The sequence below is a fragment of the Anomaloglossus baeobatrachus genome, chromosome 2 (genome assembly GCF_048569485.1).
Source record: "Anomaloglossus baeobatrachus isolate aAnoBae1 chromosome 2, aAnoBae1.hap1, whole genome shotgun sequence".
Taxonomy (NCBI): domain Eukaryota; kingdom Metazoa; phylum Chordata; class Amphibia; order Anura; family Aromobatidae; genus Anomaloglossus; species Anomaloglossus baeobatrachus.
This window is the reverse complement of record NC_134354.1, coordinates 376231685-376303773: the sequence shown is the minus strand read 5'-3', so window position 1 is coordinate 376303773 and position 72089 is coordinate 376231685.

The window sequence follows — 72089 nt, the reverse complement described above, 5'->3', positions numbered from 1 at the left end:
TCTTCCTATCCTGGCTCCTAGTCCTGGCTCTACAGCTGCGCCTCCGGGTGAGGGGTGGATGGAGACCTGCAGTCCTGTCGTCCTCTGGATATGACCACCGGTACTCGAGTACTCGAGTGGCCCCGAACTTCAGTATTCGGTTTTTCAGCGATGACGTCGGGGTGAGCTGGCTGTGCTCCACTCCCCGATGTCCTTCTCCTCTTTGCCTCGCTGTGGACTGTGTTTTTCCTGGGCTGAACGATCCAGCTCAGCTCCCAGCTCACACACCACACAACTCGAGTTCTTTCCTCACTGAACTCTCCTCACAGACTGACTGCTCTCCACACCTGACTGGATCTCTCCCTCCTCACTAGACTGGTCTTAACTAGTTCTTCTCAACTGTCACTTCTCTGACAGGCTGACTCCTCCCACTCTTTCTACTGACTCCTCCCACATCCCCTCTTGCGAGGCTCCACCCCTTCAGGCCAGTGAATGGGACTTAAGGCTCCATCACCAGTTACACTGGTCGCTGCTTCTCAGCATTAATGGAGTACCTGCCTTAAACCCTGACCCATGTGTGACCTAACAATTGGAGTGTATTGAGAATTGATGTTGTGTAGAACCGACACTATTCACCCAGGAATTCACGATGAGCACAGCACCTAAAATCAGGTGCCGTGCCCTGTGGCATCTGAAGCCTCAGGCGCACCACAGATACGTGCAATGCACAGTGTCCAGGCAAAGCCTATTGATCAAGCCCTTAGATCAGGCGGGCTGCCCAGCACATAAAAGGTACGCTGGCACAGTGGACAGACACCCTAGGAGACCGGCTGCATTCTGCAGAATTGTGCGATAATAAAATGATAAAAATGATAATAAAAGCTCGTAAGCGTGGGATCCCTTGACGTATGGGTTACGAGCTTATATATTCTGGCCAAAATATGACCAATACCTCACTTTTATTATCATTTTTATCATTTTATTATCGCACAATTCTGCAGCATGCATCCGGTCCCCTGGGATGTCTGTCCACTGTGCCAGTGCACCTTTTAGGTGCTAGGCAGCCCGCCTGATCTGATACAAGGACGTGATCAATAGGCTTTGCCTGGACACTGTGCATTGCACGTATCTGTGTGACTGACGCCCTATATGATATCCTATTTGTGTGCAGTGTTATGCCGGCAACCTCCCCCTCCTGACATAATTGGCTGTGGGTGGTTGTATTATAGGCATTCTGCACCTGTGAAATTCCAACCTCTATCATGGGGAGCCGTATGCATCTTGTATGTGCGTTTGCCATTACTTGACCACTTTTTTTGGCTGGTGGCTTTATTTCTGGTGAGTTTTTTCTGTGAACTTATTTACCACAAAATTCACTAGTGGAAAACATTCAAGGCAATTGACATGAGAAGACTTTGTGCATGTCCCAGCAAATTAATCCTCCTGTTATACTGCTCAATGCTCAGAGAAACTGCAAAACACTCAAGTGCCACAGTAGACAATAGATAGCATGTTAAATGGTCAAGATTCTGACAGTAGAAATAGAAAAATACATTACAAATATGTTTTTTTTTTCAAAGTTGCCAGGAGTTAGTCTTTTCTCTGAGCTCTTCCTTTCTGCTAATCCTTAGCTGAAACAGGTTCATGCATTAGGACAATAATCCCAATCATACCAGAAGATTTATGTCAAAATGGTTGAAAAATAATAAGAAATAAGATGTTCCAATGGCCCAAAGCACAGACCTCAATCTAATTTAAATGCTTTGGCAGAGAACTGTAGATATAGCAATGCCCACATACCTCTATGAAGATAAGCAACATTTGCCAAGAAGAGTGGGCCAAAAATACTCTAAAATAATATGACATTGAAAGTGTCATGCAGAAAACAATTTCTTCTTGTTATTGCTGAAAAGCTGTACTACAAGCTATTGTACTTAACTTTTTTTTACACAATATACTTAAGATTTTTTGGCTTAGTTTTTTTTTTGTTTTTTGTTTTGTTTTTTTTTTTAAATAATCATATACAGTATATTTTGTCATCTGCTGTTGATCATTTGCATTTAACTCCATTACTAAAAAAACTCCTTGGCCAGACCTAGGCTACTTTCACACAGTGATTTTTTGCTGCTTTTTTCCGGAAGCAAAACCTGATCTCTTAGCAGTAGAAAAACTCAGTGTTTTGCTGCGTTTTTCCAGCATTTTGGTGGTGGTTTCGCTGCTTTTATTAGCTGCGATTTTGATGTATCATTTGTTTATAGTACATGTCTTAATAAAGTTACTATAGACAAAAATGCAGCAAAAAGCGCAACTGTATTTTTTTACTCATTGCTTTCAATAGTGAAAAAATCAGCAAAAAACGTTCAAAGAATTAACATGCTTGTTTCAAAAACTCAGAAAAAATGCAGCAGTTTTTCATTTCAGTCAGGAAAAAAAAACCAGGCATATGTCTGTGTATGTAGCCCCCAGCTGTGCATGTTGTCTTGGCTGTGTATCAAAATACGAGGGACCTCATGCGGCTTTAAAATAAATCTAATATATAAAGCTGAATGTGTGTGTACGTATGTGTGTATGTCCGGGATTGGCATCTGCACCGTCGCAGCTACAGCCACAAAATTTTGCACTCTCACACGTCTGGACCCCGATAGCGTCATAGGCTTTGTTGTGAGGCGAAATTTTAATCCCGCGCGTTTCAATTTACCAATCAATTTAGCCCCGATCTACATAATGGGGAAAAAGTGAAACGAACCTACACTGAACTGAAGCCTCTCTAGGGGTTTAAAACCTTCATGTGTATGGGCAAGTAGGAACCTTCTCTAGGCCCCATGAACACACTGTTTTTTGCCACGTTTTTGGCTGCAGTTTGTGGCACAAAACTGCATGATTTTCTTCCAAAGAAAAGTCTATGAGATCAGTTTTGCTGTGCGTACGTTGCATTTTTTATGGATGCAGTTTTGTGGTAACCACAAAACTGCAGCATGTCAATTCTTTGTGCATTTTTGCCCAGCGTTTTTAGTAGAGATGGGAGGCCACTCATTAGCCTCATGCATATTCACTGCTTCTCCTGCAGACCAGCATCTGTGATTGGTTGCAGACTGCAGTCAGACCACATCCCACCCTAAATGCCAAGGTGTGTGACAGTGTATCTGACTGCTTCTAATCACTCTCCCTGTCTGGGGGTCTATCATGGTATAAAAATAAATACATTTCAAAAAAGATTGTTGTATGGTCCTCCCATATGATGACACCAAGCACAGATAAAGCATATGGCTACAGGAAGCAGCCTCCAGTTGTGTATTTAAATAAATAATTTTAAAAATGATGTGCAGCCCCACCAATTTTGATACCCAGCCAAGATAAAGTCCAACAGTTGAGGGCTGGTATTCTCAGGCTAGGGAGACCCATGGTTATTGGGCCTCAAAGCTTAAAAAATAGTAGGCTGCTGCTGCCCTGGATTGCAGCATCCATTAGATGCGAAAATCCCAAAACTTTACCCAGCTTTTACCGATTGTCCTGGTGAGGTGGTACAGCACCCTTAGGTACGCTACCTCAGTGGTCTTCAGGATCCTAAGGCTTTCTGGAACACCCTCTGTTGACAACCCACACCTCACACACAGGTAAGAGCACATTTCCTGAGAACTGGGCACAGCATGTAGAGGGTTAACAGTGGGCAGATGTGAGGACCAATCCCTTAGTTGTTAGCCTGGGGAAGGGGCATGGCTTGTGGGAAGCGACAGGGGTTGTTAGACAGAGTAGGTAGAGGAAAAACGATGATTGAAAAAGTGACAGTTGAAAGGAGTCAGTGAGTGAGAAGGGTGTAAGGATTGTGAGGATACCCCAAAGGGTGACTAGGAGGTAGTAGCCTCAGGGTAGACAGAAGATCCCAGGTACTACTCACGACGGGGTACTGGACCCCAGAGTAGACAACAGCTCCAGGTGGTCTGTTGATTCAGCCGTGTGTGGTGACGTCCAGGGTACCACACCACCCATAGGCTCAGGGACACAGCCTCATATAGGACCTAGGAGAGGGCACCGAGAAGTAGCCTACCCCACAAGGGACCGCGAGGCCTGTCTTACTGGGCCCGGAAAAACAAAGGAGCGGAGCGCCGCAGGTCACCAACAGCTTCAGGCAAGGGGACCATCAGCTCTGTATGTGCACGGAGGGCTCAAGTGGGTCTCAAGTCTCAGCTTTGATTTAAGTAATCAGGATGAGTACCAGCCCCTCCCTTCTGTGATCCACCTGAGTTCTTCTAACACTATATATGTGGCTCACATTGTTGGCCTCGACATTGTCGGCATGTGGATCTATTAAGTGTGCAGAAACTGAATTAGCCAGAATTTGCCCAGAAGGGACCAAAAGGTAACTGGAAAAATAGTCACAGTAAACAATGTTTGTGTGTGTCGTCACTTTCACCCCTATAATACTTCACTTTCTACTTTCCCCTCTAATCCCTACACCCAGTAATGAACTATACATCTCTCCCTCCATGCTCCCCACCCATCTCACCCTCTCCTCAGATCTGTTCCTCCATTTTACACCCTGTGTCCCCAGACACACACGACCACCTCATGGCCTCTCCTGCTCCCACCTACTAACACTCTCACTGCTTCTCCTCACTGCTGGGGATATCTCTCCAAATCCTGGTCCTCCGCACCACATCCCCATTGTCACATCTAACTGCCATCCAAACTCTAACACTAATTTTCGCAACCTCTCTAACCTTATACCCATTCACCCAGCCCCCGCTCCCCCAGTCCCACTAAAAGGAGCTCTATGGAATGCTCGCTCTGTCTGCAATAAACGTTCCTACATCAATGATCTTTTCATCACTAATAAACTTTTCATTCTTGGCATCACAGAAACCTGGCTCACCCCCTCTGACACAGCCTCTCCTGCTGCACTTTCTTATGGTGGTCTTCAACTCTCTCACGCCCCCCGCCCCAGTAACAAGCATGGTGGAGGAGTTGGTTTGCTCCTGTCCAACCAATGCTCCTTTACACCAATTCCACTACCACCCTCGGTTACTCTCCCCTCTTTTGAGGTGCACTCCGTACGACTCTACACCCCTCCAACTGGCTGTCATTTATCGCCCCCCAGGGCCAGTCACTGCCTTTCTTGACCATTTCACCACCTGGCTACTACATTTCCTTTCCACCGACATCCCCACCATCATCATGGGTGACTTTAACATCCCCATTGACATTTCTCACTCATCTGTTTCTAAACTTCTAACACTCATTTCCTCCTTCGGCCTCACTCAATGGTCCTCTGCAGCTACTCACAAAGGCGGCCACATGTTGGACCTCATCTTCACTCGCCTATGTTCCCTATCTACCCTCTCTAACTCGCCTCTCCCCCTATCTGACCCCAACCTACTCATATTCTTTTCCCTCTCTTCTCTAAGTACACAACCCACCTCCAAAAATTTTCACACCCCCACAGAAATCTCAATAACCTTGACTTACACTCACTTTCTCAGTCTCTTTTCCCTCTTGCAGACATTGCTACTTCACACGATGCAGATGCTGCTGCCACTTCATAAACAGCACCATCTCTGCAGCTCTCGAATCAGCTGCCCCTCTCACACACACACCAAAACCCGCACAATCAACAGGCATCCCTGGCACATGAACCAGACTAAAGAATTGAGACGGGCTTCCAGAATTGCTGAGCGCAGATGGAAGAGGTCTCATTCTACTAAGCACTTCATTACATACAAACAGGCCTTCACCACTTTCAAGTCTGCACTCACTGCGGCAAAACAAACCTACTTCTCATACCTCATATCCTCTCTATCCCACAACCCTAAACAGCTATTCAACACTTTCAACTCTTTCCTCCGTCCCCTGCCACCACCTCTTATCTGAAGACTTTGCCTCTTTTTTCAAGCAGAAGATTGACAACATCAGTGCAAGCTTTGGCCCACAATCACCACAGCCACTCCTCACAACTATGGAAGATCATCTTTCCACTCTACTCTCAAGATCACACCTCACAACCTGCCTGCTCGATCCACTCCCATCCCACCTCATCCCCAATCTAACCACAGTCTTCATCCCGACCCTAACCCATCTCTTCAACCTATCACTAACAACTGGTGTATTCCCTTCATGCTTTAAACATGCCTCCATCACACCCATCTTAAAAAAGCCCTCTCTTGATCCTTCCTCTGTGTCAAACTATCGCCCCATATCACTTCTGTCCTATGCCTCAAAACTACTGGAACAGCATGTCCATCTTGAACTGTCCTCGTACTTCTCTTCCTGCTCCCTCTTTAACCAATTACAATCTGGTTTCCGACCCCATCATTCCACTGAAACTGCCCTAACCAAAGTCACTAACGACCTACTAACCGCAAAATCCAAGCGACACTACTCTGTCCTCCTTCTGGACCTGTTCTCTGCCTTTGACACAGTAGACCATTCCCTTCTACTACAAATTCTCTCATCTCTGGGCATCACATCACATCACAGACGGTGTCCCCCAAGGTTCAGTTCTTGGACCCCTGCTGTTCTCCATCTACACCCTTGGCCTGCGACAGCTCATAGAGTCCCACGGCTTTCAGTATCATCTCTACGCTGATGATACGCAGATCTACCTCTCTGGACCTGACATCACCTCCCTACTAACCAGAATCCCACAATGTCTGTCTGCTATTTCATCCTATTTCTTTGCTCGGTTCTTAAAATTGAACATGGACAAAACAGAATTCATTGTCTTTCCCCCATCACTCAACTCCCCCACCTGACATATCCATCAATGTCAATGGCTGCTCACTTTCCCCAGTGTCATGTGCTTGCTGCCTGGGAGTAATCCTAGACTCTGATCTCTCTTTCAGACCACACATCCAAGCCCTCTTCACCTCCTGCCGCCTCCAACTCAAAAATATTTCACGGATCCGAACATTCCTTTCCCAAGAAGCTGCAAAAACCCTAGTACATGCCCTTATTATCTCCCGCCTGGATTATTGCAACCTCCTGCTCTGTGGCCTCCCTTCTAACAGTCTCGCACCCCTACAATCTATTCTAAACTATGCTGCCTGGTTAATCCATCTGTCCCCCCCGCTACTCCCTGACCTCTCCTCTCTGCCAATCCCTTCACTGGCTTCCCATGTCCAACGACTCCAGTTCAAAACCCTAACCATGACCAACAAAGTCATCCACAACCTGTCTCCTCCCTACATCTCTGACCTAGTCTCCCGGTACCTGCACGTAACCTTCGGTCCTCACAAGATCTCCTTCTCTGCTCCAGTCTCATCTCCTCTTCCCACCATCACATCCAAGATTTCTCCCGTGCCTCCCCCATACTCTAGAATGCTCTGCCACAAACCATCAGACTCTCGCCTACCTTGACAAGCTTCAAAATGAACCTGAAGACTCACCTTTTCCGAAAAGCCTACAACCTGCCGTAACCCTCAGTCTGATACAGCACCGCACAATCAGCTCTACCCTCACCTACTGTATCCTCACCTATCCCTTGTAGACTGTGAGCCCTCGCGGGCAGGGACCTCTATCCTCCTGTTCCAGTCTGTGCCTTGTATTGTTTATGATTATTATACTTGTCCCTATTATGTATACCCCTTTCACATGTAAAGTGCCATGGAATTGATGGCGCTATAATAATAAATAATAATAATAAGTCAGCACCGGGACAAAGGAAAGTCGGTTGACCAGCCATACCAAACTGCACTTGCAACATCCAGTGAGTAAATATTGGTTAATCTGCAAGAACTGTGTCAGAGTTTATTACTGGTGCACCACAAGGTGCAGCACACCTACATGGGACTTAAGCCCCTACTGATGGAGGGTGCGAACACACCTGCTGCTATACCATCTGTCCTTAAAACCACAGCAGCGACAGGACATCTAATTATTGCAACCCGCCAGTGTCATCACGAGTGACATATAAAATAACCCTGTTACCGAGCGCTCCCCAGGTCACAGAACCGGGCACGGCCACCTGTGACAGTGATCCCCATTATCCACCACTCGGAACCGAGTCTCCCAAGGGCCTGGGACGTGGCAGTGGCACAGAGAGTGGGGTCACAGTCTGATTGCAACCAATCACAGCTGTGGTCACAGAGGGACGTTGGGGAAGCAGTGAATATTCATAAGATTTAATGGTAGCAATGTGACATATCTGTGGGTTCACGCATCTCTACTGATGAGAGCTTGGTTTTTACACATGAAGTTGTACTTTTGAATTACACCAATCATTTTACCATATAATGTACTGGAAAGCAAGAAAAAAATTACAAGTGAAGTGAAATTGCAAACAAAATAAATTTCAGATCTGACATTTTTTTGGTTTTTTTTGTGAATCATTTTACTTTGTAGATCGAGTGGAAAAATATTACATGGCATCATGACTCCTGGTCAGTACATTTGTAGTGATACCAAACTTGTAGATTTTTTTCCCTTGTCATTTTCTGAAAAACAAGGAAGCCGCGGAGACACCAACACATGTTTCTCCACGTTGGCAGGTAACTAGCCAGGTCTTTCACCGGGAAGGAACAACCACGGGAAGGGCAGTTTCCAGTCAAGGAAACTACCTATGCCAAAACATGGTATCCATCCACAGACAGCTGTTTCGGGGTATTTGCCCCTCATAAGTGCGGAGTAGGAAACTGGCTAGTGAGAGCAATGCTTAGTAGAAGACTACATAGGTAAGGATCGTTGACCTTAGGGAGATCAACATCAAGCACCACGGAGCACCATCACGTGCTTCTCAACGCAGTGATTCTAGAGCAATGCCCCCTGGGAAATATGCAAAACAAGGAAGCTGTGGAGACACCATCACATGTTTCTCAACGCTGGCAGGTAACTAGCCAGGTCTTTCACCGGGAAGGAACAACCACGGGAAGGGCAGTCTCCAATCAAGGAAACCACCTATGCCAAAACATGGTATCCATCCACAGACAGCTGTTTCGGGGTATTTGCCCCTCATCAGTGTGGTATCCTACTCCACACCAGACATGAACATCATTGCGCATGTTTGAGGTAGGATAAAAGAGGAAGCTTGGAAGACAAAGCCGAAGAATCTAGATGAACTCTGGGAGGCATGTCAGGCATTCTTTGCTATTCCTGATAACTTCATTAATAAATTGTATGAATCATTGTTGAACCGCATGGATGCAGTCCTTCAAACTCATGGAAGTCACACAAAATATTAAATATGGCTCTAATAGCACCACAACTTCATTCACAAATATTATGCAACATATCTTTGTATTAGAAGTTAATTATTTGTTTGAATTTCACATTCACATTCACTTTCTGTGGGTGACAAAACGTTTGTCTTGCCAATATCTGACTTTTCTGTGTTCATTAAATTATCAATATTTCAGCTTTGCATCAACTTTATTTTCATAACTTAAGGGTAAGTTCATACAGTGCGTTTTCGCGGTGTTTTTGCACGTTTTTCGGGTGCGTTTTTGGCCTCAAAACTGCATGACTTTGCTTCCCCAGAAAAGTCTATGAGTTTTCATTTTTGCTGTCCGCACACAACTTTTTTTTAAGCTGCGTTTTTGAGCTTAAAAAAAAAATTGACATGTCAATTCTTTCCTGCGTTTTTCTGCGTTTTGCCCCCATGCAATGCATTGGAAAAACGCAGAAAAACGCAGAGATCAAAAACGCAGCAAAACGCAGCCAAAAACGCACCAAGTCGCGGTAAAAACGCATGCGTTTTTTGCCGCATTTTTTTGCCGCAGGTGCGTTTTTGTGTGTTTTTAGCGGCCAAAAACGCAGCGTCAAAAAACCGCAGCCTATGCACATAGTCTAAACCAAATTTGGGAAGGTTTCAGCTTCCAAAAGAGTAATTTATAAAACGAATGGATACATTTAAAGTCAGGTTATAAGCTTTTATTTACATAACATGGATAAGCGACAAAACGTCTGTCAGGGAGTATATACAGTCATATGAAAAAGTTTGGGCACCCCTATTAATGTTAACCTTTTTTCTTTATAACAATTTGGGTTTTTGCAACAGCTATTTCAGTTTCATATGTCTAATAACTGATGGACTGAGTAATATTTCTGGATTGAAATGAGGTTTATTGTACTAACAGAAAATGTGCAATCCGCATTTAAACAAAATTTGACCGGTGCAAAAGTATGGGCACCCTTATCAATTTCTTGATTTGAATGCGCCTAACTACTTTTTACTGACTTACTAAAGCACAAAATTGGTTTTGTAACCTCACTGAGCTTTGAACTTCATAGGCAGGTGTATCCAATCATGAGAAAAGGTATTTAAGGTGGCCACATGCAAGTTGTTCTCCTATTTGAATCTCCTATGAAGAGTGGCATCATGGGCTCCTCAAAACAACTCTCAAATAATCTGAAAACAAAGATTATTCAACATAGTTGTTCAGGGGAAGGATACAAAAAGTTGTCTCAGAGATTTAAACTGTCAGTTTCCACTGTGATGAACATAGTAAGGAAATGTAAGAACACTGGTACAGTTCTTGTTAAGCCAAGAAGTGGCAGGCCAAGAAAAATATCAGAAAGTCAGAGAAGAAAAATGGTGAGAACAGTCAAGGACAATCCACAGACCACCTCCAAAGGCCTGCAGCATCATCTTGCTGCAGATGGTGTCAATGTGCATCGGTCAACAATACAGCGCACTTTGCACAAGGAGAAGCTGTATGGGAGAGTGATGCGAAAGAAGCCATTTCTGCAAGCACGCCACAAACAGAGTCGCCTGAGGTATGCAAAAGCACATTTGGACAAGCCAGTTACATTTTGGAAGAAGGTCCTGTGGGCTGATGAAACAAAAATTGAGTTGTTTGGTCATACAAAATGGCGTTAGGCATGGAGGCAAAAAAACACGGCATTCCAAGAAAAGCACTTGCTGCTCACAGTATAATTTGGTGGAGGTTCCATCATGCTTTGGGGCTGTGTGGCCAATGCCGGCACCGGGAATCTTGTTAAAGTTGAGGGTCGCATGGATTCAACTTAGTATCAGCAGATTCTTGACAATAATGTGCAAGAATCAGTGACGAAGTTGAAGTTACGCAGGGGATGGATATTTCAGCAAGACAATGATCCAAAACACCACTCCAAATCTACTCAGGCATTCATGCAGAGGAACAATTACAATGTTCTATAATGGCCATCCCAGTCCCCAGACCTGAATATCATTGAACATCTGTGGGATGATTTTTGAAGCGTGCTGTCCATGATCGGCGACCATCAAACTTAACTGAACTGGAATTGTTTTGTAAACAGGAATGGTCAAATATACCTTCATCCAGGATCCAGGAACTCATTAAAAGCTACAGGAAGTGACTAGAGGCTGTTATTTTTGCAGAAGGATCTACAAAATATTAATGTCACTTTTATGTTGATGTGCCCATACTTTTGCACCAGTCAAATTTTGTTTTAATGCGGATTGCACATTTGATGTTAGTACAATAAACCTCATTTCAATCCAGAAATATTACTCAGTCCATCAGTTATTAGATATATGAAACGAAAATAGCTGTTGCAAAAACCCAAATTGTTATAAAGAAAAAAGTTTAACATTAATAGGGGTTCCCAAACTTTTTCATATGACTGTATAGACACGGCGGCTCAGTGGTTAGCACTGCAGCCTAGCAGTCAGTCCTGGGTTCATTTCCCACCAAGTACAACATCTGCAAGGAGTTTGTATGTTCTTCCCATTGTTTGCGTAGCTTTCCCCCGGGTTCTACGGTTTCCTATCACACTCCAAAAGACATACTGATAGGGAGTTTAGATTGTGAGCCCCAATGGGGACAGTGTTGTTAATGTATGTAAAGCGCTGTGGAATTAATAGCGCTATATAATTGAATAAATCTTATATTATTATTATTATTATTATTATAGAGTGCCTTGCGAAAGTATTCTGCTCCCTTGAATTTTTCAACCTTTTCCCACATTTCAGGCTTCAAAAATAAAGATAAAATTTTGATGAAGATAAAAGATAAAATAAATAACAGAAAAATGTGGCATGCAATATTATTCGGCCCCTTTACTTTCAGAGCAGCAAACTCACTCCAGAAGTTCATTGAGGATTTCTGAATGATCCAATGTTGTCCTAAATGATTGATGATGATAAATATAAGCCACCTGTGTGTAATCAAGTCTCTGTATAAATGCACCTGCTCTGTGATAGTCTCAGTGTTCTGTTTAAAGCGCAGAGAGCATCATGAAGACCAAGGAACAAAACAGGCAGGTCCGTAATACTGTGAGCTGTCCGTGAGCCTATGTCTGAGAGGCACCAGGTATTTAAGGCACACTCCGCTTATGGGAGGTGCCTGGGCAATGTGGTCTGTTCTTAGAGATGCATTGCTAGTTGTTTACCTTCCATGCCTATGTGCTGCTACTATGTTACTTATGTATGAGGTGTTCACGTCCCCCCTACTGTTTTATGTCATTTGTCTGTGTTATGAAGATAATGGGTTTTAGATTCCAAGCATGCTGTTAATATGTGCGATAAAATGATCACTGCTGCTATTGAAGTGTGAGTCCTCAATGTAGCAGAGCTGGGACCTTGTAGCAGCCGATGCCACTTGGCAATCAGGCAGGAGCAGGGCTGGATTAGATGTTAGATAAGATGGGGGAGGAGTTACAGACGGCTAGGGTTAGTTGGAGAGACGTGCCTTGTGAGAGGGTGTTCTGCAGAGCGGTTTGAAGAATAAAGATGTGACACAGTGTCAGGAACCAGTGAGGGAACCATGAGGTAACCTCTTAAAGGTTCTGAGCCTATGGCTTACTTCAGCGGGCTCAGTAAATTCAAAAGACTGGATAGTTATTGGGGCCCAGAAGTGGATAGCAGTGAGATGAAGCAGGGGGAAAAGTGGCATAGGTGCCCAGCAGCTTGCGGACTAGCTCCAAGATAACGGGGATAGGTCGAGTGAACATACCCCAAAGAACACCAATGGCAGAACCATCAAGAGTGAGACCATGTCTGTCATAGTGTGGAAAGAATAAACTGTTTGAGTTTTAGATTTGCAAAGAGTACTCCAGTGTCATGTATTTGTCTACTGCGTCTACAATGGGAACTGGCTGCTTGGTGATGGACACCAAACCAAAGAAAACAGTAAGTGTTGCACACCCTGCCTGAAGTCATACACACACACTGACTCTCTCTGGCAAAAAAGTGCGTAGCACCCACTGCCCGATGTCTGTACCATCCTTCACTTACGCCTTTCTATTTTGTAGTCCTGGCTGTCTTCTTCTGGATTGTACCATATTGGCCAGTCCTGCTGTACTGGCCATTGCATAGTACCATATCAGCCAAGCCTGCTGTATTGGCTGCTGCACTGTTCCATATCAGCCAAGCCTGCTGTAACTACCGCTGATGCATCACTCCATACCTGCCGTGCAAGTTGCATCTACCTCGTAAGAGACTGTCAATGTCCATACCCCAGATGTCAGCTGTCGCAGCACCGAGTCTCCCTGAGTGGCACTTAGTTTCTACTTGCAGCTAAATCCACCCTCATCATCAGAGGCTCTGGTGAAAACCTGGTGTGACCCATAGTCATGTTCATTAGGTTTTTGCATGCTGGGGCCCAGTGGGTCCACTTCCCACTCGCAACTGTTAGCATTACACTAGGGATTTAAAGAGAGCGTATGGAAATTGCTATTGCCTTTGGGAGAAGGGACCTAGAAGATAAATCATGAATACCTAATAAGTATTTTTTTTTACTTTATATATTTACTCACTTATACAGTGCTATGAATTTCACAGTGCTTTACAGATATGTTCAAATCAAATATCAGAAAATACTGTAAAAAGGAAGTATAAAAAAGGTCCTGAAAACAAGTTTAGACTTCACTAAAATTCCTGGTACAACAGATTAACCCCTTCACGACCATGGACGGAAAGATCCGTCCTTGTGCCCTGGGCCTTAACGACCAAGGACGGATCTTTCCGTCATGGCGGAATCGCGGCACCGGAGCCTCTGGTGACTGCGATCGGTTAACATAAACCGCAGATTCGGGGAGGAGGGGACCTGTACCTGACCTCAGGAGGGGTGGTGCCTCCTCCCCGGACCTACGGAGGCTGTGATTGGCTGAGGAACGCCGCTCAACCAATCACAGCCACTGTAATGTTCCAGCCATTTAAAATGACTGAAACATTGAAATCCAGCCCTGGCCAGTGCAGCTGTAGCACTGGCCATTGGCTGGAGCTGGGTGACCTCACTGGATCACCCTCCCCCAGCTCCACTGCTCTGATTGGAGAGATCGGCCTTGTGACCGATTTCTCCAATCACAGTGGACCTGTTGCCGGTGACGGCCCCCATCAGCTTCACTTGTCCCTGCAGCACGCTGAGCACAGTGAGTGTACACAGTGCAATGGCAGGGTGACAAGCTCCGGTCCCATGCTGTTATGAGACCGGAGCATGGGACCCGGAAGTTGCCGCGCTGCCATTGCACTCACTGTACGAAAAGCGTCCCGATCCGCCGCCGCCGCTGCTGCCCTCCGCGATCTGCCACCTGTCTCCCCGATCTCCTGCCCGCACCTTCACCCCCACACCTCCCGATCCGCTGCCGCCGCCGCCCTCCATCTGCCACAGTGCCACCGTTCCTCCAATCTGCTGCCCGGCCCCTCACCTCCGTGCAGCAGATCGGAGGGAGCGGTGGCACTATGACAGATGGAGGAGGACAGGGATCATGTACCCTGTCCTCCTCCATCTGTCATAGTGCCACCGCTCCCTCCGATCTGCTGCCCGGCCCCTCCCCCTCGTGATCGGTGCTCGCCCCCTCCCCTCCGTGATGTGCTGCTCGCCCCCTCCCCTCCGTGATGTGCTGCTCGCCCCCTCCCCTCCCCTCCCCTCCGTGATGTGCTGCTCGCCCCCTCCCCTCCCCTCCCCTCCCCTCCGTGATGTGCTGCTCGCCCCCTCCCCTCCCCTCCGTGATGTGCTGCTCGCCCCCTCCCCTCCCCTCCCCTCCGTGATGTGCTGCTCGCCCCCTCCCCTCCGTGATGTGCTGCTCGCCCCCTCCGTGATGTGCTGCTCGCCCCCTCCGTGATGTGCTGCACGCTCCCCCCCACCTCTCACCCCCGTGGTCAGCTACCCGCCCCCTCCCCTGTCACCGCCGTGATGTGCGCCCCCTCCCCTGTCACCGCCGTGATGTGCGCCCCCTCCCCTGTCACCGCCGTGATGTGCGCTCCCTCCCCTGTCACCGCCGTGATGTGCGCTCCCTCCCCTGTCACCGCCGTGATGTGCGCTCCCTCCCCTGTCACCGCCGTGATGTGCGCTCCCTCCCCTGTCACCGCCGTGATGTGCGCTCCCTCCCCTGTCACCGCCGTGATGTGCGCTCCCTCCCCTGTCACCGCCATGATGTGCGCTCCCTCCCCTGTCACCGCCGTGATGTGCGCTCCCTCCCCTGTCACCGCCGTGATGTGCGCTCCCTCCCCTGTCACCGCCGTGATGTGCGCTCCCTCCCCTGTCACCGCCGTGATGTGCGCTCCCTCCCCTGTCACCGCCGTGATGTGCGCTCCCTCCCCTGTCACCGCCGTGATCTGTGCTCCCTCCCCTGTCACCCCCGTGATGTGTGCTCCCTCCCTTGTCACCGCCGTGATGTGCGATCCCTCCCCTGTCACCCCCGTGATGTGCGCTCCCTCCCCTGTCACCCCCGTGATGTGCTCTCCCTCCCCTGTCACCCCCGTGAGGTGCGCTCCCTCTCCTGTCACCGCCGTGAGGTGCGCTCCCTCCCCTGTCACCGCCGTGATGTGCAATCCCTCCCCTGTCACCGCCGTGATGTACGCTCTCCCCTGTCACCGCCGTGATCTGTGCTCCCTCCCCTGTCACCCCCGTGATCTACTGTCCACTCTCCCTCCACCTCTCACCCCCGTGATCTGCGCTCTGCTCACCTCTCACCCCCGTGATCTGTGCTCCCTCACCTGTCACCCCGTGATCTGCTGTCCGCTCTCCCTCACCTGTCACCCCGTGATCTGTGCTCTGCTCACCTGTCTCCTCCGTGATCTGTGCTCTGCTCACCTGTCTCCTCCGTGATCTGTGCTCTGCTCACCTGTCTCCTCTGTGATCTGCGCTGCGCTCCCTCCCCCACCTCTCACCCTCCCCGATCTGCTGCCTCCTTCATCTCCTGTGATCCAGCTGCCTAGATCCATCCTGTAGGGTAACTATCCCCAATCTCACCTCCCACTCCCCTTCCCACCCATCCCCCCCACCCGCCCCCTCCCCCCATCCTCTGCCGCTCCTGCATCCACTGCGCCCTCTCCCATCCGCCCCCACCCTATCCCAGCCGCCGTCTCACAATCACAGATGCTCCCTTTATATGCCGCTGCCCCCCCATCTGCTGCCGTCCCATCTGCCGCCCCCCCATCTTCCGCTGTTTTTTTTTCTATGCCATGGGGGTCTAGTTTCCAAAATGGGGTCACATGTGGGGGAGCTCCACTGTTTCGGCACCTCAGGGGGTCTCCAAACAGCATGGAATACGCTAATTATCCCAGACAATTTTGCGTTTGAAACGTCAAATGACGCTCCTTGCCTTCCGAGCCCTGCTGTGCGCCCAAACATTTGAGTTCCACCCCATATGAGGTATCTGTGTACTCAGGAGAAATTGCACAATACATTTTATGGTGCAATTTTTCCTGATACCCTTGTGAAAAAAAAAGCTACCTGGTTGAAGTAACAATTTTGTGGTAAAAAAGTTTTTTTTTATTTTCACGGCTCAACTCTATTCACTTTTGTGAAGCCCCCAGAGGCTCAAAGTGCTCAATAAACATCTAGATAAATTCCATGAGGGGTCTAGTTTCCAAAATGGGGTCACATGTGGGGGAGCTCCACTGTTTCGGCACCTCAGGGGGTCTCCAAACGCAACATGGAATACGCTAATTATCCCAGACAATTTTGCGTTTGAAACGTCAAATGACGCTCCTTGCCTTCCGAGCCCTGCTGTGCGCCCAAACATTTTATTTCCACCACATATAAGGTGTCTGTGTACTCAGGAGAAATTGCACAATACATTTTATGGTGCAATTTTTCCTGATACCCTTGTGAAAAAAAAAGCTACCTGGTTGAAGTAACAATTTTGTGGTAAAAAAGTTTTTTTTTATTTTCACAGCTCAACTCTATTAACTTTTGTGAAGCCCCCAGAGGCTCAAAGTGCTCAATAAACATCTAGATAAATTCCATGAGGGGTCTAGTTTCCAAAATGGGGTCACATGTGGGGGAGCTCCACTGTTTCGGCACCTCAGGGGCTCTCCAAACGCAACATGGTGCGGCTAACGATTCCAGCTAATTTTCTGTTCAAAAAAGTCAAATGGCACTCCTTCCCTTCCGAGTCCTGCCGTGCGCCCAAACAGTGGTTTTTCGCCACATATGAGGTATCTGCGTGTTCAGTAGAAATTGCCCAACAAATTTTGGGGGTTCATTTAATCCTGCTACCCTTGTGAATATGCAATATTTGAGGCTAAATTAACATTTTTGTTGCAAAAAGTAAAATGTTCATTTTTTCCTTCCACATTGCTTTAGTTACTGTGAAGCACCTGAAGGGTTAATAACCTTCCTAAATGTGGTTTTGAGTAGCCTGAGGGGTGCCGTTTTTGGAATGGTGTCACTTTTGGGTGTTCTGTGTCATGTAGACCTTTCAAAATTGCTTCAAATGTGATGTGGTCCCTAAAAAAAGTGGCTTTGTAAATTTTGTTGTAAAAATGAGAAATTGCTCATAAACTTTGAACCCCTATAACTTCCTTAATTTTTTTTTTTTTTCCCCCAAAATTGTTCTGATGTAAAATAGACATGTGGGAAATGTTATTTATTAATTATTTTGTGTCATATGTCTCGTTGGTTTTAGAGCATAAAAATTCAAAGTTTGAAAATTACAAAATTTTCAAAATTTTCGCGAAATTTCTGTTTTTTTCACAAAGAAATGCAAAAACTATCGGCCTAAATTTACCACTAACATGAAGCCCAATATGTCACGAAAAAACAATCTCAGAATCACCGGGATCCGCTGAAGCGTTCCAGAGTTATAACCTCATAAAGTGACACTGGTCAGAATTGCAAAAAATGGCCTGGTCTTTAGGGTCAAAATAGGCTTGGGGCTGAAGGGGTTAAATTTGTGTCTAGGCAGGAACCAATATAAGAGATTGTGATATGAGCAGAGATAAATGTAAAAGAAAAAACACCAACAACTGATTGGGAGTAAAATGTATACAATGAGAACATTCACAAAGGCATGAAATTGCAGAAAAGAGGAAAAACATGATGAGTTACATCAAGATCTTAAAGAAGGGGTTATACCATATATAGTTCTGCTGCTCTTAGGTCTCTTATTGCTGGCTCTTCACTGCTGGATATCTCCTTACCTGGCCCTATCCTAATTCTTTATCTTGCCACTTTTACCGCTACTGCAGCTAGTGTCACTGTGTAGCCACACCTGCAGCACTTCTCCTGGCTGCCTTGCGATATGTACTTTCTTAAGGGCTTGACACGCTGTGACATCGCTATATCGTCAGGGTTATGGTGTTTGTGACGCACATCCGGCGTCGTTAGCGACATCGCAGCATGTGACAGCTAGGAGTGACGATCAACGATCACAAAAATGTCAAAAATCGTTGATCGTTGACATGTCGCTCCTTTTCATATTATCGTTGGTGGTGCATGCCGCTGGTTTTTCGTCATTCCTGAGGCACCACACATCGCTGTGTGTGACACCGCAGGAACAACGAACATCATCCTACCTGCGTCCACCGGAAAAGAAGGAAGGAAGGATATGGGCGGCATGTTCCGGCCGCTCATCTCCTCCCCTCCTCTTCTATTGGACGGCCGTTTTGTGACGCCGCTGTGATGTCACTGTGACGACGAACGCACCTCCCCCTTGATATTGTTCTCTACGGCAGCGATCACCACATGTCGACGGCGGCGGGTGCTATCGTTCGCAGCATCGCTAGCGATGTCGCAGCGTGTCAAGCCCCCTTTAGTGCTAAGTACTTCTAACATGAATCTGTTCACAAAATAGGGTTACATTATGGAAAGGCTTGGTGACAAGTTATTGCTTCTTCATTTAGAAAACAGCTTACTTGTTCCTACTGCTTCTAAAAGGGAATGGTTTTGGAGAGCTTGATAAAAATACTTTGTAATTGCTTGATCATTTTGTGAATATCAGTACTGTTATGGATGCCAAAAAAAGGGATTATTTTTTTAATTCTAATTCACAAGCCATTACTTCTTCACACTCAAATCAACACGAGCTATCACAAACTAAATATTTAAAACATGCCTTTATTGATATACATAAAACAAGGGAATAAAACCCCAATTGTTGACACACTTATTATTAACAAACAAACAAAGACTCCACACAGTGAGATAAATAAAATTTATGGGAAGTACTGCTTCAAATGTCAGGGGAGAGGCAATGTTCCCCTGCTATACAGACAGCAAATACCAGAGAGGACCTCTCTGTCCTTAGTACCTCTATTTAACACAATTAATGTCCTATCAGTCTAAAGTGCATAGACCTGATTTCTATTGTTTTGTGATACTAAATAGTATCAGTTCATCCATATCTCTGAAGCTTATTGATACGCATTCATTCCTGCATGGAAGTAAAAAATATACACTCCAAATGAAGTTTACAACCCACAAATTAAAAAAACCCGATGTGTTTCACCTCGACAATCGACGAGGTTCATCAGGGGTTAGATGGGTAATTTTGCCAATACTGTTGCATATGTCCACTAGAAAGAAATGTCCAATGTCAGCCACTTTCTGCATAAATCCAGCTCAAATTTAACTCTGATAATTCAAGATGATTATCTAATTAATGGAGATTTTGTTTTTTATCTTCTGTTCGTTTCAGTTACAAGTTCACATGGTCATATGACCACTTGTAGTTCCTCTTCTTTAATTACAAGATCCAATTTTATCCCTGTGAGATAATATCCTCACTAGCACTTCAGAACAAGTATATTTACTGATGAAATGAGAGTGACTCTTGATGGGCCAGATGGATGAGCCAGAGGCAGGATCAGTAAAGGGCAGAGAGCTCCCCTTTGACTCAGACGTCAGCAAGGTGGAGGTGGGGTACTGGTATGGGCTGGTATCATCAAGGATGAATTGTGGGACCTTTTCGGGTTGAGGAGGGAGTTAAGCTCAACTCCCAGACCTACTGCCAGTTTCTGGAAGACAACTTCTTCAAGCAGTGGTACAGGAAGAAGTCGGTATTAGAGTTGAGCGTGGTTCGTGGTTCGAGGTTCTCCAGTTCTAAGCTCGAGTGATTTTTGGGGCTGTTCGAGATCGAACTAGAACTCGAGCTTTTTGCAAAAGCTCGATAGTTCTAGATACGTTCGAGAACGGTTCTAGCAGCAAAAAGCAGGGCTTTTTACAGCTACAGTGTGCAGGAGCCATCGCTGGCAGCCTGCCAGAAGCTGGTAACCAAGATAAACATCGGGTATCCAAGCAAAGCGCTTTGGTTAGTAACCCGATGTTTATCTTAGTTACGTGCAGGAAGCCCACACTTCCCCGCTCAGCTCACTCCGCCCCCTCCTGCCCGCGGCATGTACACATACATACACACACACACACACACACACACACACACACACACACACACACACACACACACACATGGTCCCGCTCGGCTTACCTGCGGTGATGAAGTCCCGCCATCCCGACCTCAGCGCTGTCACTGTCCTCCATGGCTGCCGCTTGTCACATCACCTCTCGCTTCCGACCCGAGACGTCACGGACCTCTCGCGATACTTGATGTGAAGGCGCCGGTCATTGACCTCAGTGACAGGGGCTGTCAGTATGCTGGAGATCAGCGCAGGTAATGTACCTCGCTGACAGCAGCACTTGTCATGCCCTGCAGTGACCTGGGCTGACCCATTGATGTTAGCTCAGGTCACTGCACTGCTCTCCCAGTCAATGGGGAACATCCTGCTCTTCATTGGCTGGGACAGTGTGGATCGTCATGGCAACCCCTTGGATTACACCAGACCTGGATTTGTTTTTCATTCTAATAAATTGGTTAAAGAGGGAATGTTTTGGGGAGTGTTTTTTCAAATAAAAATGTGGTTGTCGTCTATTTTTTTTTTATTACTGACTGGGTTGGTGATGTCGGGTATCTGATAGACGCCTGACCTCACCAACCCCAGGGCTTGATGCCAGGTGAAATTACACATCTGGTATTAACCCCATATATTACCCCGTTTGCCACCGCACCAGGGCGCAGGATGAGCTGGGGCGAAGCACCAGGATTGGCGCATCTAATGGATGCGCCACTTCTGGGGCGGCTGCGGCCTGCTATTTTTAGGCTGGGGAGAGTCCAATAACCATGGACCTCCCTAGTCTGAGAAAATCAGGCCCCAGCTGTCTGCTTTACCTTGGCTGGTAATCCAATTTTGGGGGACCCCTACGTGTTTTTTTTTTAATTATTTATTTAATTTAAAATAACAGCGTGGGGTGCCCTCAGTTTTGGATTACCAGCCAAGGTGAGGTTGCCAGCTGTGGTCTGCAGGCTGCAGCCGTCTGCTTTACCCTAGCTGGCTACAAAACTAGGGGTAACCCTACGTCATTTTTTTTTTCATTTTTTTGGCTAAATACAAAGCTAAGCACCCCTTAGTGCCACATGAAAGGCACCAAAGGGTGCTCCACTTTTTCTCCATTTTTTCTCCACTTTTTCTCCATTTTTTCTCCACTTTTTCTACATTTTTTTCTACACTTTTTCTCCACTTTTTCTTCACTTTTTCTCCACTTTTTCTCCATTTTTTTCTCCACTTTTTCTCCACTTTTTCTCTATTTTTTTCTCCACCTTTTCTCCACTTTTTCTCCACTTTTTCTCCACTTTTTCTCCACTTTTTCTCCATTTTTTTCTCCACTTTTTCTCCACTTTTTCTCCACTTTTTCTCCATTTTTTTCTCCACTTTTTCTCCACTTTTTCTCCACTATTTCTCTACCTTTTCTCCACCTTTTCTCCACTTTTTCTCCACTTTTTCTCCACTTATTCTCCACTTTTTCTCCACTTTTTCTCCATTTTTTTCTCCACTTTTTCTCCATTTTTTTCTCCACTTTTTCTCCACTTTTTCTCCACTTTTTCTCCACTTTTTCTCCATTTTTTTCTCCACTGTTTCTCCACTTATTCTCCACTTATTCTCCACTTTTTCTCCACCTTTTCTCCACTTTTTCTCCACTTTTTCTCCATTTTTTTCTCCATTTATTCTCCACTTTTTCTCCACTTTTTCTCCATTTTTTTCTCCACTTTTTCTCCACTTTTTCTCCACTTTTTCTCCACTTATTCTCCACTTTTTCTCCATTTTTTCTCCATTTTTTTCTCCACTTTTTCTCCACTTTTTCTCCACTTTTTCTCCACTTTTTCTCCACTTTTTCTCCACTTATTCTCCACTTTTTCCTCCACTTTTTCTCCACTTTTTCTCCACTTTTTCTCCATTTTTTTCTCCATTTATTCTCCACTTTTTCTCCATTTTTTTCTCCACTTTTTCTCCACTTTTTCTCCACTTTTTCTCCATTTATTCTCCACTTTTTCTCCACTTTTTCTCCATTTTGTTTCCACTTTTTCTCCATTTATTCTCCACTTTTTCTCCACTTTTTCTCCACTTTTTCTCCACTTTTTCTCCACTTATTCTCCACTTATTCTCCACTTTTTCTCCATTTTTTCTCCATTTTTTTCTCCACCGTTTCTCCACTTTTTCTCCACTTTTTCTCCACTTTTTCTCCACTTATTCTCCACTTTTTCCTCCACTTTTTCTCCACTTTTTCTCCACTTTTTCTCCATTTTTTTCTCCATTTATTCTCCACTTTTTCTCCATTTTTTTCTCCACTTTTTCTCCACTTTTTCTCCATTTATTCTCCACTTTTTCTCCACTTTTTCTCCATTTTGTTTCCACTTTTTCTCCATTTATTCTCCACTTTTTCTCCACTTTTTCTCCACTTTTTCTCCATTTATTCTCCACTTTTTCTCCACTTTTTCTACACTTTTTCTCCACTTATTCTCCACTTTTTCTCCACTTTTTCTACACTTTTTCTCCCCTTTTTCTCCACTTTTTCTCCACTTATTCTCCACTTATTCTCCACTTTTTCTCCATTTTTTCTCCATTTTTTTCTCCACTTTTTCTCCACTTTTTCTCCACTTGTTCTCCACTTTTTCTCCACTTATTCTCCACTTTTTCTCCACTTTTTCTCCACATTTTCTCCATTTTTTTCTCCATTTATTCTCCACTTTTTCTCCACTTTTTCTCCATTTTTTTCTCCACTTTTTCTCCACTTTTTCTCCACTTTTTCTCCATTTATTCTCCACTTTTTCTCCATTTTGTTTTTCCACTTTTTCTCCATTTATTCTCCACTTTTTCTCCACTTATTCTCCACTTATTCTCCACTTTTTCTCCACTTTTTCTCCATTTTTTTCTCCACTTTTTCTCCACTTTTTCTCCACTATTTCTACACCTTTTCTCCACCTTTTCTCCACTTTTTCTCCACTTATTCTCCACTTTTTCTCCACTTTTTCTCCATTTTTTTCTCCACTTTTTCTCCATTTTTTTCTCCACTTTTTCTCCACTTTTTCTCCACTTTTTCTCCATTTTTTTCTCCACTGTTTTTCTACTTATTCTCCACTTTTTCTCCACTTTTTCTCCACCTTTTCTCCACTTTTTCTCCACTTTTTCTCCATTTTTTTCTCCATTTATTCTCCACTTTTTCTCCACTTTTTCTCCATTTTTTTCTCCACTTTTTCTCCACTTTTTCTCCACTTTTTCTCCACTTATTATCCACTTATTCTCCACTTTTTTCTCCACTTTTTCTCCACTTTTTCTCCACTTTTTCTCCATTTTTTTCTCCATTTATTCTCCACTTTTTCTCCACTTTTTCTCCATTTTTTTCTCCACTTTTTCTCCACTTTTTCTCCACTTTTTCTCCACTTTTTCTCCATTTATTCTCCACTTTTTCTCCACTTTTTCTCCATTTTTTTTTCCACTTTTTCTCCATTTATTCTCCACTTTTTTTCCACTTTTACTCCACTTTTTCTCCACTTTTTCTCCACTTTTTCTCCACTTATTCTCCACTTATTCTCCACTTTTTCTCCATTTTTTCTCCATTTTTTTCTCCACTTTTTCTCCACTTTTTCTCCACTTTTTCTCCACTTTTTCTCCACTTTTTCTTCACTTATTCTCCACTTTTTCTCCACTTTTTCTCCACTTTTTCTCCACTTTTTCTCCATTTTTTTCTCCATTTATTCTCCACTTTTTCTCCACTTTTTCTCCATTTTTTTCTCCACTTTTTCTCCACTTTTTCTCCACTTTTTCTCCATTTATTCTCCACTTTTTCTCCACTTTTTCTCCATTTTGTTTCCACTTTTTCTCCATTTTTTTCTCCACTTTTTCTCCACTTTTTCTCCACTTTTTCTCCACTTTTTCTCCACTTTTTCTTCACTTATTCTCCACTTTTTCTCCACTTTTTCTCCACTTTTTCTCCACTTTTTCTCCATTTTTTTCTCCATTTATTCTCCACTTTTTCTCCACTTTTCTCCATTTTTTTCTCCACTTTTTCTCCACTTTTTCTCCACTTTTTCTCCATTTATTCTCCACTTTTTCTCCACTTTTTCTCCATTTTGTTTCCACTTTTTCTCCATTTATTCTCCACTTTTTCTCCACTTTTTCTCCACTTTTTCTCCACTTTTTCTCCACTTATTCTCCACTTATTCTCCACTTTTTCTCCATTTTTTCTCCATTTTTTTCTCCACTTTTTCTCCACTTTTTCTACACTTTTTCTACACTTTTTCTACACTTTTTCTCCACTTATTCTCCACTTTTTCTCCACTTTTTCTCCACTTTTTTTCCACTTTTTCTCCCCTTTTTCTCCACTTTTTCTCCACTTATTCTCCACTTATTCTCCACTTTTTCTCCATTTTTTCTCCATTTTTTTCTCCACTTTTTCTCCACTTTTTCTCCACTTGTTCTCCACTTTTTCTCCACTTATTCTCCACTTTTTCTCCACTTTTTCTCCACTTTTTCTCCACTTTTTCTCCACTTATTCTCCACTTTTTCTCCACTTTTTCTCCACTTATTCTCCACTTTTTCTCCGTTCTTTTTCTATGGTCGGTCTACCCATTAGCTCTGCCATGCATACTGTAGCTCTACACCTACTGCACATGTTACTTTATGATTGACATCTCTTTCGTACAGGAGCTGTCTAAGCCTACTCTGACCCCATATTTGTCATTACTATATTGTCTTTGTACTGTATTATGACATTTGTATCATGTGTTTCATTTCTTGCTGTGTTGCAATTTTTTTGCTGCATCCCAATTGTACCTCTACATTGTTCGAGTTTATGTTATTGTTCTCTCACTCTTATGTGATACTGATTATTGTCATTTTTCATGATTACATGCAGATAAGTCCAATCTGACGAAGGCTCAGGCCGAAACGTCATTTGTAACTTGTTTTGGACAAAAACATATATGCTTATGAAAAAAATTTTTCTTAATACGGACCAATAAAGAGTGATTTTGCATTACTATCCATTGTGACTTACTGACTTAGTCTGGGAGATATAGAGTGCCGAGGTTACTCACTAATTTTATCTATTATTACCTCTGAGCACCTATATACCAGTGAGCAGAGCTTCCTCTACAGTAGTTCTCCTGATTAGGCATGCCCTTACCTCATGAGCAGGGCATTGCAGCTTTGGTAGCAACCATTACGACATGGACTCTGCTGCTGTGGACCCGGGGAGAGTGAGTGCAGATTCATTGCACCCACACTCCTCACATGAAGGGTCCGCACTCCTAGAAAATGGGGGATACGTTCCCTGAGTGTCTCCCCCCCATATTCTAGACGGTCCAGAGTCGTCGTGGGACCCCTTTATTTTTTTTCTTACAATAAATTGGTGAAAGAGGAAATGTTTTGGGGACTGTTTTTTCAAATAAATTTCTTTTGTCGATTTTTTGTTTTTGTTAGTACTGACAGTTTATGATGTTGGGTATCTAATAGACGCCATGACATCACAAACTGCTGGGCTTGATCTCAGGTGACTTTACAGCTAGTATCAACCCGATTTATTACCCCGTTTGCCACTGCACCAGGGCACGGGATGAGCTGGGGTGAAGCGCCAGGATTGGCGCATCTAGTGGATGCGCCACGTCTGGGGTGCCTGCGGCCTGCTATTTTTAGGCTGTGAAGGCCCAATAACTATGGACCTTCCCACCCTGAGAATACCAGACCACAGCTGTCCGCTTTACCTTGGCTGGTGATCCAATTTGGAGGGGACCCTACTTTTTTTGTGTAATTATTAATATTTATAAAATAATTATAAAAAAGAGCCTGAGGGGACCTCCACATTGGATCCCCAACCACGGTAAAGCTGCCAGCTGTGGTTTTCAGGCTACAGCCGTCTGCTTTACCCTAGCTGGCTATCAAAAATGGGGGGACCCAACGTCATTTTTTTTTTTTAACTATTTTTTAAATAGAAAAAAATTAATGGGCTTCCCTGTATTTTGATTGCCAACCAAGGTAACGGCAGGCAGATGGGGGTGGCAACCCATAGCTGTCTGCTTTATCTGCGCTGAGAATCAAAAATACCGCGGAGCGCTTCGTCATTTTTTTAAAGATTTATTTTTACAGCACTGTGATGTCCAGCAATCAAAATACAGGGAAGCCCATTTTATTTTTAGTTATTTAAATAAATAATTAAAAAAAATATATATGGGCTCCCGCTGCATTTTTTGTATTGCTAGCTAAGGGTAATCCAAGCAGCTACTGGCTGCTAACCCCCACTGCTTGGTGTTACCTTCACTGGCAATGGAAAATCCAGGGAAGCATTTTTTATTTTTTTTGCCAAAAAACTACAAAAAAAGGACGTGAGCTTTGCCATATTTTTGTATGCTAGCCAGGTATAGCAGGCAGGTGCTGGAAGAGTTGGATACAGCGCCAGAAGATGGCGCTTCTATGAAAATGCCATTTTCTGAGGCGGCTGCAGACTGCAATTCGCAGCAGTGGGGCCCAGAAAGCTCAGGCCAACCTGTGGTGCAGATTCCAATCCCCAGCTGCCTAGTTGTACCTGGCTGGACACAAAAATGGGGCAAAGCCTACGTCATTTGTTTTCTAATTATTTCATGAAATTCATGAAATAATAAAAAAGGGCTTCCCTTTATTTTTGGTTCCCAGCCGGGTACAAATAGGCAACTGGGGGTTGGGGGCAGCCGTACCTGCCTGCTGTACCTGGCTAGCATACAAAAATATGGCGAAGCCCACATAATTTTTTCAGGGGGCAAAAAACTTCTGCATACAGTCCTGGATGGAGTATGCTGAGCCTTGTAGTTCTGCAGCTGCTGTCTGTCTGTATGGAGAAGAGCAGACAGCAGCTGCAGAACTACAAGGCTCAGCATACTCCATCCAGGACTGTATGCAGAAGTTTTTTGCCCACCAAAAAAATGACGTGGGCTTCGCCATATTTTTGTATGCTAGCCAGGTACAGCTGGCAGCCACGGGCTGCCTCCAACCCCCAGTTGCCTATTTGTACCCGGCTGGGAACCAAAAATATAGGGAAGCCCGTTTTTTTTAATTATTTCACTTATTTCATGAAATAATTAAAAAACAAATGACGTGGGCTTCGCCCCATTTTTGTGTCCAGCCGGGTACAACTAGGCAGCTGGGGATTGGAATCCGCAGCACAGGTTAGCCCGAGGTTTGTGGGCGCATCTGCTGCGGATTTCAGTCCGCAGCCGTCCCAGAAAATGGCGCTCTCATAAAAGCGCCATCATCTGGCGCTGTATCCAACTCTTCCAACAGCCCTGGAGCCGGGTGGCTTGTTGGGTAATCATGAGTTAATACTGGCTTTGTTTTACCAGCCAGTATTAAGCCAGAGATTCTTAATGTCAGGCACGTTTGACCCGGCCATTAAGAATCTCCAATAAAGGGTTAAAAAAAAGACACCACACAGAGAAAAAATACTTTAATAGAAATAAATACACAGACACATTAGAGACTCCATCTTTATTACCCCCTGTCAGCCCTCCACGATCCTGCTCTTCTGTCTTCTTTCTTTCTAGTGTAGTAGTAGTGACGATTGTAGTGAGGATGAGATTCACCAGCTCATCACTTGGGGCTGGGGAACCTCCATCCTCACTACAATCATCACTACAATCGGGAAGCAGCGTGCAGCCTTCACTCCGTGAGTGATCAGTGCTGGCTGCTAGCGGTAACAGCGGTAACGCTGACAGACGCGTTACCATAGCAACGGTGCTCTCGGAGCCGCGGTTAGCGGTGACGTCACCGCTAACTGCGTTGCTATGGCAACGGTGATCTCCGTTAATGACCGGCTGTGTCAGCCGGTCCCTAACGGAATGGGGAGTCGACCGTGTGCTAGAGCATGTCGCCGGTACACGGCGATACACATATGTGCACCGTGTACCGGAGAGATGCACTCGCAGGTCCTACATGACGTGTCATAGTCATGTGACCAGTCTGTAGCCAATGAGATAATAGCCACGTGACTGGTCACATGGCTATTTTGACGTCACGATAGGTCCCGCATCTCTGCTGGCAGTGCAGGTCACCGGGAGGATTCAGCGATCATCGGATGGAATAGCGGCAGGAGACAGAGTGCAGAAGGGATCGCGAGGACCGGTAAGTGTTATGGCAATGTTTATTAACTGTTTGTGTACATTTATAATGCATTTTTATGTGTTTGTGATTGCCTCCCATTATAGCCTATACGTTCGAGTTCGGTTCGTCGAACGTTCGACGAACCGAACTCGAACGGGACCCCCGTTAGGCGAACCGGCCTCGAGCCGAACCGGGACCAGTTCGCTCATCTCTAGTCGGTATCGTTCAAGAGAAACATGATTTTTATGCAGGACAATGCTCCAGCACATGCATCCAACTACTCCACAGCGTGGCTGGCCAGTAAAGGTCTAAAAGATTAAAAAACTGAACCCCATAGAGAACCTGTGGCCCCTCATAAAATGTAAAATCTACAGGGAGGGAAAACAGTACACCTCTCAGAACAGTGTCTGAGAGGCTGTGGTGGCTGCTGCACGCAATGTTGATCGTAAACAGATCAAGCAACTGACAGAATCTATGGATGGTAGGCTGTTGAGTGTCATCATAAAAAAAGGTGACTATATTGGTCACTAATTTTTGGGGGTTTTGTTTTTGCATGTCAGAAATGTTGATTTCTAAATTTTGTGTAGTTATATTGGTTTACCTGGTGAAAACAAACAAGTGAGATGGGAATATATTTGGTTTCTATTAAGTTGCCTAATAATTCTGCACAGTAATAGTTACTTGCAAAAACAGATATCCTCCTAAGATAGCCAAATCTAAAAAAAACATCCACTCCAACTTCCAAAAATATTAAGCTTTGATATTTATGAGTCTTTTGGGTTGATTGAGAACATAGTTGTTGATCAATAATAAAAAAAAATCCTATAAAATACAACTTGCCTAATAATTCTGCACACGGTGTATATATGTACCGCCCTTGGGCTCAGCTGGCAGCCGAGCCGCTCGGATCCGGGCTCATCGGTAGGTGGCTCGAGCGCCTGCAGACCTGGGGTCACAACGCTCTGAAGGGAGGCGGCGCTACGTAAGGGGTTTCAGTGGGGGAGGTTCACGGCCAGGGCCATGGTGTTTAGGGATTTAAGTTTGTGATACCACCCACGAGTTGTGGTGAGTGTGGACACCACCGCTGCCGTTAACTAGACTCCCGGGGATGGTGTTGTGCAGTCTGGTGTTGACCCCTCCGTGGGCATGGGGTGATGGTCCCGGAGCCCGATGGTTGCCAGGTGCGGGCGTATTAGTGCGGTGAGGTGCGCGGCCTGAGGGCACTGTTGTACTCACTATGACAGATACACCGTAGTCTCTGGTAAACCAAAAGGATGGTGGTCGGTGCCCGCAGCCGGCTGCATCTCGTCCCCCACCTGGTTTGGTGGTTCCCGCCTTTCTCCTGCACCTCGTTTGTGGATTTTGACTGCCTGCGCTTCCGCGACGGGAGTCCGCTCCCCGGCTTTGTGTGTGTGTTGGGAAAGCCCGTTTGCCCACAGACGCTGGCCTGTGGGATCTCTCTGCTCGAGCGGTGGCTTTCTTTCCCCCTCGTTCGGCTGTTGTCTTCAGTCGGGACTTGGGTGGGAAAGAACCTAAGGTCCAGACCCCAATCAGTGAATTTGACTCGGTCCAGTGGTTTCTGGGCCTCGTTCTGGGTCTGAGTACCCCTCCTTGTGCTCCGGTTTCCAGTTGGTTCCCCAGTTCGGTACCGGCGGACCACTACCCTGTCCCGGTCGGCCACTACCCTGTCCCGGTTCCTTACGGTTCCACCAGCCGTCTTCCCGGCTCCTGCAGACGGCAACCACCGTCTGCCACCTGGCCACAGGGTATCTGGGCTACGATCCAGATCCCTGACAGACGTTTTCTCTTTACTACTGCTCTCCCTCACCTCCAAAACTAATCTGCTGTGTTTTCTCGCCTCAGGCTATCTGAGCTCCTCGGTGGGCATGGCCAACCGCCTTGCTCCGCCCCCTGGTGTGAACGTCAAGACCTGAGAGGGGTGACTCAGGGTTTTTAGGTTAGCTGCTGTTACCTTTTTAGGGGACTGGTGTTTGTGCAAGGGCCTGTCTGTGACTACCTGGCTAGTCCAGGGCATCACATATAAAAGGGCTGTTATTGTATTCATTCACAAAATGACTGATGTAGATGCCCAAAAATAGACAATGGCTGTGCAGTTCAGATGGACCTGCAGTCTCCTGTTTGGAGCATACCTCAATCTACTCCAATACATAAAAAGCAAAAACTTTTCTGCTGCATGGGTAGGCAAAGATGCAACACATTTATTCATTTTTTTTTTATTCATTCTATGGTTTCTTATTGCACCAGCATCTGCAGCAGTGTTTTTATTTAAGAGAGACCAGAGTAAGAAACCTCAGTCTAATAAAGTAAAGGTCGTAAAGCGTATTACAGAACAAAATATACTAATCTAGATATCACATTTTCATGATAAATTATGTCTAATAAACAAAGCTTAGCTAATATGTGTAGTCCCACTTATAGACACTAAAGGGTACTTTACACACTGCGACATCGCTAGAGATCTCATTAGCGATGTGAAATTCTAGATCACAAGTGCGATCTTTCTAGATCGCACATGCGTAAAATAACCTATGTGCGACCTCGAAAGATCGCACTTGCGATTTAGAATTTCACATCGCTAACGAGATCGCAAGCGATGTCGCAGTGTCTAAAGTACCCTTTAGTCAATAGACTGGTTTGAATTTTTAAAAATGTTCAGCAATTACTGTAATAGATTGTCAGGGAAGGTTGCCCATGTCATTTATTCATGTGTTTAGTCTTACAATGCTGTTTTAGTTGGTTCATTTAATTCTTGGAAATAGCCATGTCTTTAGAAGAGTAAAAAGCCAACCATAGACATGCCTGTCCTTTGGTTGAGTGGCCAGACAGTGTACACAAAGGAGAGAGCTAAGCAGCTGCTGTTATTCTTACTAAATCAGAGTAAATGTTAAAGATGTTGAGATAGACTCTGAGGCGCTCAGTGCTTCTCTTTGGAGTGATCGGTTCAGAGAAATGCTGGCTCCTTGCCACAATATCATAATCAGCTTTATATCATGTACCAGCAAGATGTAAATAAAACCTATGCATAGAGGTCAGTATTACTTTGAATTCTTGTATGGCTGATGTAGTTGTTGTAAGTATCATTGATTGAATGAAGAAAAGAAAACTGAGTCATAGTTGTAATGAAAAGGATTACTCTGCAGTACATTCTACTATTGCATATTTGTACTGGTTAGAGCTTTCTGAGTAAATGCCTAAAGACCTTAACACTTTCATGACCGATGATGTACATGTGCGTCAGCGGCCGTGTACCTGCCTTTGATGTGGGCTCACACACTGAGCCCTCATCTTTTCCAGAACTTGATGACTGATTGAATCAGGTATTAAGTGACCCTAATAGTCACGGCTGGATCCGAGATCCAACCAAGGCTATTAACTAGTTACATCTCTGACAACTGCATTTAATACACGCTGAAAGGAAGTGCATCACTAATTACGCCCATTGGCATACTCGTCACATGATCGTGGGGCATCGATGGGTTGTTTTAGAAATGGGCGAAAAGTCAAATATTTGGGTTGGGATTCGTCAAACCAAAAAATTTCTATTAATCGTGTATTCATGCCGAGTAACAAACCTAATGCAAGTCACTGGGAAACTCGAAAAGTGCTAAAACTGGATGAGAAAAGTATTTGGAAGATGCCTTTAGATGCATTTCTGGTTTCATAGGGATTATAGCAGGAGAATTATGCTTACTGACTTTCCCCGCAGCTGTCACACTGCTTCCTGAGCCGATCATTAAAGTTCATGACTATGCATTGCTTTCCTAGCCCACTCTCTGTGACATCATCTGTGATTGGTTACCATCACACTAGCTGTCTGGACCCCCAAACTCAAGTGAAAACTAAATTATTGGAAATAAACGGTCCCCCATATTTTGATACCTGGAGCAGAAAGGCAAACAACTAGAGGCTGCTTGTTTGTGGGTCTTTCTATCTTAACTTTTGTCTTAAGCATGGGAAATTCATGTTTGATATACTTGAGATCTTGAGATTGACTCTGCCATTGTTGAATATTCCCCTTCTTTATCTTAAAAAAACTCCTGAGGTGCTTTTGCGGTATGTTTTGGGTTACTGTTCATCTGTCCTGTGAAGCGCCATGCAATTAACCTTGTTGAATTAGGCTGAATCTGACTAGAAAATATATGCCATTGGAAGCCATGCACGCCCGGCCTTCCCACTGCCTCCATCATGTTTTACATGGGAAGTGATGAGCTTTGGCTTATGAGCTGTTCCAATGCTTCTACATACTTTCTTCTTCCCATTATTCTGGAACAGGCAGATGTTAGTTTAATCTCTCCAAATAATGTTTTTCCAGAACTAGGCTGGCTTGTGTAGATATTTTTATGACAAAGTCTAATCTGACTTTTCTATTTGTATTTTTGATTACTGGTTTACACCTTGTGATGAACCCTCTGTATTTGCTCTCATGAAGTCTTCTCTTTATGGTAGACTTAAATATTAAAACACCTACTTCCTGGAGAGTGTTCTTCACTTTGGTGGATGTTATGAAGGGGTTTTTCTTCACCATGGAAAGGATGTTGTGATCATCCACTACTATTGTCTTCCATTTTGGTCTGCCTCCATTGATAGCTCTTTTGACCGCATGTTGTGGGTTAACAGCAACAGCTTCAAAATGCAAATGCCACATCTGAAATCAGCTCCAGACCTAGTAACTGTTTAACTTATGATGGATTAATGAAGTTATGATCCATGTAGTCCATTAAAGATCTTTTAAGATAACTGTCCAATTACCTTTGGTCTCTTGACAAAGAGTCAGCCACTTATTAAATAATAGTTTGTCAATAACCTTAAAATACAGCTCATCATCTGCAGTTTTAAACCTATAATGATTATATAATTGTATTCAGAATATATTTTGGTAAACAGCTAAAATGACAAAACCTTTTTCATTGCTTAAATACATTTGGATCTGACTGTTTATATATATATACATACAGTTCAGAACAAAAGTTTGGAGACACCTTCTCAATCAAAGAGTTTTCTTTATTTTCATGACTCTGAAAATTGTAGATTCACATTGACGACAACAAAATTATGAATTAACACAGGTGGAATGAAATACTTAACAAAAATGTGTGAAACAAACTGAAAATATGTCTTATATTCTAGGTTCTTCAAAGTAGCCACCTTTTGCTTTGATTACTGCTTTGCACACTCTTGGCGTTCTCTTTATGAGCTTCAAGAGGTAGTCACCAGAAATGGTCTTCCAACAGTCTTGAAGGAGTTCCCAGAAATGCTTAGCACTTGTTGGCCCTTTTGCCTTCACTCTGCGGTCCAGCTCACCCCAAACCATCTCGATTGGGTTCAGGTCTGGTGACTGTGGAGGCCAGGTCATCTGATGTAGCACCCCATCACTCTCCTTCTTAGTCAAATATCCCTTACACAGCTTGGAGGTGTGTTTGGGGTCATTGTGCTGTTGAAAAAAAAATGACGGTCCCACTAAACGCAAACCGGATGGAATAGCATACTGCTGCAAGATGCGGTCATAGACATGCTGGTTCAGTATGCCTTCAATTTTGAATAAATCCCCAAGAGTGTCACCAAAAAAGCACCCACACACCAACACACCTCCTCCTCCATGCTTCATGGTGGGAGCCAGGCACGTAGAGTCCATCCGTTCACCTTTTCTGCGTCGCACAAAGACACGGTGGTTGGATTCAAAGATGTCAAATTTGGACTCATCAGACCAAAGCACAGATTTCCACTGGTCTAATGTCCATTTCTTGTGTTCTTTAGCCCAAACAAGTCTCTTCTGCTTGTTGCCTGTCCTTAGCAGTGGTTTCCTAGTAGCTATTTTACCATAAAGGCCTGCTGCACAAAGTCTATTCTTAACAGTTGTTCTAGAGATATGTCTGCTGCTAGAACTCTGTGTGGCATTGACCTTGTCTCTAATTTGAGGTGCTGTTAACCTGCGATTTCTGAGGCTGGTGACTCGGATAAACTTATCCTCCGCAGCTGAGGTGACTCTTGGTCTTCCTTTCATGGGGCGGTCCTCATGTGAGCCAGTTTCTTTGTAGTGTTTGATGGTTTTTGCCACTGCACTAGGGAACACTTTCAAAGTTTTCCAAATTTTTTCGGACTGACTGACCTTCCTAAAAGTAATAATATTCACTCATTTTTCTTTGCTTAGCTGCTTTTTTCTTGCCAAACTACAAATTCTAACAGTCTATTCAGTAGGACTATCAGCTGTGTATCCACCAGACTTCGGCACAACACAACTGATGGTCCCAACCCCATTTATAAGTCAAGAAATCCCACTTATTAAACCTGACAGGGCACACCTGTGAAGTGAAAACCATTTCCGGTGACTACCTCTTGAAGCTCATCAAGAGAACGCCAAGAGTGTGCAAAGCAGTAATCAAAGCAAAAGGTGGCTACTTTGAAGAACCTAGAATATAAGACATATTTTCAGTTGATTCACCCTTTTTGTTAACTATTTCATTTCACATGTGTTAATTCATAGTTTTGATGCCTTCAATTTGACTCTACAATTTTCAGAGTCGTGAAAATAAAGAAAACTCTTTGAATGAGAAGGTGTGTTCAAACATTTGGCCTGTACTGTATATATACAGTATTTTGTATTTTGGTCCTCCATTATTTTTTTGAGCAGTGTATATATATATATATATATATATATATATATATATAAAAAAAATCTTCCGATGGCACTGGGTCATGAGTGTTTTGATGGTGTGGCTGAAGATAGAAACATCTGGATTTATTCTGAGGTGCGTATGCATAATGAGTATGTAGAGAGATTTTCTGCCCTCTTTACCTGCATAACTAGAATAACATTTCAATTGGCTTTTGAAAAAAGCAGTTTGAGCAAGGATATTCTGTAGTCTAATAGAACATGCCTCATTTTTTTCCAGCAGATTTGTAGATAGTCATAAAAATACATCAAAGTTTCTTATCTTTGCAAAGAACTTTAAAGGGAAGCTGCCATCTGGGGAAAAAAAATAACAAAATTCAACAATTGTAAAAATGTATAATATTCATAGCTTAATTTTTTAATATGTTTTATCTTTTATATTGTCTTTTGTTGTTAATGGAGTAAAATATGACACATAATTTAAAAAGTTTGGATATTTTCCACATTTAAACACTAGCACTAGGGGTAGTATGTGGGGAAATTTTCCATGACAACTTAGTGGACAACTAGCCATACAATATGAGTTAGATCAGCTCACATGTGTTTGACATCACTCCTCTCCTCCCCTTCTGGGTGTATGCAAAAGATTAAGGGAGGGGGAAGTTTCGGATCACAGTAGGCGGCCATTTTGCTGGAGGCTGCAACGTGATAATGAAATACACTATGTGTTCAATTCTTTTGGAGCAGCAGTGTAATGTGTGACACCGCTCAGTTCACTTCTATATAATCAGTAGTGTAATATGACCATGATCAGTCCACTTCTATGGGAGCAATAGTGTATTGTTACTTCCCTCTGTCCACTTCTATGGGAGCAGTGGTGTAATGTGTCATCTTGCTCTGTCCACTTCTATGGAAGTGGTAGTCTAATGTGACTCTGCCCTGTCCACTTCAACGGAGCAATAGTGTAATATGTGACACCACTTAGTCTACTTTTATGTGAGCAGTAGTGAAATGTGACCCTGCTCTGTCCACTTCTATGGGAGCAGTGGAGTAATGTGATGGGTATTAAATAAATGGTTCAGGGACAGTGACACATGATTGGCATTAGATATATGGCCTTGGGGGTATCATGCTTGATCGGAATTAAATACATGGCTATGTGTGGGTGTTGAGGATAAGAATTGAGTATACAAAATACTTAATTCAGCCATTTCATAGACTCAGGTATATCGTTCAGTAGATGTAAACTAACGCACATATTTGTGAATGCTTTTGTTCCTTACTAACATGTATATATGTATATTGCATATTCAGTGATTTTTCCTTAATACAGTATACCAGCACATGGAATTTTAAAGATGGCTGCCATTTCCTGTCTACACCCGAGGTGATAAACAAAAGAAATTCCTGGAGCCTGGACTGACCAATCCAAAGAGGATATGCAGATCTCTCTCTGTCATGAAGTCCCGACCTACGATACTTGATTGGACTGTATTTTGTCCACGCTCTTCACTTCTGAAAAGAGTGAGTCAGATCTTCCACTTTCCGGACATCTGGGGGCTACTCCACAAGTATCCAGGTGTTGCTCGATATCGAGAACTTGATCACCCTTCGTTCCGCGGTAAGCATCATATACATTGTGTGTGTTGTTTTACCTGTGGTTCGAGAGACACCTGGCGAAAGGGGGTGGTGACTAGTCCGGAGAATGGTAGTGCACAGGAGATCTAACGGTGTGACTGTCACTCGCCGGTGACATAGAGAAGGACCCAGCCCCCAGAGGCGCTTGGTGTAGGATAAAAGGATCTGACTGTCTGTATTTCTGAGTTGCATAGAGGGAGAAATCAGTAGGGCTTTCTGAGTAGCTGCTGCCCGCGGATTGGTATATAGTGTATGTAGCAGATTAATATGTAATTAATCAGGCTTGTAATTTCTCAGTTTAGTTCTCAAAGAGTTGATTGTCTGTAGTTGTTGGAATCACTAGCAACAAGAAGGGGGGTCAGTCCCCCACTGGCTGCTTAAACAGGGACAGACCGGGGGTCTGGAAACTGTGCAGCTCTACGCAGCCTGCATTTCTTCACTGTGAACAAAGGAAGCAGGTGGAGGAGGGGTCTTATACCCATAGCTGCTTGGAGTGAGGAAGCAAGGGGGGGCTAGTGTGTGGTGAGACACGGAAGAGAAAGGAGGAGGGCAAGATAGTCCAGGGACGCAGCTGCTGTCTTTGTTCTGTGAAGGAGAAGGGGGGCCATTCACCCATGTAGCTACAGGTTTGTGTCGCAAAAGCACACGATGGAGTTGTAGTGATTTGTAAGAAAGACAAGTGCTATTTTGTTTGGATTAGAACAGAAACTAACTGGTTTATGCGTTTTTCAGTATTTGTAATTGAGTTTCTTTTTGAACAGAGGTATGGAAAAATAATAGTTTTGAATCAGCGTATCCCCCTGCGTGTTACTAAACATGCGCCACTCCCTGTGTGTAGGTTCGTACACAGGCGAGGTGGGGGTAGGATTCAGGTAACTTAAAGTGGAATTAGCGTATTCCCCTGCGTTTTAGACGCGCGTCACTGTTTGTGTTGGATACGCAAACGAAGTGGGAAAGGATTTCATTTTTGTTAAGTTAAAGGTGTTGGAATTAGCGTATTCTCCTGCGTATTAGACGCGCATCACTGTCTGCGCATTAGGCGCGCAGACGAGGCGAGAAAGGATTCCGTTGGAGCCGGCCGGTCCAATTAGAGCACTTTGTATACTCTCTGTTCAAAAAATAAATGTGTTTTTTTTAGTAGGAGCTGACAACGCTGTCACCCTAATTACAAAAAAAGAGTGGAAAAATATATGAAAGATTGTAAAAAAATTGTGTAAAATAGTTGGACTACCACTAGATGGCAGGCTGCAACCCATGTACAGAAGTCCATATTAATTTTCAGTGAGTTTATAATGAAGAACAAAGACCCCATTCACTGTCTGTTGCTGTTAGTAGAATTACTAATGTTTTTCTCTAGCTGTGCCTCATTGTTCTTCTTTAGAAGTCATTATATCTTGTACTAATCAAATCTCTCCTTTGTATGCTGGAATGCAAATTGGTTTACAGGCACTAAAAGTAACACCCCTGGCTCCGTCCGTAGTTACAGCCACTCCCATTACACCCAGGGAGTCACAACATGGATGCTACACCCGGAAGTCAGGTGCCTGGAACTTCCTGTGGTGGCCATCTTGCTGCACCCACTGATGGCAGTACACCTCATAAGCCACCCCCCTCGCAATGGCTCTTTGTCCAAAGCTCTCCACACATCCCCGGTGGGAGGTGTTCTCTGGTATATATGACTAACACATTTGAATAATTATAAATAGTATATTTGCTTACTCAGCTATCCAATAAATGCAAGTCTAAGATAAATAAGTGAAACTTTTACAGAATTGATAAGTAGAAGGAGGTATTTGTCCACATACAATAATTGGTATTCTAAAAGTCCAGTAATATAACATTAAATAGAATAGAGGTAGATAAATACGTATCTTTGTATTGTGTTAGCTAATCTAAAAAATCTTGGGAGACTTAGCATCAGAAGGTATTATATCCATTTGTAAGAGCATTGAGCGGTGTGTCCGAGGAGCGGAGCGAAAAGTTTGTCCAGAGGTTAAAGCATAAGATGAGTTTTTGTTTCCTTTTTTCCTCTCTCGCATCTAAGAGATAAGGATGGAATGTGTCTTTCTCCAATAGTGACGTACGTTCTGTTTAACCCCTTAGAGTTTAGGATTTCACATTTTTAGTTTCCTGAATAATTCAATTAATTTTGTAAGGAAAATTGGATTTCATGAGATATGCAAATTAGTTTCTGTGTTGCTTTGTTTTTAAGTGGCGATTTATTCGAACAATATATTTTTATTTTTGTGACCGTATCCACTATTCTGTTTGTACGATTTTTTCCTAAACAAATTTATATTTTTTGCAGGTTAGTCACCCAGTCACAGCTGTCATTTAATCACGTCTCAGTTATTTCTACTATCAAAGGTTTTTCTTTTCTTTATGGATACAGTGTTGTTTATCGTAAGGTTTTAAAATTCCCCAGCAATGTATATTGTTGTAAGATATACGTTATGTTCAGTGTTTGTTCATTTTTAGTTTTAGTATGTAGCTAATTTATTACCTGCTGTCTTATTTTTTCTTTCAGGGAATACCAGCATAAAAACTCTGAATTTTGTTACATTAGTAAATAAATAATCAATTAAACAAGAGAGGGGACGAAGGTAATAATTATATTCTTCAGTTTCTTCAGGGGCGCAGCAGGCATATTAGATAGGTTTTGAAGTAGACCCTTCCCCCGCAAGTTATGTTTACTAGATTATTATGAGGTATATCTGTTAACTGAAATAGGAAAGTCTTGTCTTATATGTTTATTTGTTTATTTATTTAATATTTTCAGTTATGTGAAGTATAGATGACCACTAACTGTATTATGGTCAGAGTTAAAGTTATAAGAATGATCTAATGTATATATTTTTTAGTTTTTGTTTTTTTAGATGGAACAAGATGCTGGTCGATTCTACACTGGATATGCAGCGGTTTGCACAACATGAGGTAGTCTAAATTTGAACCACTTCTTCCCCTACTATCGGTACAGGTGAAAGTGACGCATAAATGCCCTCTCTAGATGGGTAGAACAGGAGTGGGTAAGAGTCTTTAGAGGTGTTTGTAGGTTGTAGATTTTTTCCTGTTGTCAAATGAGCTAGGTATACTGAAGAGAAAGTCTAGATCTGAGCTGATGGAATCGGATGGAGATCCCCGCACAGGTGCAGCTGACCAAGAAGCAGTGAACGGGCCTAGAGTTGAGAGTCTTTCACCAATACCGACCATGCCTCGGTGACACCTGTCACATCATTAGTGACTTCTGTCACTCCTTGTGTTCTTAAATCCCTACAGGAACGGGCAATACAACAAGGAATGGAGTGTGACATGCAGGGAGCCAGCTGACTGAGGAAGGTCTGTCGATAAAGGGTGGTAGTTTAAATCAGCAGGAGAAATGCAGGATTAGAATACCGCGCCAAACCACAGGAGTCCAGGTGGAGATAGTAAAACTCTTTTCTTTATTTTCACAGGTCTTTACACAGGTCTACGCGTTTCAAGGACATATCCGTCCTCTTCCTCAGGACAAATGTGCAGAGAATACCTGGACTCCTGTGGTTTGGCGCGGTATTCTAATCCTGCATTTCTCCTGCTGATTTAAACCACCCCTTGCTGCGGGACCGCTGCCGTCCACGTTATCTACATGCTTTCAAAGGAGTTGTGACTATCACAACCCTACCAGGTGAGTGTTTCTCCTGACATTCACCACCCTTTGTCTACCGGGTAAGACCCTATTGCGCCTTATCTTTCCACAGCTTTGCCGTGCCTTCTTGATAAAGGGTGGTAAGCTTTCTCTGCCATGAGAGCTCTTCTTAATGATGGCCCAGGTAACCTATGGACTAAAATCTGTGTAAGACGGATATCAGTGTGTGCTTTGGTGACACCAGGGTTCAGTATTCAGGGGGGAAGACTCACCCAGTCTTGTAAGACATGTGCCTAAAACGAAGTAAGGAGGAGAACTGTAAAGAGTCCGCAGAAACACCCTGCACCTGCTCTACCCATTTCAGAGACTGCAAACTGATTATAGATGTATATCATGAGCACGTTGTATGCATGTCTGTGCGTGTTGTGTAGATTTCTCTCCAGGTTTGGTCAGAGGTATTCCAGTGCAGAAAACGACGTTATTGCTGAGAAGCACATGAAGATGTAAAAAAAATGGGTTTACAAAAAAGTGTATATTATTTTATATAAAAAAAAGTGGAAACTGGCAAATCGTGAATAAAAATGTACGTTTTGTTTTCTTTTCGTAATAAACAGGTTTTTATGTAAGATGTTTTTTGGTTTAGCATGGGCATGTATATTTTTTATATGATTGATTAAAGAGTGTGATAATCATGTGTATTTTGCAATTCCAGATCTTAAATCAGAGCTATTAGCATATTGTCTCCAGTCAGGAGACTGATTGATCCTAAAGGACAAGTGAGGAAGAGCCATGAGTCAATACTAGATGAGCTGATCCAACCGCAGACAAATCTATGGATCTACACCTCGCATTGCAGAAGGGTTGGCCAACCAGAGCTGCACTGAGCGTTCTGCTCATACTTATCCTTTTCAGAAAACCTATACAGTTTCAGACCATTATTGCGGGAACAGTTAGAAGAGAGGACTTAGAGAACCTTGAGACATGGGAAAGTCCAACTACAAAGGGTGAGGACTCGCCTAGGAGTTCTTGGTCTCAAACCGGTGAAGAAAACCCCTTTTCCCTTTCCGCCCATGCCTCAACATTCAGTTAGGCAGGTTTTTCAACAGATCTTTCTACCTCTCTTCCTAAGGGAACACAGTACCCTTAGAATTCAGAAATGGCAGAAATAAGACTTTAGGGGGGACTGTTGAGGATAAGAATTGAGTATACAAAAATACTTAATTCAGCCATTTCATAGACTCAGGTATATAGTTCAGTAGATGTAAACTAACACACATATTTGTTAATGCTTTTGTTCTTTACTAACATGTATATATGTATATTGCATATTAAGTGATTTTTCCTTAATACAGTATACCAGCACATGGAATTTTAAAGATGGCTGCCATTTCCTGTCTACACCCGAGGTGATAAACAAAAGAAATTCCTGGAGCCTGGACTGACCAATCCAATGATGATATGTAGATCTCTCTACGTCAAGAAGCCCCGACCTAAGATACTTGATTGGACTGTATTTTGTCCATGCCCTTCACTTCTGAAGAGCTGTGAAAAGTTTTAAACAATAAAGTTCAGTTGCCTCAGGGTCTGTCATGGAGAAGGTCCATAACCAATATATTGTGTCTGTTATCGTTCATTCTCGTGTGCACACATGACATTATAATTTGAAACAGCAGTCAGATCCCGAGAGACCCTTTAAGTCTCATCATCATCATCATCATCGTCATTTTAACCCTGACATGGGTATGACATGATGGATATTACATTCATGGCTCTGGGGAATATGACGTGATGTATATTACAGACACGGCTCTGGGGGTATCCTATGATAAGCATTAGATACATGGCTCTAGGAGTATCACATGATGGACATGAGATACACACCTTTAGGAGGTTTCACATGATTGGTATTATGTATATGGATCTGGGGTTATCACAAAATAGGCATTAGATACACGGCTCTGGAGGGTATCTCATGATGGCATTAGATACACAGCTCTGGGGGTATCACATGATGGGAATTAGCTATACAGCTCTGGGGGGTCTCATATGATAGATATTACATAAAAGGCTCTGGGGGTATCACATGATGGCAATAGATACACAGGTCTGCGAATTTCACATGATATAAATAGCTATATGGCTCTAGGATATATGACATGATAGCATTAGAAACACAGCTATGGGAGGTATTGTGGCGCCCTGGACAAGCCAGGTCGTCACAGGTACTGCAGCAACACACCCCACACCCCGGTAAGGCACATCAGTCACACACAAATCCTTGTTGCCTCCCTCCAGGGGCTGATGTCCACACCAGGTGGGGTGGAGCCAGGCAGTTGGCCCCACCCACTGAGGAGTTCACAGTCCTGGAGGTGGGAAAAGGAAGCAGTTGAGTTGAGTTAGGGAGAGTGAAGGAGTAAGTGGCAAGAGAGGAGCAGTCTGACCATGTCCGTGTACGTGGCCTGGGCACATACAGCAAGGTTGGCAGACGGTGGTGGCCGTCTGCAGGAGAGGCCGATCGACGCGGAACCGTAGGACCAGGGTCGGGCGGTGGCCTGCCGGTACCGAACCGGGGAGCGAAGAGAAGCCAGCACCATTCGGCAGGGCCTACGGACCCCGACCAGGCTTGGAGTTGCCGTTAAACTGGTCAAATCCGTTAGCGACGGGAACCTCCAAGGTTTCCCAGCAGCAAAGACCCAATTGAAGGCAACTGTCCAAACCGTGAAGGGAAATACAGTCACCGCTAAGGCTACAATTCCCAGGGCCACAGCCTGCGGGCAAAAGGAGCTCCTTCGGCGCCTATCAAAGCTGGGGAGTGGGTTACTGGTGGGAAGCCATCGGGGCCAAAATCACACTACAGGTGCAGGGAAAGGCTGCCACCGCCAACCTACCGGGAGTGACCACTGCAGCCGGCTGCGGGACCCGTCCATCCAGCCGTTTGTTTTACCAGAGACTCCGTGTACGTTATTGGCTGAGTGAGTACCATCGTGCCATCTGGCACCGCGCTGCCCACGTGACCCTGCACCTCACCAAACCCTGCCATCCACATTCCAGTCACCTCACCGGTCCCCGGGACCACCCAAAACCCCCTACCCATGGAGGGGAGAGAAACATCTCGGCTGCTCCCTGTCATCGCTCCCGGGATCCCCGTCCAGAGCAGCGGTGGTGTCCCAACCTCACCACAAACCATGGGTGGCATCACGGACAACCTTTCCAAATCCCAAAAACTATCCCCTTTCACTCACGGGCGCGGAGCCACCGAGCAGCGAGCAGTAAGCAGCAGGCTGCAGCAGCGCCGGACCCGAGCGCCAGCGAGAGCGCAGCAGCGACGGCTCCCTCCCCGCCCGCGACAACTTGGCGTCATGAACAGGATCTTACCGTTCTACCGCCTGGTAGAGGTGCGCCTTGTGTCCCGCTGGAGGTGTCCGGCCGAAAAATTTCAGAATCCGCCATCTTGGACACGAAAAGTTCCCTGCTCGAGCGTCTTCCCGAGCAGTGGAGGCGCGAAAGCCGAAGCTCCACCCCTGAAGAGGAGGTGCTAAGAAGAAACCAAGGGGGGCGGATGGCGTCTGGCCGCATGTAGACTGCGGCTATAAAAGCAGAGATGCCAGGACTCTGCGGCCATCTTTGTTTCCTGAAAGAGGCCGCTGCTAAGATGCTGAATCCGTCCGGCAACACCGTGGTCCCCGCGCCCGCGCCTGGTACCGCGGCGTGGGTAGAAGTCCAGACCGTCCAGCTTAGCAGCCGTCTGCAGGTCCATGTGCAGCTCCTCCTGGAGGAGTGGGAGGCCGACATGGCGGACGTGGTGGCGGCTATACGGAGATGCAAGGTGGAGGAATTTCTGGAGGAGCGGTTAAGAGACCCACGCCCCTGTATTCTCAAGGGATCGGCCGCTGTGGCTGAGGGGCCCGGCCTGCACCCGCTCACCCTGCTGCCTCCCCCTCTACCCGTGTTAGTTGCTACCACCCTGCCACTAGGCCCGCTACCCGAACAACCGGTAGCGGTACCCTGCCCGTCCGCCCAAGCTGACTGACTTGCAGCTGAAGCCCGTAACCGTCCTGAACCGCTTCCCTGAAACCTGCCGAAGACCGAGCCCATCAGCGGAGATGTACCGGAGGCACATGCAGTGACCGTGCCTGGTCCCGTACCGACCCCGGCAGCCCGTCCCATGCAGGAAGAGGCGGAGGTCAAGCGGGAGAGGAACCCTGTACCCATCCCCCACAACTCGGCTGAGGCTGCGCCGGATCATTGCTGCGAGGCGGCGCCCCAGGCCATGACACCGCGGGATCTTCCACAGAGGGCGCCAGTGGTGGGCAGCGTGGTGGAAGTCTCGCGGGGCCCGACCCGCGTGCAGGGGCAAGCAGTAGCCCCTTACTGGGACAGGGAACCAACCCCGCTGGGCCGAGAAATTGCAGAGAGGGAGAGGCGGAAGGCTGCACTGATAGCCTGCACCATCCAAGAAAAAGAAAGCCTCCGCAGAGCCACCTTCCGGGTACGGGGCCAGATCCACGAGGGGCAAGTAAGAAAATTTGATGTCCGTTGGGGATACGGGTTCATCTATGAGCCAGGCCTGGAGGCCGAAGTTTTTGTAGCCCGCTGGGACATTAATGCCCACTTACCAGAGGACCGCCCGGGCCGTATCCTGATGCCAGGGGATTTATTCCAGTACACGCGGCATTGCGGAGAGAGGGGCTGGTTTGCTCTGGACGCCAAACTGAGGGGCAGTCAGGAGGCTCAAGCACCGGCCCAGCCCCCTCCTCCGGCCGCTGTGGTGGATTTGAAGTAAGCCAGCGGTCCCTCCACTGCAAGTTGTCCCCGTTGGGACCACCAGTACGGTTGTTAAGCGAATGAAAATGAATCAACCGAGAAGTTCACCAGATTAGCAACCGTGATTGAACCGGCCGTTGCTGGCAAGTTGTCCCTGAAGGGACCCTTCGCACCGTTGGTGTTACGGGGGGCTGTCTGATAATAACCGAAAGGAGTATCAGACAGTCAGGGTCCACCGTGCAAAGACTTTGCTGCAGACTATGGCAGAGTGCAATACCTCTGTTAACTCACAGAAGGATATAATAAGTAAGTAAAGCAATTCCTCCCTTACTTGGAGGGTGTGTGGAATGATCTCTGTTAACAATCACAGAGACAAAGGCAATGTGTGCGAAATGGCACCTACCTAGGTCCGCTCTTCTAGTGGTGCAAAAGAGACGAACAGCAGCGTAAGCCGCACAAAGCTCCTACCTGCGTTCGCTCCACTAGTGTGCGAGGACACGAACCACTAGATATGGCACCTGCCTAGGTCCGCTCTTCTAGTGGTGCAAAAGAGACGAACAGCAGCGTAAGCCGCACAAAGCTCCTACCTCTGTTCGCTCCCCTAGTGTGCGAGGATACGAACAACTGCCAGACGCAGTATAAGGAACGTTACCCTAGCGGCAACGTCCACCTACGAGTAGAATCACAAGGCCCAGCCAGACCATGTGCCTCAGGCACCTGCCTATGTCCGCTCCCCTAAGAGGTAAGGATACGGACAGCAGCCGAAGCTGTAAGGTATAAGAACGCTACCCTGCCGGTAGCGCTCACCTAGCATAGACAGAGGAATGCCTAGAGGAACGCGCACAGAGCGTCTACTCATATGCATGAACCAAGAGGACTGAGCACCATGCGGCGTGTGTCAGGGTCTTATATAGACTCTGTGCCTCATCCAAGATGGAGGACACCAGAGCCAATCCGCTGCCAGAACGACAGGAGTGACGTCATGCTGGCCTATCACCGAGCAAGACGTCACAAGCACATGACCAGCGACCAATCGGCATAGAAGGTGTCAGAGACATGTGACCTCGTGTCAGCGATGATGTCACCCACACATGTGCAATGGCTCCAAGATTGGACTTAGTCTCCGGCGCTCGCACATGTGCAGTAGCAAGAAATCTGGACTTAGTCTCCAGCGCTCGCACATGTGCAGTAGCACGAAATCTGGACTTAGTCTCCAGCGCTCGCACATGTGCAGTAGCACGAAATCTGGACTTAGTCTCCAGCGCTCGCACATGTGCAGTAGCAAGAAATCTGGACTTAGTCTCCAGCGCTCGCACATGTGCAGTAGCAAGAAATCTGGACATAGTCTCCAGTGCTCGCAGCAACCGTAACAGTACCTCCCCCTCAAGGGCCCCCCTCCCGGCGACGCAGGTAATCGGCAACTAAGTCGGGAGCATGGACAGCCTCCTCAGGCTCCCAAGAGCGATGTTCCGGGCCATAGCCCTCCCAATCTATCAAGAAGAACCTGCGCCCTCTAACCATCTTAGAACCAACTATGGCTCGTACCTCATAGCTAGAGCGAGAGGAATCAGAGGCAGGAGAGTGCACTTCACGAGCGTGAGGTAAAATAGCCGGCTTTAGCAGTGAGACATGGAATTTGTCATGAATCCTAAGATGGACAGGTAACTTCAATTGATAGACTACAGGATTTACCTGTCGAAGAACCTCATAAGGACCCAGGAAGCGAGGAGCAAATTTGACAGAGCTCACTCTAAGTCTCACGTGTTTTGCAGAGAGCCACACAAAGTCCCCTGGAGAAAAGACAGGAGCCGGGCGACGAAACCTATCGGACACCGTCTTCATACGGTCCTTAGCTGCTTGGATCGACTCTTGAGTCCGATCCCAAACCTCTCTGGCATTAGTTGCCCAGTCGGCCACAAGAGGAGGAGGTGCAGCAGCGGGAAACGGTACCGGTACCCTAGGGTGTTGCCCATTATTGAGTACGAACGGTGTCTGCCCAGTGGCCTCAGCCCGCGAATTGTTAAGGGCAAATTCTGCCCAGGGTAGGAGGGAGGACCAGTTATCGTGGTTCTCAGCAACAAAGTGTCGAAGGTATATAATCATAGATTGATTGGTACGTTCAACCAAACCATTAGTCTCCGGATGGTATGCCGAAGAGAGATTCAACTCAATTTGCAGAAGGCTACAAAGATCTCGCCAGAAACGGGAAGTAAATTGCGGGCCTCTATCACAAATGATACGATCTGGCATCCCGTGAAGCCTAAAGACATGCTTGAGGAATAGTTTGGCTAGTACCCTGGAAGATGGGATTCTCGATAACGGTACGAGATGAACCATCCGGGAGAAATGGTCCGTAATGACCCACACAAATCTATGTCCCTGTGAACATGGAAGATCACCCACAAAGTCCATGCCTACCACCTCCCATGGTCTATCTGGCACTGGTAAAGGATGCAAGAGCCCAGCCGGTCTCTGCCGTAATGGACGGTTGCGAGCACACGAGTAGCAGGAACCGACATATCTCTTGACGTGGCTGGCTAAGTGTGGCCACCAATACCACCTCTCCAGTAACTCTCGTGTCCGCCTAATACCAAAATGCCCACCCACCTTTGAGGTGTGGGCCCATGACAGTATATCATTCTGTCGATCAGGCGGAACAAAGGTCTTGCCCGGTGGGATTTGGTCTAACGTCACAGGGGAGAGCGTATGAAAAACCCTGGAGGGAAGGATAAGACGAGGTTCGTCAATCTCTTCCTGGGTAGAAAGCATAGAGCGAGACAGGGCGTCTGCCTTGTTATTCTTACTCCCAGACAGATAGTTGATGGAGAAGTGAAAGCGGGAGAAAAACAAGGACCAGCGGGCTTGGCGAGGATTCAGACGCTGAGCGGTTTGTAAGTACGTCAGATTCTTATGGTCTGTATAGACCTGGAAAGGATGTTTCGCTCCTTCCAGCAAGTGACGCCACTCCTCCAAGGCTAATCTCAAGGCGAGCAGTTCCCTATCCCCAATGGTATAGTTTCTCTCTGCCGGTGAAAAGGTTTTAGCAAAGAAGAAACACGGCCTTTTTCTACCTGCACCGTTCTTTTGATACAAGACCGCACCAGCACCCACTGAAGAGGCATCAACCTCTAAGAGGAAGGGCTTATTCTCATCGGGTCTTTGAAGAACGGGAGCAGTTGAAAAGTGTCTTTTTACTGCCTCAAAAGCCTGAGATGTCTCAGTAGACCAGGCTTTGGGATTAGCACCTTTCTTAGTCAAGGCCACCAAAGGGGCCACCAAAGTAGAAAAATGGGGTATGAACTGCCTGTAATAATTTATGAATCCTAAGAAGCGTTGCACCGCCTTCAAGGAATGAGGTTCGGACCATTGCAGGACAGCAGAGAGCTTCGCAGGATCCATAGCCAGACCCTCTTGTGAGATAATGTAACCCAAAAAAGGCAATGAGGACTGCTCGAATACACATTTCTCGAGTTTAGCAAACAATGAGTGCTCCCTTAAACGGGAAAGGACACGAACGACATCCTGACGATGAGTCTCCAGATCAGGAGAAAAAATCAGGATGTCGTCCAGATACAACACTACTGAGGATAACAGTAAATCCCTGAACACATCGTTTACGAAGTCCTGAAATACTGCGGGTGCATTACATAACCCAAAAGGCATGACGAGGTATTCATAGTGACCGTCTCGGGTGTTAAAAGCGGTCTTCCATTCGTCACCCTTTCGAATTCGTACCAAGTTATACGCACCCCGCAGATCCAACTTCGTAAAAACTTGAGCTCCTCTCAGTCTGTCAAAGAGCTCCGAAATTAAAGGTAATGGGTATTTGTTCTTTATTGTGATTGCGTTGAGACCCCTGTAATCTATGCAGGGACGCAAATCACCCTCTTTCTTCCGAACAAAGAAAAACCCAGCTCCCGCGGGAGAGACAGACTTACGAATGAACCCCTTCTCTAAACTCTCTCTTATATAGGTCGACATGGCCTCCGACTCAGGTATCGACAGGGGGTAAACCCTGCCTTTAGGTGGAACCGAACCTGGGATAAGGTCTATGGCACAGTCATACGGCCTATGGGGTGGAAGAACCTCAGCACCCTGTTTGGAGAACACGTCAGCGAAATCCAAATAGGGTGTAGGTATGGGAGAGAGATCAGTTGATGCAACCGCAACGACCTTAGGTGGTAAGGGAAGACATCGGGACTGACATTACGAACCCCAACTAATAATGCTGTCAGACTCCCAGTCAATGTGAGGAGCATGAGTCCGAAGCCATGGAAGACCCAGAAGGACGTCGTCTATACCCTCAGGCAAAACAAGAAAAGAAATCTCCTCTATGTGACCCTGAGACAGGGAAAGGCGCAAGGGAACTGTCCTCAATGTAATGGAGTCAGACAACATAGTTCCATTAACAACACGGACAGGAATAGGCGCCTCTAACATGATAGAGGGAATATTGTGTCCCTTTACAAATCCTGAGGACACAAAAATCCCGTCAGCTCCGGAATCCACAAAAGCCATAATAGGCCATGTATTCTCAGATAACGAGAGCTGACCTGGGATACAACACTTAGAGGGTGCAGAAGACGTCTCTAGTAACCCCCCTCTAATGGTTACTAGGCCAGGGAGTTTCCCTGACGACTAGGACACTTGTTGGCATAGTGCCCAGCCTGACGACATACGTAACATATAGGAGGACCAGACTTGCGTAGTCTGGAGAACGTATGACCTAACTCCATAGGAGTGGGAGATGTTTCAGATGCTGAGGAAGATGGTAGTGGACCCTCAACAACTGGAATAGCCCGATGCTTAGGGCGTGAGGAAGAGACCTCGAGTCTACGTTCCTTATGGCGTACATCGATCCTCGTTGCAACTGTGATCAAGTCCTCCAGAGAAGCAGGGACCTCACGAGTAGCAAGGGCATCCTTGACATAGCCTGCCAACCCTCTCCAGAAGATAGGAATCAACACCTTCTCTGGCCAATCTAGTTCTGCCACCAGAGTTCTAAAAGCAATGGCATAAGAACTAGTGGATAACGAACCCTGAGATAGATCTAACAGTCTCAGGGCCGCATCATGGGTAACCTGCGGACCCATGAATACCGCCTTAAGAGCATCAAGAAAGTCTTGATGTCTCAGAGTAACCACATCAGAGCGCTCCCATAGGGGAGTCGCCCATTCTAAGGCTTTGTCCTGAAGTAATGAGATGATAAAGCCTACTCTGGACCTCTCCGTAGAGAAGCGAGAAGAGTTGACCTCTAGGTGTATCTGACACTGACTAATGAAACCACGACATGATCTGGCATCGCCAGAATATCTGTTTGGCAGAGCAAGTCGAGGATCATGTGCAGATGTCACCATGGTCTGAGGTTTATCCTCTATACTCTTGAGCCGTGACTCAAGTACTTGTATGTAACGGTGTAACTGCTGATATTCTGCCATAACTGCCAGACCCTTGGCTCAGTCCTAATGTTACGGGGGGCTGTCTGATAATAACCGAAAGGAGTATCAGACAGTCAGGGTCCACCGTGCAAAGACTTTGCTGCAGACTATGGCAGAGTGCAATACCTCTGTTAACTCACAGAAGGATATAATAAGTAAGTAAAGCAATTCCTCCCTTACTTGGAGGGTGTGTGGAATGATCTCTGTTAACAATCACAGAGACAAAGGCAATGTGTGCGAAATGGCACCTACCTAGGTCCGCTCTTCTAGTGGTGCAAAAGAGACGAACAGCAGCGTAAGCCGCACAAAGCTCCTACCTGCGTTCGCTCCACTAGTGTGCGAGGACACGAACCACTAGATATGGCACCTGCCTAGGTCCGCTCTTCTAGTGGTGCAAAAGAGACGAACAGCAGCGTAAGCCGCACAAAGCTCCTACCTCTGTTCGCTCCCCTAGTGTGCGAGGATACGAACAACTGCCAGACGCAGTATAAGGAACGTTACCCTAGCGGCAACGTCCACCTACGAGTAGAATCACAAGGCCCAGCCAGACCATGTGCCTCAGGCACCTGCCTATGTCCGCTCCCCTAAGAGGTAAGGATATGGACAGCAGCCGAAGCTGTAAGGTATAAGAACGCTACCCTGCCGGTAGCGCTCACCTAGCATAGACAGAGGAATGCCTAGAGGAACGCGCACAGAGCGTCTACTCATATGCATGAACCAAGAGGACTGAGCACCATGCGGCGTGTGTCAGGGTCTTATATAGACTCTGTGCCTCATCCAAGATGGAGGACACCAGAGCCAATCCGCTGCCAGAACGACAGGAGTGACGTCATGCTGGCCTATCACCGAGCAAGACGTCACAAGCACATGACCAGCGACCAATCGGCATAGAAGGTGTCAGAGACATGTGACCTCGTGTCAGCGATGATGTCACCCACACATGTGCAATGGCTCCAAGATTGGACTTAGTCTCCGGCGCTCGCACATGTGCAGTAGCAAGAAATCTGGACTTAGTCTCCAGCGCTCGCACATGTGCAGTAGCACGAAATCTGGACTTAGTCTCCAGCGCTCGCACATGTGCAGTAGCACGAAATCTGGACTTAGTCTCCAGCGCTCGCACATGTGCAGTAGCAAGAAATCTGGACTTAGTCTCCAGTGCTCGCAGCAACCGTAACAGTTGGCATAAATAACTACTTACGGACAAGCCCGAGAACTTGCAGGGCAACCACAAACTTGTGGCATGTAAATAATTTCTGGCCTTTATTCTGTGGCCGCCTCCGGAGAGGCTGTTTTGGAGGATGGGCCTGGAGGAAAGGGATGGCCCAGGCCCGCCACTAACGTAACCGGTGGCGATCCTCCGGGGGTCAGGGGTCCCCCATGGACGTGGGTCCCCTGAAAGAGACCGTACCCGCTGTTGCAGCCTGGTGATGGACTGAGGCAAGGGGTGCTGCCCAATTTTTAGGGGCAGCATCAGGGACAGGTTGTTTGGGCGGGGAAAGAGCGGAAGCCATGGATTGTTAATAAAAATGTACCGTTAGTAACGTTAAAGAAAGTGGCTCCCGTTAAGGGAAGTTTCATAAAAGTATGCTTATGTTTAATGTTTTACTTGTTTGTACCTCTTTTTACAGTTACAAAATAAAACCGGTGATGGACGGGCAGCCCGCGGATAGTCTGCATTTAACCAAGGGGGAATGTGGCGCCCTGGACAAGCCAGGTAGTCACAGGTACTGCAACAACACACCCCACACCCCGGTTAGGCACATCAGTCACACACAAATCCTTGTTGCCGCGCTCCAGGGGCTGATGTCCACACCAGGTGGGGTGGAGCCAGGCGGTTGGCCCCACCCACTGAGGAGTTCACAGTCCTGGAGGCGGGAAAAGGAAGCAGTTGAGTTGAGTTAGGGATAGTGAAGGAGTAAGTGGCAAGAGAGGAGCAGTCTGACCGTGTCCGCGTACGTGGCCTGGGCACATACAGCAAGGTTGGCAGACGGTGGTGGCCATCTGCAGGAGAGGCCGATCGACGCGGAACCGTAGGACTGGGGTCGGGTGGTGGCCCGCTGGTACCGAACCGGGGAGCGAAGAGAAGCCAGCACCATTCGGCAGGGTCTACGGACCCCGACCAGGCTTGGAGTCGCCGTTAAACCGGTCAAATCCATTAGCGACGGGAACCTCCGGGGTTTCCCAGCAGCAAAGACCCGATTGAAGGCAACCGTCCAAACCATGAAGGGAAATACAGTCACCGCCAAGGCTACAATTCCCAGGGCCAGAGCCTGCGGGCAAAAGGAGCTCCTTCGGCGCCTATCAAAGCTGGGGAGCGGGTTACCGGTGGGAAGCCATCGGGGCCAAAATCACACTACAGGTGCAGGGAAAGGCAGCCAGCGCCAAACTACCGGGATTGACCACTGCAGCCGGCTGCGGGACCCGTCCATCCAGCCGTTTATTTTACCAGAGACTCCGTGTACGTTATTGGCTGAGTGAGTACCACCGTGCCGTCTGGCACTGCGCTGCCCCCGCGACCCTGCACCTCACCAAACCCTGCCATCCACATTCCAGTCACCTCACCGGGCCCCAGGACCACCCAAAACCCCCTACCCACGGAGGGAAGAGAAACATCTCGGCTGCTCCCTGTCATCACTCCCGGGATCTCCGTCCAGAGCAGCGGTGTTGTCCCAACCTCACCACAAACCGTGGGTGGCGTCACGGACCGACTTCCCAAACCCAAAAAACTATCCCCTTTCACTCACGGGCGAGGAGCGCTGCTCAAGTCCCCGGATCCGGCCCACCGCTCGAGCCACCAAGTAGCGAGCAGTAAGCAGCAGGCTGCAGCAGCGCCGGACCCGAGCGCCAGCGAGAGCGCAGCAGCGACGGCTCCCTCCCCGCCCGCGACAGTATCACATGATAGGTATTAATTATACTGCCCTGGGGTTATCACATGATGGACATTACATACATGGCTCTGGGGGTGTCACATGATGGTAACAGATACACAGCTCTCCGGGTGTAACACTCACCGCTGAGGAAAGTGGCGAGTGGGCATGGGCCCACTAGACCGCAGGGGGAACCCAGGCTTACCCTTTAGTGGGAGGGGCTAAGCACCTGCTGTGAGGCAGAATGCCAGATACGTGGGCAGCCATGCAGCTGAGCAGAGAGACACACAGCATGCGGTTGGCCCTGCAAGGAAGAGCAGAGTGCAAGGAGACTGTGCAAGGACACTGCGGAGCACCGGTGCACTAGGGAAGCCATTCCTACAGTATCCCTCCTTCACACCCACTCATGAAGGCCTGAAAGAAACAAAAAAACAAAAAAAAAACAAAACAAAACAATAAAAGGCATTCAATCGGCCCTGACTGCAGGGGTTGGAAATTAGTCCTGCTGTCCATTGGGTAGCTGCCCGCAATCAGGGGGGTCCATGGACAGAGAAAACTGTAACGCTCACCGCTGGGACATAGATGGGAGCTGGAGACCGACACACAAGTGGGCATCTGGGGGGGGACAAGCTGGGGACTGTACCATACATGGGCGGCATTGAAGAGACACAGAGGATCACGTTACACTTGGGTGACCACAGAGGGGCTCGCTGATGACCAGGCAATACAAGGATGGCTGTCCGGGCATGCAGATGACCATCAGGTGACCATCAGGATGGACATGCGGGTGAGAAGAGGATGACGCAACATGAGGATGCCTGGGCAAGGGAGAGGAGAGTGCAGAGACTTGGCGCTAGGATGCCATGTAGCGCCGGCACATTAGGGCAGTCAATGCTAGAGTAGCTATATGTCTTTGGGAGGAATCACATGATAGCATTAGATATATTATTTTGAGAGGTATCACATGATGGCATTAGATAAACAGTTATCCTATGACAGAGCTCAATCAGTGTTCAGAGCACAGCAGTTTGGTAATTACTAGGGATGATCGAATACCCTATTATTTGATTCGATGAATATCCGGCAAATACCTCGCCACTATTTGAGTATTCGTGAATATTCGACCCCCAATGTAAGTCTATGGGAAACCAGAATAATTTTACGTCGGACCTAACGGTGTCCTGTGGTGACTGAGGAAAAGGCTGAAATGGATGGGAAAAGGCAGAAACAGTAAAGGCACAGCCTGTAGAAGGTGCCTCACTGCATTTCTGGTGTCTTTGAATAACGTGCTTAGAGCAGCATGCAACATTTATGTAGTCACCAGAACAGCTCTCAAACCAAAGTAAAAGAGGGGATTGCTAAGAAGCAGTTTCTAGTGCCTAATCACTGTAATAAAACATCAAATCAAGCCATCAACACCACCGGCTCCAGTGGGCCTTTATTCAAATGTAGAAAGGGCCACTGGCTGTCCTCAAAACTCAGACTTCTTAGGGCTCTCAGGTGGGCCCTGTAACATACATTGGGAAAAGATGGTGTACCGCTCCCGTGCCAGCGCCCGAGCCGCTCGGATCCGGAGCCGCGGTGGCTCGAGGGGTATCCGGATCTGGGGGGGTCCGCGCGTACACTTGAATTAAGAAGAAGGGGGGATGAGATATATACAGGGGGATTTTGGAAAGTTCGTGACGCCACCTACGGTGCGTAGTAATATGAGGGACCACCGCTGCCGTTGGGGAGCCCGGTGATGATTGTGCGGCAGCCTGATGTTTAACCCCTCCGGGGGTGGGGGGCTTGTGCCCTGTTGGTGATGGATGGTGTTTAGGTGCCGCTGGGGGATAGGTGCAGGGGGGGGGGTTTCCAATGTACTCTGTCCCAGAATAACCACACCGACAGCTTGTTAACCAAAGTTCTGAGCACCACAATGCTCACAGTGCACACCGCAGTCTGCGGAGAGCACGCCTGGATCCGTGCCCCTGGTGTTGTTGTTGGTCTGTGGCCCTATCCCTGGCACCTTTGTCTCAGTTGGACCCGTTGGTATGAAACTCTTTGGGTCCCGCTCACCCGTGTGGCTAACGGAGTGAGCTTGCTCTCAGGGTTCACGCATAGGTTTTCTTTGGACTGTAGTGGGAAAGTTCTATCCCATCGGTGCGCTAGTACCCCGATTTTGGAGTGGGTTGGGGATGACACTTGAAGTCTTCACCCCTGTCAGGTAAATTACTGGAACGCGAGAAGCTACTTTCCAGCCTAGGGTCCACATACCCCGTCATGCCCTGGCCCCTGGCCGGTAATAGCTCAAGGCCGCTGGCTGCCCTCCTCAGCAGTCTGTGCCCCTTGACACTGTCCTCTGCGACCAGGGTTCCAGCTCCTACCAGGCCCAGACCAATGTCTGCCACCTAGTATACAGGAGCTCTCCTCCGTGGCCTCTCCTCCCGAGAGCCACTTCACCACCTCTCTCCTTCACTCTCAACTCTCAACTCTCGACTGTCACTGTCCTTACTTTCTCCTCACTAACCCCTTATGTGGGCGGCCGTATTCCCTTCAGGCCCCCCAATGGTGTGTCTGGTAGGTTCAAGTGGGAAGTGTTCCTAGGATTTTAATTGGACTAGCTGTAACAACACCAGTGGACTGGGATCCGGTAACCAAGGAGGGTGGATACTGTGCAGAAGTGCAGATTGCACAATACCCTGTGACAACCTGATAGGCCAGGGTGTCACAATGGCAGTCATTTGTAGTATTCTGCGTCCCCTATATCATTAGTGTGAAAGTTGGAATACGTACTCCATAACACTTTACAGTGCTATTGCCAATGTGGCCATTTGGATGTTGGCCTTGCCCTCCTCCTCCTCCTCCTTCTCCACTAACAGCACTGGATCCAGCCCTCTATTCAAATGTAGAAAGGGCCACTGGCTGTCCTCAAATCTCAGACTTCTTAGGGTTTTTAAGTAGGCCCTGTAACATACATTGGGTAGGGATAGCAGTCATTTGTAGTATTCTGCGTCCCCTATATCATTAGTGTGAAAGTTGGAATACGTACTCCATAACACTTTACAGTGCTATTGCCAATGTGGCCATTTGGATGTTGGCCTTGCCCTCCTCCTCCTCCTCCTTCTCCACTAACAGCACTGGATCCAGCCCTCTATTCAAATGTAGAAAGGGCCACTGGCTGTCCTCAAATCTCAGACTTCTTAGGGTTTTTAAGTAGGCCCTGTAACATACATTGGGTAGGGATAGCAGTCATTTGTAGTATTCTGCGTCCCCTATATCATTAGTGTGAAAGTTAGAATACGTACTCCATAACACTTTACAGTTCTATTGGCAATATGGCCATTTGGATGTTGGCCTTGACCTCCTCCTCCTCCATCAACACCACCGGCTCCAGTTGGCCCTCTATTCAAATGTAGAAAGGGCCACTGGCTGTCCTCAAATCTCAGACTTCTTAGGGCTCTCAGGTGGGCCTTGTAACATACATTGGAGAGGGATTGCAGTCATTTGTAGTTTTCTTCGTCCCCTATATCATTAGTGTGAAAGTTGGAATACGTACTCCATAACACTTTACAGTGCTATTGCCAATGTGGCCATTTGGATGTTGGCCTTGCCCTCCTCCTCCTCCTCCTTCTCCACTAACAGCACTGGAGCCAGCCCTCTATTCAAATGTAGAAAGGGCCACTGGCTGTCCTCAAATCTCAGACTTCTTAGGGCTCTCAGGTGGGCCTTGTAACATACATTGGAGAGGGATGGCAGTCATTTGTAGTTTTCTTCGTCCCCTATATCATTAGTGTGAAAGTTGGAATACGTACTCCATAACACTTTACAGTGCTATTGCCAATGTGGCCATTTGGGTGTTGGCCTTGCCCTCCTCCTCCTCCTCCACCAACACCACTGGCTAAAGTAGCTCTCTATTTAAATTCTATTCACATGATTCAGTAATGTATGTTTTATGGACAAATGAACGCCACGCTGGGACATCAAAGATGATGTCGTTGATGATGATTGCATCTTACCAAATGCAGGTTGGGAGTAGGAGGCATCATCGCCTGCTTCCTAGACCACAGTTTGTGAAGCACGCAGCATCGTGGAAGTAGCAGTTGTTTAACTCTTGAACTCAGGCTTTATTCCACTAGCTAACACTAAGGATTTCAAAAAATTCAGTTTCCCCAGGGGAAATAGTTCAGACCCCATATAGCACAGCATCAGAAGGTACTCCCAACAGCTTTTTTTTTTTTTTTTTAAAAATTAGTAGGATTTGCAACAGGGCATAACATGCCAAGGAGTTTAATAAATTCAGTTTTCCCAGGGTAAAAGGTTCAAACACCATGTAGCACAGCATCAGAATGTACTCCCAAAAGCTCCCAACAGCTTTTTTTAAAAAAAATTGGTAGGATAAGCAACAGGGCATAACATGCCAAGGAGTTTAATAAATTCAGTTTCCCCAGGGAATAATGGTTCAGACACCATGGAGCACAGCATCAGAAGGTACTCTGTTGTGAATACGTTTTCCAGTTTTGGGCTCCCTCTTGTGGTCAGTGCTGTCGATGCAGTTGATGCGTGGAGCGAAACCTACACACCTGTGGAGGACTGGCAATCAGGGTCAGATTGGGCTATTTAACTAAGTAGTTTTCTCTCGTTACTTGCCGGTGGCCAATTGCTCCTGTGTGTTAAGGACATTCTGTAACCAGCTGCCGCCTCGTTCTTCTATATGCTAGTGAGCTGCCGCCTCGTTCTTCTGTATGCTGATTAATTACATGCTGTAACCAGCCCTTCTCACTTCCAGAACTCCTCTCAGATACGTGGTCTTTGTACTTTTGCTGTTTGTTTTCCCCTTTCTTGTTGCTTTCTCTGCTTTGATACTAATGCATGATTCCTATTTTGTCTGTGTGGAGTTCGAGGTGGAATGGGATCTTTCCCTGCTGGTAGTGTCTGTATACTTAGCTCTATGATTCTGCAAGGTTTGTGTTTGTCATGCTTGGTATTAATTCCCTCCCTCATCTGTATTAGTGTTTTTGGATCCCAGAAACATCTGAGTGCTGGTACAGTGAGGAGAGAGGTTGTGTGACCTCAGGATTTTTCCATATCAGAAGTGCTGGTGTATATTAGGGTTTTTACGGCTGCAGACAGTTGCTCTATCCTATCCTTTCCTATAAAGATAGTTTGGGCCTCACCTTTGCTGAATCTGTCTGCCTTTGTATTGTATTTTTCTATGTCACCGTAGCCTTTACATGTGGGGGGCTATCTATCTATCTTTGAGGACTACTCCGAGGCAGATTAGCTTTCTTATATTTCTATCTGTGAGATTATTTAGTTCTCCGGCTTTGTCGAGGCGTCCAGGTCATCGTAGGCAGGCCCTATGGCTACTGTAGTTGTGTGTCAGTATTAAGTCTGCAGTCTGTTAAGTTTCCAGCCACTCTGTTACCTTTTTGGGATTCCTCATTTTTTTATCCTTCTCAGTCCCTGAATCATAACAGTACTCAAAATAGCTCTCAACAGCTTATTTTTTTAAAAAAATGGTAGGATAAGAAACAGGGCATAACATGCCAAGGAGTTTAATAAATTCAGTTTACCCAGGGTATAATGGTTGAAACACCATGAAGCAAAGAAACAAAAGGTACTCCCACCAGCTCCCAACAGCTTTTTTTAAAACAATTGGTAGGATTTGCAACAGAGCATAACATGCCAAAGATTTTAATAAATTCAGTTTTCCAAGGGAATAATGGTTCAGACACCATGGAGCACAGCATCAGAAGGTACTCCCAATAACGCTCAACAGCTTTTTTTTAAAAAATTCGTAGGACAAGCAACAGGGAATAACATGCCAAGGAGTTTAATAAATTCAGTTTCCCCAGGGAATAATGGTTCAGACACCATGGAGCACAGCATCAGAAGTTACTCCCAATAGCTCTCAACAGCTTTTATTTAAAAATTGGTAGGATTTGTAACAGGGCATAACATGCCAAGGATTTTAATAAATTCAGTTTCCCCAGGGAATAATGGTTCAGACACCATGGAGCACAGCATCAGAAGGTACTCCCAATAACGCTCAACAGCTTTTTTAAAAAAAATTCGTAGGACAAGCAACAGGGCATAACATGCCAAAGAGTTTAATAAATTCAGTTTCCCCAGGGAATAATGGTTCAGACACCTTGGAGCACAGCATCAGAATGTACTCCTAATAGCTCTCAGCAGCTTTTTTAAAAGAAATTGGCAGGATTTGCAACAGGGCATAACATGCCAATGAGTTTAATAAATTTAGTTTCCCCAGGGAATAATGGTTCAGATACGATGGAGCACAGCATCAGAAGGGACTCCCAATAGCTCTCAAAAGCTTTTTTAAAAAAATTGGTAGAATAAGCAACTGGGCATAATGCCAGGGAGTTTCATAAATTTAGTTTCCCCAAGGGGTATGGTTGAAACATGTAGCAAAGCATCAGAAGGTACTCCCACCAGCTCCCAGCAGCTTTCTTTTTTTTTTTTGGTAGGATTTGCATCAGGGCATAACATGCCAAGGAGTTTAATAAATTCAATTTCCCCAGGGAATAATGGTTCAGACACCGTGGAGCACATCATCATAAGGTACTCCCAATAGCTCGCAACAGCTTACTTAACTGTTCCCTCCCTGTCATAATTCCCCCAACTGGTATTTGATTCGCAGTTGACGGCTTGTGGAAAATGGACCAGTTTTGGCACATTAGTCCCTGTCTGTGTTGCTCTTACTATGCCTAGCCCTCTCTTGTAATCCTGTTACGTGAGATGACATGCTACCTCTGACGCCAGCATGATCTGACGGTAATCGTTTCATTAACTGCTCCACTACAGCCCTCTTGAATGTTTCCGTAGGACAATCCTTATTTGCCTCCACAAGTAGTTAAGCAAATTTGTCTTTGTAGTGTGGGTCAAAGAAGGTACATAACTAGTATTTGTTGTCTGCCAAAATGTGGACTAGCGGACAGTCATGAGAAAGGCAGTGTGACATGAACTGTGCCATGTGTCCCAGATTCCGAACTGGAAACCTTTGTGTGTCACTTCTAAGAATACATTCTGTCTCCCTAAACCTCCTCTCCTCCTTAGTCTCTCTCCCCTTCTCCTGCTCCTCCTCAGGCCGTCCATGCTGGACAGCCCTGAAGCTTGGGTTGTCATACCCTTGTTTACCAACTTCCAAGCATTCGTGTTCATCATCATTCTCCTCATCCTCATCCTCATGATGCTGACCAAAAGTGGCCTGAGCCTGCTGACCGAGGTTGTGCAGATTACTAGCAACCATTGTGAAGTCTGGATTTACAGACACCTCTGGTGCATTAACACTTTGGTCAGTCAGACGATCCAGAGAGTGTTTCAATAAACAAATCAGTGGAATGGTAATGCTGATAAGAGCATCCTCCCTGCTCACAATGTTGGAACAGTAATCAAAATTCTCCACTACCTGACAAATGTCTGCAATCCACACCCACTCAGCAGTACTTATGTCTGGCAGCTGCGTGTGACGGGCATGTTTCAGCTGGAAGTGGGATACTGTGGAGACATGGGGATCAGTGGGTTCTCTCGTTCGCTGAACCGCCCGCCTTTAGAAAGACAGCATGGCCGAGGGCTCATCCCAACTGAACGCTGACCTCCTTAACCGTGGGTAGAACACTGCTCAGACAACACAGGGTGAGGGAATCACAATATTAAGACTTTACTGGATCCCCAAACAATTAACGGCACATAGCACTAGAGTTGAGCGCGGTTCGTGGTTCGAGGTTCTCCAGTTCTAGGCTCGAGTGATTTTGGGGCCTGTTCTAGATCGAACTAGAACTCGAGCTTTTTGCAAAAGCTCGATAGTTCTAGAAACGTTCGAGAACGGTTCTAGCAGCAAAAAAACAGCTAATTCCTAGCTTGGTTTCCTCTGTAATAGTGTAAGTCACTCTGTGAATCACACTATTATGACATTTCAGTGTATAGTGTGCGTGAACAGCGCCTTCAGATCACTGCTGTTTCTATAATGGCAATCGCCATTTTTTTTTTTTCCTTGTCTTCCTTCCCTAAGCGCGTGCGTGTAGTGGGGCGGGCCAGCATGTCAGCCAATCCCAGACACACACACAGCTAAGTGGACTTTTAGCCAGAGAAGCAACGGCATGTGTGATAGGATGTCCATGTCACATGTCCCTGCATTATAAAACCGGACATTTTCCTCCAGGACGCCATTATCTCTTCTGCGTCATTGGTGTCAGACATCACTGTCGCAGCTCCAACCTCCTGAGTCCTATCGCCGATACAGCTGTATGCGCTCCATACACAGCGTTAGACAGCATAGGGATAGCACTTTCTATCAGTCCTTTTAAGGGCTGAAACCGGTAGGGTCAGAGCCATAGGTGACAGGTCCTGAAAACAGAGACAGCGTCTGTGTAGCCAAGGTCAGGGATTTCGTCGCTGCATTTCCCCATTAGGAGGGAATAGAAAGGCAGGCTTCCATTCCTCTACCCAGAGCCCCACAATCCTGGCACTGTACCCTCCTGTCCTCTGCACACTCCAACTCTTTTTAACTAAGCCATTATGCTAGAAAACAGTCAGTGTACCTAGTGGCATCCTAAACGTGGCTATTGGACTTTTGTGTAGTCACAGTAGTGCAAAGATATTTGCAGCACGTCTGCCTGCATTGCACACTCCAACTCTTTTTAACTAAGCCATTATACTAGCAAACAGTAAGTGTACCTAGTGGCATCCTAAACGTGGCTATTGTACTTTTGTCTAGTCACACTATTGCAAAGATATTTGCATCACGTCTGCCTGCATTGCACACTCCAACTCTTTTTAACTAAGCCATTATGCTAGCAAACAGTCAGTGTACCTAGTGGCATCCTAAACGTGGCTATTGGACTTTTGTGTAGTCACAGTAGTGCAAAGATATTTGCAGCACGTCTGCCTGCATTGCACACTCCAACTATTTTTAACTAAGCCATTATACTAGCAAACAGTCAGTGAACCTAGTGGCATCATAAACGTGGCTATTGTACTTTTGTCTAGTCACACTATTGCAAAGATATTTGCATCACGTCTGCCTGCATTGCACACTCCAACTCTTTTTAACTAAGCCATTATACTAGCAAACAGTCAGTGTACCTAGTGGCATCCTAAACGTGGCTATTGTACTTTTGTCTAGTCACAGTAGTGCAAAGATATTTGCATCACGTCTGCCTGCATTGCACACTCCAACTCTTTTTAACTAAGCCATTATACTAGCAAACAGTCAGTGTACCTAGTGGCATCCTAAACGTGGCTATTGTACTTTTGTCTAGTCACACTATTGCAAAGATATTTGCATCACGTCTGCCTGCATTGCACACTCCAACTCTTTTTAACTAAGCCATTATGCTAGCAAACAGTCAGTGTACCTTGTGGCATCCTAAACGTGGCTATTGGACTTTTGTGTAGTCACAGTAGTGCAAAGATATTTGCAGCACGTCTGCCTGCATTGCACACTCCAACTCTTTTTAACTAAGCCATTATACTAGTAAACAGTCAGTGTACCTAGTGGCATCCTAAACGTGGCTATTGTACTTTTGTCTATTCACACTATTGTAAAGATATTTGCAGCACGTCTGCCTGCATTGCACACTCAAACTCTTTTTAACTAAGCCATTATACTAGCAAACAGTCAGTGTACCTAGTGGCATCCTAAACGTGGCTATTGGACTTTTGTGTAGTCACAGTAGTGCAAAGATATTTGCAGCACGTCTGCCTGCATTGCACACTCCAACTATTTTTAACTAAGCCATTATACTAGCAAACAGTCAGTGTACCTAGTGGCATCCTAAACGTGGCTATTGTACTTTTGTCTAGTCACACTATTGCAAAGATATTTGCATCACGTCTGCCTGCATTGCACACTCCAACTCTTTTTAACTAAGCCATTATACTAGCAAACAGTCAGTGTACCTAGTGACATCCTAAACGTGGCTATTGTACTTTTGTCTAGTCACAGTAGTGCAAAGATATTTACATCACGTATGCCTTTATTGCACACTCCAACTCTTTTTAACTAAGCCATTATACTAGCAAACAGTCAGTGTACCTAGTGGCATCCTAAACGTGGCTATTGTACTTTTGTCTATTCACACTATTGTAAAGATATTTGCAGCACGTCTGCCTGCATTGCACACTCCAACTCTTTTTAACTAAGCCATTATGCTAGCAAACAGTCAGTGTACCTTGTGGCATCCTAAACGTGGCTATTGTACTTTTGTCTAGTCACAGTAGTGCAAAGATATTTGCATCACGTCTGCCTGCATTGCACACTCCAACTCTTTTTAACTAAGCCATTATACTAGCAAACAGTCAGTGTACCTAGTGGCATCCTAAACGTGGCTATTGTACTTTTGTCTAGTCACAGTAGTGCAAAGATATTTGCATCACGTCTGCCTGCATTGCACACTCCAACTCTTTTTAACTAAGCCATTATACTAGCAAACAGTCAGTGTACCTAGTGGCATCCTAAACGTGGCTATTGTACTTTTGTCTATTCACACTATTGTAAAGATATTTGCAGCACGTCTGCCTGCATTGCACACTCAAACTCTTTTTAACTAAGCCATTATACTAGCAAACAGTCAGTGTACCTAGTGGCATCCTAAACGTGGCTATTGTACTTTTGTCTATTCACACTATTGTAAAGATTTTTGCAGCACGTCTGCCTGCATTGCACACTCAAACTTTTTTTAACTAAGCCATTATACTAGCAAACAGTCAGTGTACCTAGTGGCATCCTAAACGTGGCTATTGTACTTTTGTCTATTCACACTATTGTAAAGATATTTGCAGCACGTCTGCCTGCATTGCACACTCAAACTTTTTTTAACTAAGCCATTATACTAGCAAACAGTCAGTGTACCTAGTGGCATCCTAAACGTGGCTATTGTACTTTTGTCTATTCACACTATTGTAAAGATATTTGCAGCACGTCTGCCTGCATTGCACACTCAAACTTTTTTTAACTAAGCCATTATACTAGCAAACAGTCAGTGTACCTAGTGGCATCCTAAACGTGGCTATTGTACTTTTGTCTATTCACACTATTGTAAAAATATTTGCAGCATGTCTGCCTGCATTGCACACTCAAACTCTTTTTAACTAAGCCATTATACTAGCAAACAGTCAGTGTACCTAGTGGCATCCAAATCGTGGCTATTGTACTTTTGTCTATTCACACTATTGTAAAGATATTTGCAGCATGTCTGCCTGCATTGCACACTCCAACTCTTTTTAACTAAGCCATTATACTAGCAAACAGTCATTGTACCTAGTGGCATCCTAAACGTTGCTATTGTACTTTTGTCTATTCACACTATTGTAAAGATATTTGCTGCACCTCTGCCTGCATTGCACACTCAAACTTTTTTTAACTAAGCCATTATACTAGCAAACAGTCAGTGTACCTAGTGGCATCCTAAACGTGGCTATTGTACTTTTGTCTATTCACACTATTGTAAAGATATTTGCAGCATGTCTGCCTGCATTGCACACTCCAACTCTTTTTAACTAAGCCATTATACTAGCAAACAGTCAGTGTACTTAGTGGCATCCTAAACGTGGCTATTGTACTTTTGTCTATTCACACTATTGTAAAGATATTTGCAGCACGTCTGCCTGCATTGCACACTCTAACTCTTTTTAACTAAGCCATTATACTAGCAAACAGTCAGTGTACCTAGTGGCATCCTAAACGTGGCTATTGTACTTTTGTCTATTCACACTATTGTAAAGATATTTGCAGCATGTCTGCCTGCATTGCACACTCCAACTCTTTTTAACTAAGCCATTATACTAGCAAACAGTCAGTGTAGCTAGTGGCATCCTAAACGTGGCTATTGTACTTTTGTCTATTCACACTATTGTAAAGATATTTGCTGCACCTCTGCCTGCATTGCACACTCCAACTCTTTTTAACTAAGCCATTATACTAGCAATCAGTCAGTGTACCTAGTGGCATCCTAAACGTGGCTATTGTACTTTTGTCTATTCACACTATTGTAAAGATATTTGCAGCATGTCTGCCTGCATTGCACACTCCAACTCTTTTTAACTAAGCCATTATACTAGCAAACAGTCAGTGTACCTAGTGGCATCCTAACGTGGCTATTGTACTTTTGTCTATTCACACTATTGTAAAGATATTTGCTGCAACTCTGCCTGCATTGCACACTCCAACTCTTTTTAACTAAGCCATTATACTAGCAAACAGTCAGTGTACCTAGTGGCATCCTAAACGTGGCTATTGTACTTTTGTCTAGTCACAGTAGTGCAAAGATATTTGCATCACGTCTGCCTGCATTGCACACTCCAACTCTTTTTAACTAAGCCATTATACTAGCAAACAGTCAGTGTACCTAGTGGCATCCTAAACGTGGCTATTGTACTTTTGTCTAGTCACAGTAGTGCAAAGATATTTGCATCACGTCTGCCTGCATTGCACACTCCAACTCTTTTTAACTAAGCCATTATACTAGCAAACAGTCAGTGTACCTAGTGGCATCCTAAACGTGGCTATTGTACTTTTGTCTATTCACACTATTGTAAAGATATTTGCAGCACGTCTGCCTGCATTGCACACTCAAACTCTTTTTAACTAAGCCATTATACTAGCAAACAGTCAGTGTACCTAGTGGCATCCTAAACGTGGCTATTGTACTTTTGTCTATTCACACTATTGTAAAGATTTTTGCAGCACGTCTGCCTGCATTGCACACTCAAACTTTTTTTAACTAAGCCATTATACTAGCAAACAGTCAGTGTACCTAGTGGCATCCTAAACGTGGCTATTGTACTTTTGTCTATTCACACTATTGTAAAGATATTTGCAGCACGTCTGCCTGCATTGCACACTCAAACTTTTTTTAACTAAGCCATTATACTAGCAAACAGTCAGTGTACCTAGTGGCATCCTAAACGTGGCTATTGTACTTTTGTCTATTCACACTATTGTAAAGATATTTGCAGCACGTCTGCCTGCATTGCACACTCAAACTTTTTTTAACTAAGCCATTATACTAGCAAACAGTCAGTGTACCTAGTGGCATCCTAAACGTGGCTATTGTACTTTTGTCTATTCACACTATTGTAAAGATATTTGCAGCACGTCTGCCTGCATTGCACACTCAAACTTTTTTTAACTAAGCCATTATACTAGCAAACAGTCAGTGTACCTAGTGGCATCCTAAACGTGGCTATTGTACTTTTGTCTATTCACACTATTGTAAAGATATTTGCAGCATGTCTGCCTGCATTGCACACTCAAACTCTTTTTAACTAAGCCATTATACTAGCAAACAGTCAGTGTACCTAGTGGCATCCTAAACGTGGCTATTGTACTTTTGTCTATTCACACTATTGTAAAGATATTTGCAGCACGTCTGCCTGCATTGCACACTCTAACTCTTTTTAACTAAGCCATTATACTAGCAAACAGTCAGTGTACCTAGTGGCATCCTAAACGTGGCTATTGTACTTTTGTCTATTCACACTATTGTAAAGATATTTGCAGCACGTCTGCCTGAATTGCACACTCAAACTTTTTTTAACTAAGCCATTATACTAGCAAACAGTCAGTGTACCTAGTGGCATCCTAAACGTGGCTATTGTACTTTTGTCTATTCACACTATTGTAAAGATATTTGCAGCACGTCTGCCTGCATTGCACACTCAAACTTTTTTTAACTAAGCCATTATACTAGCAAACAGTCAGTGTACCTAGTGGCATCCTAAATGTGGCTATTGTACTTTTGTCTATTCACACTATTGTAAAGATATTTGCAGCATGTCTGCCTGCATTGCACACTCCAACTCTTTTTAACTAAGCCATTATACTAGCAAACAGTCATTGTACCTAGTGGCATCCTAAACGTGGCTATTGTACTTTTGTCTATTCACACTATTGTAAAGATATTTGCTGCACCTCTGCCTGCATTGCACACTCAAACTTTTTTTAACTAAGCCATTATACTAGCAAACAGTCAGTGTACCTAGTGGCATCCTAAACGTGGCTATTGTACTTTTGTCTATTCACACTATTGTAAAGATATTTGCAGCATGTCTGCCTGCATTGCACACTCCAACTTTTTTTAACTAAGCCATTATACTAGCAAACAGTCAGTGTACTTAGTGGCATCCTAAACATGGCTATTGTACTTTTGTCTATTCACACTATTGTAAAGATATTTGCAGCACGTCTGCCTGCATTGCACACTCTAACTCTTTTTAACTAAGCCATTATACTAGCAAACAGTCAGTGTACCTAGTGGCATCCTAAACGTGGCTATTGTACTTTTGTCTATTCACACTATTGTAAAGATATTTGCAGCATGTCTGCCTGCATTGCACACTCCAACTTTTTTTAACTAAGCCATTATACTAGCAAACAGTCAGTGTACCTAGTGGCATCCTAAACGTGGCTATTGGACTTTTGTCTATTCACACTATTGTAAAGATATTTGCAGCACGTCTGCCTGCATTGCACACTCAAACTTTTTTTAACTAAGCCATTATACTAGCAAACAGTCAGTGTACCTAGTGGCATCCTAAACGTGGCTATTGTACTTTTGTCTATTCACACTATTGTAAAGATATTTGCAGCATGTCTGCCTGCATTGCACACTCAAACTCTTTTTAACTAAGCCATTATACTAGCAAACAGTCAGTGTACCTAGTGGCATCCTACACGTTGCTATTGTACTTTTGTCTATTCACACTATTATAAAGATATTTGCAGCATGTCTGCCTGCATTGCACACTCCAACTCTTTTTAACTAAGCCATTATACTAGCAAACAGTCATTGTACCTAGTGGCATCCTAAACGTGGCTATTGTACTTTTGTCTATTCACACTATTGTAAAGATATTTGCTGCACCTCTGCCTGCATTGCACACTCAAACTTTTTTTAACTAAGCCATTATACTAGCAAACAGTCAGTGTACCTAGTGGCATCCTAAACGTGGCTATTGTACTTTTGTCTATTCACACTATTGTAAAGATATTTGCAGCATGTCTGCCTGCATTGCACACTCCAACTCTTTTTAACTAAGCCATTATACTAGCAAACAGTCAGTGTACTTAGTGGCATCCTAAACGTGGCTATTGTACTTTTGTCTATTCACACTATTGTAAAGATATTTGCTGCACCTCTGCCTGCATTGCACACTCAAACTTTTTTTAACTAAGCCATTATACTAGCAAACAGTCAGTGTACCTAGTGGCATCCTAAACGTGGCTATTGTACTTTTGTCTATTCACACTATTGTAAAGATATTTGCAGCATGTCTGCCTGCATTGCACACTCCAACTCTTTTTAACTAAGCCATTATACTAGCAAACAGTCAGTGTACTTAGTGGCATCCTAAACGTGGCTATTGTACTTTTGTCTATTCACACTATTGTAAAGATATTTGCAGCACGTCTGCCTGCATTGCACACTCTAACTCTTTTTAACTAAGCCATTATACTAGCAAACAGTCAGTGTACCTAGTGGCATCCTAAACGTGGCTATTGTACTTTTGTCTATTCACACTATTGTAAAGATATTTGCAGCATGTCTGCCTGCATTGCACACTCCAACTCTTTTTAACTAAGCCATTATACTAGCAAACAGTCAGTGTAGCTAGTGGCATCCTAAACGTGGCTATTGTACTTTTGTCTATTCACACTATTGTAAAGATATTTGCTGCACCTCTGCCTGCATTGCACACTCCAACTCTTTTTAACTAAGCCATTATACTAGCAAACAGTCAGTGTACCTAGTGGCATCCTAAACGTGGCTATTGTACTTTTGTCTATTCACACTATTGTAAAGACATTTGCAGCATGTCTGCCTGCATTGCACACTCCAACTCTTTTTAACTAAGCCATTATACTAGCAAACAGTCAGTGTACCTAGTGGCATCCTAACGTGGCTATTGTACTTTTGTCTATTCACACTATTGTAAAGATATTTGCTGCACCTCTGCCTGCATTGCACACTCCAACTCTTTTTAACTAAGCCATTATACTAGCAAACAGTCAGTGTACTTAGTGGCATCCTAAACGTGGCTATTGTACTTTTGTCTATTCACACTATTGTAAAGATATTTGCTGCACCTCTGCCTGCATTGCACACTCAAACTTTTTTTAACTAAGCCATTATACTAGCAAACAGTCAGTGTACCTAGTGGCATCCTAAACGTGGCTATTGTACTTTTGTCTATTCACACTATTGTAAAGATATTTGCAGCATGTCTGCCTGCATTGCACACTCCAACTCTTTTTAACTAAGCCATTATACTAGCAAACAGTCAGTGTACTTAGTGGCATCCTAAACGTGGCTATTGTACTTTTGTCTATTCACACTATTGTAAAGATATTTGCAGCACGTCTGCCTGCATTGCACACTCTAACTCTTTTTAACTAAGCCATTATACTAGCAAACAGTCAGTGTACCTAGTGGCATCCTAAACGTGGCTATTGTACTTTTGTCTATTCACACTATTGTAAAGATATTTGCAGCATGTCTGCCTGCATTGCACACTCCAACTCTTTTTAACTAAGCCATTATACTAGCAAACAGTCAGTGTAGCTAGTGGCATCCTAAACGTGGCTATTGTACTTTTGTCTATTCACACTATTGTAAAGATATTTGCTGCACCTCTGCCTGCATTGCACACTCCAACTCTTTTTAACTAAGCCATTATACTAGCAAACAGTCAGTGTACCTAGTGGCATCCTAAACGTGGCTATTGTACTTTTGTCTATTCACACTATTGTAAAGATATTTGCAGCATGTCTGCCTGCATTGCACACTCCAACTCTTTTTAACTAAGCCATTATACTAGCAAACAGTCATTGTACCTAGTGGCATCCTAAACGTGGCTATTGTACTTTTGTCTATTCACACTATTGTAAAGATATTTGCTGCACCTCTGCCTGCATTGCACACTCAAACTTTTTTTAACTAAGCCATTATACTAGCAAACAGTCAGTGTACCTAGTGGCATCCTAAACGTGGCTATTGTACTTTTGTCTATTCACACTATTGTAAAGATATTTGCAGCATGTCTGCCTGCATTGCACACTCCAACTTTTTTTAACTAAGCCATTATACTAGCAAACAGTCAGTGTACTTAGTGGCATCCTAAACATGGCTATTGTACTTTTGTCTATTCACACTATTGTAAAGATATTTGCAGCACGTCTGCCTGCATTGCACACTCTAACTCTTTTTAACTAAGCCATTATACTAGCAAACAGTCAGTGTACCTAGTGGCATCCTAAACGTGGCTATTGTACTTTTGTCTATTCACACTATTGTAAAGATATTTGCAGCATGTCTGCCTGCATTGCACACTCCAACTTTTTTTAACTAAGCCATTATACTAGCAAACAGTCAGTGTACCTAGTGGCATCCTAAACGTGGCTATTGTACTTTTGTCTATTCACACTATTGTAAAGATATTTGCAGCACGTCTGCCTGCATTGCACACTCAAACTTTTTTTAACTAAGCCATTATACTAGCAAACAGTCAGTGTACCTAGTGGCATCCTAAACGTGGCTATTGTACTTTTGTCTATTCACACTATTGTAAAGATATTTGCAGCATGTCTGCCTGCATTGCACACTCAAACTCTTTTTAACTAAGCCATTATACTAGCAAACAGTCAGTGTACCTAGTGGCATCCTAAACGTTGCTATTGTACTTTTGTCTATTCACACTATTATAAAGATATTTGCAGCATGTCTGCCTGCATTGCACACTCCAACTCTTTTTAACTAAGCCATTATACTAGCAAACAGTCATTGTACCTAGTGGCATCCTAAACGTGGCTATTGTACTTTTGTCTATTCACACTATTGTAAAGATATTTGCTGCACCTCTGCCTGCATTGCACACTCAAACTTTTTTTAACTAAGCCATTATACTAGCAAACAGTCAGTGTACCTAGTGGCATCCTAAACGTGGCTATTGTACTTTTGTCTATTCACACTATTGTAAAGATATTTGCAGCATGTCTGCCTGCATTGCACACTCCAACTCTTTTTAACTAAGCCATTATACTAGCAAACAGTCAGTGTACTTAGTGGCATCCTAAACGTGGCTATTGTACTTTTGTCTATTCACACTATTGTAAAGATATTTGCTGCACCTCTGCCTGCATTGCACACTCAAACTTTTTTTAACTAAGCCATTATACTAGCAAACAGTCAGTGTACCTAGTGGCATCCTAAACGTGGCTATTGTACTTTTGTCTATTCACACTATTGTAAAGATATTTGCAGCATGTCTGCCTGCATTGCACACTCCAACTCTTTTTAACTAAGCCATTATACTAGCAAACAGTCAGTGTAGCTAGTGGCATCCTAAACGTGGCTATTGTACTTTTGTCTATTCACACTATTGTAAAGATATTTGCTGCACCTCTGCCTGCATTGCACACTCCAACTCTTTTTAACTAAGCCATTATACTAGCAAACAGTCAGTGTACCTAGTGGCATCCTAAACGTGGCTATTGTACTTTTGTCTATTCACACTATTGTAAAGATATTTGCAGCATGTCTGCCTGCATTGCACACTCCAACTCTTTTTAACTAAGCCATTATACTAGCAAACAGTC